At 50.9% G+C, this 70,819-nt stretch overlaps 1 protein-coding gene and 1 pseudogene across 2 annotated transcripts; both read left to right on the forward strand.

The window, feature by feature from the left end:
- Positions 1-10,667: 10,667 nt before the first annotated feature.
- On the forward strand, positions 10,668-11,600 carry LOC310918336 (olfactory receptor 14J1-like; annotated as a pseudogene). Its single transcript has one exon. The product of its transcript is annotated as an olfactory receptor 14J1-like (transcript).
- A 20,778-nt stretch (positions 11,601-32,378) lies between these two features.
- Positions 32,379-39,108, forward strand: LOC310918337 (uncharacterized protein; the record flags this gene model as incomplete). The annotated part of the gene is made up of 4 exons (XM_083877186.1): positions 32,379-32,469; positions 32,583-32,959; positions 37,614-37,692; positions 37,879-39,108. 4 exons carry the CDS (start codon positions 32,379-32,381, stop codon positions 38,880-38,882), a joined length of 1,551 nt encoding a protein of 516 aa, XP_083733312.1. The 3' UTR covers positions 38,883-39,108.
- Positions 39,109-70,819: the final 31,711 nt, after the last annotated feature.

Genomic DNA, 70,819 nt, shown 5'->3' on the forward strand with positions numbered 1-70,819 from the left:
GTGCAATGGCAGGGACTGATCCCTGCTCTCAGGGGGAGGAGGAGCACTGTGCTTCTCCACCTGGGCCACGGCCAAGGGCGTCTTCCAGCTCAGCCTGCTCATCACGGCTCAGGCTCCTGCTGCTGCTGCTGCTGCTGCTGCTGGAGGCCCCCTTGGCATTGCTTACAGCATCAGCTGCTTTGCTTTACAAAGGGAAAGGCATTCTCTTGGCCAACTGCTGCAAGGTGGAGAAGGTGCCCTCCTCTCCTGGGAATGCATCTCCCTCTGCTTTGTTTTCTGCCAAGAGATCTCTTCAAAGGTCTGTGGAAAAGCAGGCTCTGTGCTGGCCTGCTTGTACTGCAGAGCTGCCTGTCTTGTTGGGGTTGTTGGTGTTACCCAGCTGAGCACAAAGGACTCAGAAGCCCAGACTGTACAGCCCCAGTGGGGCTGCCTTTTGTATCTCTTGGATGGTGGGATCTCTGCTTTCAAGTGAGCATCTTGCATTTTGTTTCCCTCAGGGAAAATGGTGAACGTGGAAAATCCCCGGAGGAAATACATTGAACTGGAAAGTGTCGGCAGAGGGTGAGTCCAACCACAGTTTGTTCTCCACAGTCATGGGGCAGGTGATTTGCTGCTGGAATATCTACCAAGTGTGAAGTCAGGCCAGCTGCAAACATATTCAGACACTGGGTTAGTCTGCCCCATGTCTCAGTACCAGCCAGAATTTGTAAGTGTGGTCAGGAGGCATTGTCAAAGACACTTGTAATTCATTGCCAGAAACAGCAACCTACCCCCAAGCACAGCAGTGAGATAACAGTTCTCAGGAATATTCCTTCCCAAGTGTTTGCTGAAGGAAATAGTCTGTGCTCAGGATAAAAACTGCCCAGTTTAGAAACTGAAACCCGAGATGAAAGAATCACCTATCCTTCTGAGCTGAGGCACTAAAGCCCAATGCTTCAGGAACAGGCCCAGTGCCCATGCACTGCAGAGGAAAATGCATCATCTGCCTTCTGGCAGAGCCCTCCTGCATGCTGCAGGTTTGAGGCATTTCCAGCAGACATCTCCTGTCTGGGCTGGCTTTCACTCCAAGATCTAAATGGCTTCTCCTTTCTTTGCTGCTCTTTTGTTTCTAGGGGATTTGGAGATGTTTGCAGAGCATTAGACACTGCCACAGGAGGAGAGGTAAATGTCAAGAGCCCCTGCAGATCCTGCTGCTCTCCAGGGCTTTCCTGTCTTGTGTCAGCTGGGGCTGGAGCTGTGGCTAGAGCTGTGCTGCAAAGGCATAAGAAGCCCAGACTGGTGCCAGCCTGCCAAGTGCATTTGGGACAGTCTTTGTCCTGCTCAGCTGCCAGGAGGAAGGCAAGGAGGGCAGCGGTTCCTTTCAGAGAAGGACGCTCTCCCTGGCTCTCAATTGCTCCAACAAAGGTGGTGCCTTAGAGTATCTCACTGCTCTCTGGGCCGACGGCTTCAGAGTACTGAATTCTCATTTCTGGCTGCCAGCAAATACATCTGAATGTTCCTGGCAGTTCCTCAGCCACCTGCAGTGCTGCACGTGGGAACTGCACGTAGGGAGAGATTTGCAAGGCCTCCCTAAAAGCCCCAAGCCCTGCCTGTAGCCCAAGATGTATCCACAGAGTACCAAGGCATGCTTTACTTCTTCTGAAGTGCAGACAGAGAAACAGAGAGTGTGCTCAGAGCTTTGGGGGTGATAGTTGAGACATGATTGCTGACAAGTGGACAAGGCAAAATGTCAGTGGCCACATGTCCTGTAAGTGGCCCCCAAAGGAGCAGAGAAATGAGCTGTTGGAATGTCAGTTCCTAATTACTCCTTTGTCTAATCCCAAGGCACTTTGGCAAGGCTCACCCGTGTCATTGCTAAATCACTCATCCCATGTGTGCTGTGGTCTCGTGCCACCAACTTCTAAAGTTGCTGATTTTCAATGTCATTCTAGGTGGCCATCAAGAAAATTGATCTTCAGGGACTCATGATGGAGGACATTCTCACTGAAATCAGAGTCCTGAAGATGAATACCAGTCCGCAAATTGTGAATTATTTAGACAGGTGAGTGATCATGGTCTCATCCAATGAAGGTGTGTTTACATACTAAAAGCATGCAAGGTTAAAAACCCACTTTGGACACAGGCAGAAAAGAGAGCTGGTAATTATTGGGTAATTATTATTTCTCTACTCATCTCCAATGGATGGGAAGAGAGTGTATTTTGTCTGCATGAGTCTTCCCTGGCTTTCAAACACATAGTTGAAAAACTGTTCAAAAACCTGCATCAACCCTACCATACTCAGTCAATACCCTTGTAAGCTCACTGGCTCCATGTTGTCTCAGGATTGATTTTTAAGGTTTCTTTAATGCTGACAAAGCATCTTAGAGAGAATTTCTCATTGGATTGTTGCCCCTCTATTCCATGGCTGTCCATACCAGGAACTCTAGGTGCTTATTTCCAGAAATACCCCGTGTAACAGGTTTTTCATCTTGGCTGTTACTAAACTGCACTTTTTGCCTGCTGGCCATCTAAAACATCTCCTTTTCCACAGATGTGCTGTTTTCCTTGAGACTGCACAGACTGCAAACAATGCACAGCCTGCAGGGAATGTCTATTCCTTTCATTCTGTCCTTGTCACAAAGGGATCCAGAAACAAGAATCAAGCAAAGCAACCAACACATGCATGTTCATCTGCATGGCCTTGTTCCCTTCTTTCAGCTACCTGTTGCGTGAGGAACTCTGGCTGGTGATGGAGTTCATGGATGGAGGCACTCTGTACGACGCTGTCAAGGAGTTCGAGATGACAGAAGAGGAGATTGCCATCGTCAGTCGGGAGGTCAGTCAGGGATCCCAGCTGTGCTTCCCAGGGCTGGGGCAGGACTGTCTGGGAAAGGGGCTCACAACAGGAGCCATTCCATGGGCCAGGCTTTGTTTCTGTGTCGCTGGAATGCTCTGGGCAAGCAAGAGCATCCCACGTGAACTGCCTGCCAGTGCCCCTGCACTCACTGGGCTCTGTTCTTCTCCTCTTCTCTCCTGCTGTTGCATTCTCACTCTGGCTCTTGTAGTTGCTCTTCTCCATCTTACCTCTCTAATCTTTGGCCTGCACTGCGTTCCTTGCCTGTAAAAGCAAAGGTGGTGGTGGCAGCATTTGAAAGGAACAGCAAAGAAAAAAGAGAGACTCATTTCTCTCAGTGCTCAGCTGAAAAGGTTAGCAGTGCAGCCAAAATGCTCTTGACTTGTGAGCACATCCACTGCAGCAGCATCATCCTGGCTGGTTTGCAGGGCAGAGTCTACACCAGCAGTTGCTGTTGCTCTTTGACAAGCTGACATGCCTTTCTTTAGAAGGGTGCTGCTCTGCCAGTGTTGGAGCAGCAAGCTCTTCCTCTCAATGGCACCGTGTTCTGCCATTCCTCCCCATTCCCCTGGAGACGGAATCTTGGAGAGCTGTTTCCTTTCTTGTGTGATGAAAGCCCATCCCTGATTTTTGCCCTCCTGTTTCTGGTTTCTCTCTCAGTGCCTCCAAGGACTGAATTACCTCCACTCCCACCACGTGATGCACCGAGACTTGAAGAGCCCCAACATCCTCCTCAGAACCGATGGCTCTGTCAAGCTGGGTCAGTATATTCTTGGTCAGGTGCAGCATTCCAGGGATAGGGGGGGTGTGGGGCTGCTTTGGAGTGACTGCCAGCTCCCCAAAAATGGTGCTGGTGGCAGTGCAGGGAGCCCTGCTGTGAGCTGACCACACGGTTGCAACGTGCACAGACCTGTGGCAGGGAACAAGCAGTCCAGAGTGGCATCGCTCTGTGTGTGTCCCTTCCAGAGAGAGGGAGCTACAAGTCTAAAGCTTCAGGGCAACAAAAGCCACTGCTGGAGGCAGTGTAAAAAATGTGGGGATTTTGGAAGTAGCCAATGCCATATTTCCTTGGCTAAAGTCCTGAGGAAACCAAGCAGGGAGTGTTGCAGGAGATTCAACAGCACATTCTCCAACTTCTACTGGGCAATTCTTTTGCTTGCTTTCCTAATTGCACAAGATTCAAATCAAAACCGTCTTTTGCTTTCTCCCCAGCTGATTTTGGCGTGTCTGCTCTACTCACCCCTGAGCAGAGTAGACGGGGCTCAGAGGTCGGCAGTTACTGGTGGAGAGCACCTGAGCTGGTGAAAGGTCACCCATATGGCCCCAAAATTGACATCTGGGCCTTTGGGATTGTGGCCATTGAAATGGTGGAAGGAGAACCTCCTTACTCTAATGAAACTCCTCGCTCGGTAAGGTGTAAATACTCTCTGATCCCGCTGTCTTTCTCCCCCAGCCCACCTTCTGTGTGCCATTGGACAAAATCCCACTGCCATCTGCTGGAACTACTTCCACCACGGTCCCTTTCTGAAAATGTCCCTGCAGCACATCAGCATCTGCTGGAGTTTTGGTTGCATCACTGGGGGAGCTCAAGCCTTACCCCACGCAAACAATCTCCCTTCTCAGGCAACATTTGGCTTTGGCTTTGAAGTCGTTCCAGCTCTTTTGGCCACATAGATCGCCCCACTAACAGGAAACAACCATCTTAGAGCTACTGTTCTCTTTCCTGAAATGAAGGGAAGAAACACAAACCCAACCAAGTTTCTAAAAGAGTGGTTTGGAGAGAAGAACCAAGCAAAAGGTGTCTGATGGCAGCTGTGCTTTAGGGACCAACAAGCACTGCAGAGATGCTTTGCATGTAATAATCCTTGGAAATAGTGGAGTGAGTTAGTAGAGCAAAGTCCCTCTTCCAAATAGCCTGCCAAGCTGGTCAGGTGAATCCTCAGAGAAGCAAAGGGGCTTTTGCTGATGTAGTTTCCACTAACAAGGTCAGTCAATGAAATCAGCTGCCAAGGCAAGATCTGCTGCATGTTGGAAAAGCTGTGGCTGCATTGGGCTTTGGGTTTTTGTTGGTCCAGGAAAGTCCTCTCTGCCTCTGTGCCACGGCAGAAACTGCCACTGCAGAGTGCAGCTTGAACAATGGGATCTGGGAGAGCAGTTCCAGAGGTGAAAGAAGCAGCTGAGAGACTGGTGTTTCCTTTTTCTCCAGGCTCAGCTCCTGATAGCCACCAAAGGGACCCCAGAGCTGCAGCAGCCCAAGCTCCTCTCCCCTTTGCTGCGGGACTTCCTGAGCTGCTGCCTGCAGACAGACGAGGCGCGGCGCTGGTCTGCCCAGGAGCTGCTGCAGGTAAAATGCCAAGGGGCTGCAGGGAAACAGTATCCCAGGGATGGGCTCCTCCTCCACTCAAGTGCAAGGCATCAGATGAGCCCCCTCCTCCTCAGCTCCACTCTTGGTGCTGTTCAAATGAAAACAGCCAGGAGTCCTAGACTGGGCTGGGCTGGCAGGGACCTGGAAAGCTCATCTGCTCCAAGTGCCCTGCAGTGAGCAGGGGCATCTTGAAAGAGATCAGGATGCTCAGACCTGAAATCTTTCCAGGGCTGGGGCACTTAGCAGCTCTTGCAGCAAGCTATGCCACTCTTGTCCCACTGTTGGTCCTTAGACCTACTCTGTCTCAATCACCTTTTCATTTAAAAAATATTCCCTGGCCTTTGAGGCTCTAAGCTTGGAAAGTATTGGCTTATTGTTGGTTTTTTTTGTTTTTTTTTCCTTTGTGCAGCATCCATTTGTAACTCTCGACAAGCCGACCTCCAGCCTGGTGCCACTGATCATGGCAGTGAAGGAGTGGAAGGAGGATAGAAGGACGAGACACCAACATTAGAACAGATTGGCCCATCACCAGTCCAGAGAAAAAATTTAGAGTAGGGTTATAGTTAGGATTCTAGATAAGATTCTACTATAGTATTGTAGCGTAGGATAGAAGCCTATGATATTAGCATTGATTGTAAACAAATAAATTTGTGAAATCTCAACTCCTTTCAAAGATTCCCCTCCTTTGGAGCCTCTGAGAAAGCTCAACATTTCCTTCTGAACTTAGAGGTGGAAAATGACATTGAGGGCTTCTTTGATATGACTGGAAAGTGGGGAAGGCTCTTCTTCAGTCATCCTCTCCAGACCACAGTGCCTTTGGAATGTGGCCCACTGGCTGGGTTTTACCCAGCTGTGGCACTTGTGTTTGAGGCAGAAAGGGCAGTGGCATTTGCAGGCAGAACCAAAGGACGAGTGGGGCAGCCCAAACACCCTGTGCATCTGCAGGCCTTGAGCTCTGACTGGAGAGCATTTGAGTTCCTGCCCCTTGGATTTGTATCTCTAAGTGCAGTCTCTGTGTGTGGAGGAGAGTTTTGCCCCAGTGAGAAAGCAGCAAGGTCAGGGAGGCTGCTGGGAAAGGCGCAGAGCTGGTGCAGAGCTGTCAGCGGGCGCCAGGTGAGAGCAGGCCCCGCCTTGGCCAGGCTGGAGCCCCAGCAGAGCCCTGGCAGAGCCCGGAGCAGCCTGAGCCTGGGCAGGGGCAGGCTGGAAGGAGGCCCTTGGAGCTGCAAGAGGCAGCAGCCTGGCCCTGGGGGCCTCTTGGTGGCCCCGGGTGAATGCTGCGCTCTCAGAGCCCAGCTGGCAGCCGGCTGCTCCCGAGGGGAAGCGCAGCCGTGCCGGGCACAGCACAGACTGGTGGCATTGGCCGCCCGCAGTCTGCACAGGAGGAGAGAAAGGCACAGCACAGCCCAGGGCTGCAGGCCTGCCTGAGGATTCCTACTCTTGTGCCGGCTGCCCTGGCACTCCTGGCAAAGGTGAGCAGTGTGTGCAGCACTCTGGGCACAGGGAGGGAGCCGGGCTGCTCCGCAGGCTCCAGCACAGGGCAGCGTCCTTCAGGCACGGCGCTTCTGCCTCCCGGGGGAACCGAGGCCAGCGGGAGGCAGGGACAGCTTGGCAGGTCACATCTGCAGCACAAAAGGGCCTCACACAGCTCTGCCAGGAAGCGCCTGCACTCCTGGAGCTCTGCACTCAGCCACAGCAAAGGGGTGAAATGCAGAGTGCTCTGCAGAAATATTCAGGGGCACCAGGCCAGCCTGCTTTGTGCTCTCTGGCACACAGCAAGCGCTGTGCAACACAGCCCTGAGCTGCTGGGAGAGAGGTGTTAGAAAGGAGCCAACTCTTGGATGAAATTAAATGGGGACAAAGTCATCCAAGCAAAAGAGAACTGTTTCTTAGTAAGGATTCACATGAGCTGGGTGTGTATCTCGCTCTCCCAAGAGTCAAATACACACACAACACACACTCACACAGAATGCTGCTTTTTATTGCCTTGCCCAGCCCAGGGTGAACCGTGTGTCCCCTTTCCCTTTCGCTGGGTACTAGGGAATTTATATTCTCTCCCCACTGCCTCCTTTTCTGTCCCCTCTCCTTTTTTCCTACTTCCCTTTAGGTCTGGTCTTCAACCTGGCCCCTCTCCCAGCTCACAGCAACACCCAACAAATTAACTAGAACAAATACAAACCCTAAATTGCAACACCTATCACCAAAACTTTCCTTCTTTTTTCTAGTAATCTTTTGGCTGCAGTGAAATATTACCTCCTATCTCACTGAGGGAATCGGGGATGAGCCTGTGGCTTGTGCTTGAGCAGTGAACTGATTTGGAAGGGAGCAGAAGGGTTTCAGGAGGCAATTTGGGTTTTCTTTCTGAATTGCTGAAGGAAAGACACAATGTGGCTTCAGTCAGCAAAAACACTTTCATGGTAAATTGAGGAAATGCTTGTGAGCAATTCCCAGAGAAGGAAGGTGTTGAGAAAATGTTGAACTGGAACAAATCATGAATTCCCTTCACATTAACAGACAGTGTTGAGCCCTCTATTCCCCCAACACAGTGACTGATGTGTGCAAGTGGCTACCTTAGCCTTGAGAATAGAGTTGTCCTCCTAAGAAGGAAGCTGGAAAAATACTGGTAGGGGAAGAAAGTGGTTGTAGGAGGCTCTTGAGCATCAGAGGAGAATTGGAGGAATGGGATGTCCCCAAATGACCCTCAGAGACGCTCAAGAGAGCCCTACTCTCCTGTCAGGAACTTCTGAGAAGTGATTTAAATATATCAACTAATTTGAGAGAATGTTTAGCCTGTGAGTTTCAGCAAAGTAATGAGTAGGTCTTCTTTCCATGGTTACAAATTAGTAGGTGAGATTTCTGAGTGAGCACCTGTGTTAGAAAAGTGATTCCCCATGCACCCAGCACTGAAATAAAGTCATGCCTCCTTTCTCCCACTGAGCTGGCACCGGGGATTGGGCCCTGCTTGGTGACATTCATTTGAGTCGCTTCTATTGCAAGGTGAAAATGAAACCTTTTCCAGCTGTTTACCTCGGGGTTACCTTTTGGGGGGCCAAAGCTCTGTGCTGCAGGTGGCCTGGGTGTGTGCAGAGCAATGCAGCCTCCACAAAGCCCTTGGTTTCCCCACAAGTCATGGGGATTTGTTGCCAGCTGTGCCCAGCTGTGGCAGGAGAAAGAGCCCGCAGTGCAGTGGGCGCCGTGCCCTGCCCAGCCGGGGCTCTCTAGCACAGAGGAGCAGCAGCACCAGCACCTTTCAACCCACTCCTGCCTTGGCCTCACCTGGGACACAGAAGCCTCTGGAAATCAGCACCACCTGGCACCTTCCCAGCTTGGAGCAGCTCCTGCTGCTGGGCACATCCTGCCACTTCTACTGCTTCCAAACAGGAATCAAGGCACAGGTGGAGACGGACATACAGAGAAGCCCTGGGCTTGTGCAATCAATGGGCAAATGCATGGGGGAATGTCTTAGGAATTATTTCAGCTCTTATGCCAATACTGCCTTCTCTCCTTTTCTCTCTTCACATTTCCTGCTCTTTTCCCTCTCACTTTTCCACCCCTTCCCCCTCTCAAGTCTCACAGTTTTCCTGTCATGTTTCCCTCCCAAGTTTTATTCATTTTCCCCACCCTTTTCATCTCCTTTTCCTCACACTTTATCTCTCACATTTCCTCACCTTCCCACTGTTTCCTGCTTTTTTCTTCCCTCATGTTTTTCACAATTTCTCCCTCACTTATCCTGCCTTTTTCTCCCCTCGTGTTTCTCTCCTTTCCTCCGTCATTTTTCTTTGAATTTTCTCCTCACGTTTCTGGCTTCTGTTCTCATGTTTCTAAACTTTTCCTCTCACATTTCTCACACTTTTCTCTCAAATTTATCATTCTTTCCCCCTCATGTCCCTTATACTTTTCCTCTTGCATTGTGGCCTTTTTTCACTCCTGTTTTCTGACACTTTTCCCATCAAACGTCCCACCCTTTTTTTCCTTTCATTTTTTCTGCCTTTCTCTGCCATCTGGTTTCTCACTCTTTTCCCCTCAGGATTCTCACAATGTTCCCCTCACATTTGCTGCCTGTTTCTCTCTCTTTGCCACTAAAGTTTCTCACTCTCTTCCCCTCACATTTCCCTCCATTTTTCCCTGTTGTTTCTCACCCTTTCCCACTCATGTTTCTTAGAATTTTCCCACCGTATTTCCTGCCTTTTCCTCCTCTCACCTTCTTCTCCTATTTTCACTCACTTTTCTCACCATTTTCCCCTCAGTTCTCTCACCCTTTCCCACACAGGTTTCCTACTCTTCTCTTCCCTCACACTTCTCTCCTTTTTCCACTCCCATTTCTCACACTTGACACCTCACAATTTCTCCATTTTCCCCCTCACATTTCTTAACCCACTGGTTCCTGTCAGTGACTGCTCCTCTTCAGTAGTGGATGGGCTTCTCTTGTTTTCCCCTGCAATCCCCTACTCCAAAGAACGGGTGCCAGAGCAGCGCTCCAAGGAGCCCCTGCCTGTGCGTCTGCTGAACAGAATGGCCGTGCTCAGCTTGAAGAGTCTCATGGAGAACAACCTAAAGTGCACTGGGCTTCCTGCTGCAGTTTTGGTTTGTATTTCAGTTCTCTGTACTCTTCATGGTGTTCTAAAGAAATAGGTCCCCTGAGGGATACACATTGCGGGTGAGCAGCCACTGCACCATCCACCTCAAGCAGATCCATCTCCGTTTTCATCCCCTCACAGTCACTGTGACTCCTGCCTGGACCAAACCACTTGTGATGTTTCTTGATGCTAAACAAAGTCCATCTGCACAGGAAATGCTTTTGGCCCTCTTTTGGAGAAAAAATAAAAGCCTTTATTTTAAAATGTTCAGTGCCTGGAGTTTTTTCTTATTTTCACCTATTTGAATTGGCTTGACATCAAAATACTGCCAGCTGACATTCCAAACTGGCTGGTCTATGTTTGTGTGCACAGAGCAAATGTGCCACACCGTGCCCATTTCCCGGGTGTCTGTTAATGTCCTGTTCAACAAAGGGCTGAAGGGAAGGACTCTCCCTGCCCCGCGCGGCTCCGGGGCTGGAGCTGGGCTGGCAGGGGCCGCAGACCGTGCTAGGAGGCCCCGCCTCAGCCCCATCCTCCATCGTGTGTGTGTCTGCCTCAGCCCCATCCGCCATCTCGTGTGTGTCTGCCTCTGCCCCATCCGCCATCTTGTGTGTGTCTGCCTCAGCCCCATCCGCCATCTTATGTGTGTCTGCCTCAGCCCCATCCGCCATCTTGTGTGTGTCTGCCTCAGCCCCATCCGCCATCTTGTGCATTGACCCAGTCCAGCTCTGAAGTGAATGTGTTGCTGTTTTGTCAGCAGTCAGGGTCAGCACCAAAAACACCAATACCAGCAGGACAGTCTACAGGGAATGGCACAGGTTTGGCTCAAAGCCGCCTCTCCTGACTTGTCACTGTCCTTTATCCATTAACAAGTCCCCAGGGCCAGCCACAGCAAATGTCTAACAGCAGCTCCATCAGCCACTTCCTTCTGCTGGCATTGGCAGACACGAGGCAGCTGCAGCTCCTGCACTTCTGCCTCTTCCTGGGCATCTCCCTGGCTGCCCTCCTGGCCAACGGCCTCGTCATCGGCACCGCAGCCTGCGGCCACCACCTGCACAGCCCCATGTTCTTCTTCCTGCTCCACCTGGCCCTCAGTGACCTGGGCTGCATCTGCACCACTGTCCCCAAAGCCATGCACAATTCCCTCTAGGACACCAGCACCATCTCCTATACAGCATGTGCTGCACAGGTTCTTTTCCTTCTATTTTTCATGTCAGCAGAGTTTTCCCTCCTGACCATCATGTGCTACGACCGCTACGTGTCCATCTGCAAACCCCTGCACTACGGGACCCTCCTGGGCAGCAGAGCTTGTGCCCACATGGCAGCAGCTGCCTGGGCCAGTGCCTTTCTCAATGCTCTCATGAACACAGCCAATACATTTTCCCTGCGCCTATGCCATGGCAATGCCCTGGGCCAGTTCTTCTGTGAAATCCCACAGATCCTCAAGCTCTCCTGCTCCAAATCTTATCTCAGGGAACTTGGGCTCATTGCTATTAGCGCCTGTTTGGTATTTGGTTGTTTTGTGTTCATTGTTTTCTCCTATGTGCAGATCTTCAGGGTCGTGCTGAGGATCCCCTCTGAGCAGGGACGGCACAAAGCCTTTTCCACCTGCCTCCCTCACCTGGCCGTGGTCTCTCTGTTTGTCAGCACTGCCCCGTTTGCCTACCTGAAGCCCCCATCCATCTCCTCCCCATCCCTGCATCTGGCCCTGTCAGTTCTGTACTCGGTGGTGACTCCAGCCCTGAACCCCCTCATCTACAGCCTGAGGAACCAGGAGCTCAAGGATGCCCTGAGGAAAATGATGCCTGGATCTTTTCAGAAGCAATAAACTGCCTCTTTTCTGCTCCAGAAGCTTGCAAATAGAACTCTTCACAATCTCCGACTGTTTTTTCCTATTTGTCCATTTTTTCATTGGGAGCTTTCCTGTTTCTTTTTCTAGAGTTACTACTTTGTGATGTCACATCCCATTTTCTGATGTCACAGACTCACCTTCTGTGAAGTCACAGCTAGCTCTGTGATGTCACAATCCATTCAGTGATGTCACACAGCTCACTCAGTGTTGTCACACAGCCACCCTGTAATGTCACAGCACACTCTATGACCTCACAGCCCTCTCTATGTCATAAAGCCACAGAATGAGTGTTACCCCAAGCCTTTAGAGGGGCAACACGTTGAGACATGGGAGTGGACCTTGACAGAGGACAGCAGGCAGCAGCTTGGTGAATCATGGAAAGCTCTTTATTATCTGACTCCAAAGGCTTATATACATTTTGTACAGAGGGCCAAGATTAGCCCAAAGAGGTTACAACCTCCTGACTCCATTGGTCAATATGACCATCAGTCAAGTTCTCTCTCAGAGAACAAGAATGCAAAACATAGAGATAATTTCTAAGAATACATATTGTTTACATGAAGCAGCGTGAGAAGCTGCTGCAAAGACTCAAACACTTGAAGGCAAGAAATTCAGGGACGACATCTCACCCTTTTTACCTTAAAAAAAGAAAAAAGGAAAAAAGAAAATGAACTACAGTTCAATTTCTGTTCCCATGGGAGGACCAGTGGTTCCTCCTCTGTTGACCTTCATTCGGTCACGGTTTCTTGCTTTTCACATTGCAGGGTTAGTGAAATTCTGTGGCACCTGTAAGGTGCTCCATGGCATGCAAAGCCTTTGCCAATTGAATTTGCGGGGTTTCACCCTGCGTTCCCCGTTTTTGTTTTTTAAGAACCAGGCCTCTGTGGCACAACAAAAGGTTCTTCAGCAAATGGAACAAACAACATTGCTGACTCCCTTTAAATTGAACAACCCATCTGTGTGCCATGTCGACCACAGAAGTTAAATCCGTGACTAAATGAAAAAGTTTCTGGGAAAACTGTGGAAATGCCATGACAGCAGCCCCAATACAACCAAATGGGCTGCCCATCCTCAGGGGCTTCCAAAACTTGCCCTCAAAATCATCCTTCCAAGGAACACTGGCCTACTTCATCCTCCCAAATTGTCTGTAAAGACAGTGGGCCCTTGCACTAAATTTCTGAATATTTTTGGGCCGCAAAAAGAAATCCAAAGGATTCTTGCCACTCGCAACAGCTCATGGCTCCAGAGCATTTGGCAGAAAAACACTGCTTGCAAAGCTCCAATCAAATTCCTCCCATAATACTGAGAGTATGAATTTTACAAAAATCTGCACCCATCAAATTCACAAGCGTTGTTGCCTGCATTATCAATCGAGCAATGAGCTCATACAAAAATGATTGATTGCCATTTTTGCGGCTGAAATCGAGCAATAATTAGCTCAAACAAAAAAATTGATTGTTTGTTTTTTCAAACAATATTTTGTCGCCTTGTGGCAGATGGGGCAAAAGTGACCCATTCCAGAACGTGCAAGGAATTGGACATTCATCAGCCAGTGATACCTGCAGGATACAAATGAATCACAGAAAACAATCATTCAGATTCACAATTGAGGATTGGCTTTTTGGAGGTGTTATAAAAACCTCCAGTCCCCAGAGTTCTGTTTCAATGCAGAACACAGGAATGTCCCAGGACTGGTTGAAATTTCCAGATGATCCTGGTCCAACAGCTCCCAAAACAAGTCACAAAGGGAGATGAATGGATCTTGAAAGACAGTCCATTCCAGCTGCCAAACAGCAAACGAAAAAATCGCAATGTCCGTTCTAAATTGTTCCAGGACAATCTCTGATCAGAGCAACAGTCCAGTGAAATCCAGGCAGCTCAATACTTCAGAGCAACTGCCTTCTCACCACCGACTCTTTGTCCTGTGAACAGAAAATTCAAACACAAATTAAATAATTTTGGTCCCTTCAGGGACTCTGACAGGGAGAGGTGTGTGTGGGACTAAACCTTCCCAACAAACCTCCATCGGCTGTGGGGACTGGGAAGACTCTTCTGTCCGAGCACACTTCCTCTTTGCACCCCACTGCCCTTTTGACAGAGGTTGGCCTTTCACATGGCTTGCCTTGCAAACATCTGCCATGTGATTTGGCCATCCACACCTTCTACAAAGAAACAAAGGAGTGATTCCTCTTTTTTGCACTTTTTTGCACTCTCTTTCTTTGTTTCTTGTTGGCCTTAGCATTAGTCTTGCTGGCCTGAGCATTAGATGAGGCATGATGGGCCTCTAAATCCTGTCCCGTGTGCTTCACAGAGACAGGGGTGAGAGCTTTTCTCACCGCACCCACAGAGCTGGGGAATCCATCCCTGCCCTGCAGGGGGCGCCGTGCTTACCCACGGCCACCCACAGCATCAGCCTCGGCTGGGACATCACCCGAGACTGAGGGGGATCCAGCACCCCGGGACCCTCTGCAGCGGGGGAACACCTGCTTGTGGCCGCGCTGTCCCTTTAAAATTGACAGATTGGCCGCAGCTGCCTCCGCCACGCTGCTCCTGCTCGGCGCGAGGGGAGATGGCAGCGCTGCAGGAGGCGTGTCCCGCTTGCCAAGCGCTGCCCCCACAGGCGCGGGGGGAGTGCCCCGATCGGCACGGGGAGGAGCAGGGGGGCAGGGAGGGTGTCCTGGCCCTGCATTCCCAAGCAGAACCGCGGCTGCCACGCTGCCTGGCCCACCCTTTCTCAAGGGCTGCACTGGTCGCTGCGGGGGGGTTTCTTCTCGCTCTGGGACTGTGCGGGGTGGCCCTAGGCTGGCCCTTTCACTCCTTGGGGCCGCGCCCCCCCACGGGGGCTGGGCAGGCTGCATTGCCCACCCCGGGCCGGCCCCGCCGCTTTTCGGGGCCATCCCGCCCCTCACAGGCTGGGCTGGCCCCCACCCCCACTCCAGCGGGGCACTTGGCCTGTCGCCAAACTGCACGGACCTCTGTGCCCCGTGCAAGTCCCCACCGCGGGGGGGAACGGCCGCCCTGCCCGGCGCCCAGGACGGCGCAGCCTTGCGCCGTCCTGCTGCAAGGAATATTTTATGGAAAATCCACAATGCGGGCAGGCCGCAAAAAACACCCCGCCCCCCCGATCCAAGAGTGCTCCCGGCACCTCCAAGGCCAGGAAAGCACCGGGGGGGAGGAAACTGGGGGAGGCAATCTTTTGCCTCCGCCGCCGTTTTCTCGGCACGGGGCTGGGGAGCACCAATCTCTCTGGTCCCGAGGGGCTTTCACAAGCCCCGAGGTTTTCCACACTCCAGCACCGATAAGGTGTGGGTAGGGACGGGTTCTGCTCTGCAGAAGACCCCGTGCCCGCCTCAGCTGGTGTGCTGAGTGCAGGCAGGCTTCCCGTCAAGCTGCTACCTTTCCGAGGAAGGGGGGTCGGCTGTCCCGCCCATCTCCAAGGAGCCGGGACAGGAGGAATGACTCCACTGTCTTCCCTCGCCCCCAGCCCGATGAGGCTGGAGCTGTCCTCAGAGCTGGAAAGCTGCAATTTAGGCAGCACTTTCTCCAGCCTGCTCCAGGTGGCTATGAGTTTCAAAAGCTTCACACTGTGATTTGCAAAGAAAACCTGGAGCAGATAGTTGCCCAAAGACTTCCACTCTGCTGTAGAAAAAACTTCTTCAAGGCTGCAAAAAAACCCATGAGTTCTAGCATAATAGAACAATTTCTGGAGAGCATCTCCAGGAAAGGAAACTTCTTCTCTCCGCAGGACCTCAAGGCAAAGGTCCACCATGAGGGTTTCCTCATCTGAGGAGGGTTTAGAGATCATTATCTCTTACCACGATACCTCAGGCAGAGCAGGCACAGTCTCTCACTGGGCACAGAGGTCCACCGACGTGCAGTCTCTCACACAGTCAGAGGTCACCACTTGTTACCCCTGCCTTTTGAGGGGCAACACGTTGTGACGTGGGAGAAGACCTCACAGAGGACAGCAGGCAGCAGCCTGGTGAAACATAGAAAGCTCTTTATTATCTGACTCCAATAGGCTTATATACATTCTGTACAGAGGGCCAAGATTGGCCCAAAGAGGTTACAACCTCCTGACTCCATTGGTCAATATGACCATCAGTCAAGTTCTCTCTCAGAGAACAAGAATGCAAAACATACAGATAAATTCTAATAATACAATATTGTTTACATGAAGCAGCGTGAGAAAGCTGCTGCAAAGACTCAAACACATGAAACCAAGAAATGCAGGGACGACATTTAACAGTAGGTGCCATTAGACTAATTAGTGGTAAATGCTCTACTAATTTCAAATGCGGACTACTTACAAAAATTTCCTGTGTAATAACTGGCACATAAAATCTGTTTTTTTAAAAAAAGCCCATAAAAATCTGTTCTACATGTAACTTCTTTCTATTGTACTATCTCTCAGCTTGGCCATCTACCAGTATAACCTCAAGATTTAAAAGATACTTTAGGATAATTTAAAGGATAAATAAAAGGATACTTTAAAAGATACAAAGGATATGAATGTTAAAGCACAGAAATGTGTCTATAAAGTATATTTGAAAGTTGTGCAGTTGGTAGACTGCTACTCAGCAGCTGTTGACACAGAATAATAATACACACAAGTGTGAGTGTGGTGTGTGCAGCTGTGAAAGTGCTTCAGTCCCAGCTCAGGTGGTGGACTGTGATGGGCAAAGTAGCTCCTGGATGACCAGACAGGGAAGTTCCTTTGACAACTGGAAACTATTAATCCCTTGTTTTGCAGATAGCTGCACTTATGGTGGAATTTGTTGCTGATGTATAGGATTTTCAAGGTTTGTGATTAGATGGTAGAAGGAAACAGTTGTTGATATGAAAATTTTGACACCAAACTAGCAGTTACTTCTAACTAGAATGATTTAATGTCAAATAGACATACTTCAAGAAGATTTTCTATGTGCTTACATATTTTCTATGTGTTGCACAATGTTTCCACTTGTGGAAGCTGGTGGGAATTAGTCAGTAATTAGTGACATTAGTGTTCAGGCATCATGGCACTAACACTCAGCAAGATGATCATCTCCCCTTCCCCACCAAGAGCCACATCCATCAGGATCTTGTCTGAAACCATTTACTTTATTTAAACTATTGAGTGCTTATATTTTTTCATGGAAATAGGATAAGCTTGTTCTAGAAACAGCCTGTTGTGCTGTTTGCAGAATCTGCCTGACATTTAACAATACCAGTCAGAAAGTAGTCAGCTGTTTGTTCCTCCATGTTTGCTTTTTAAAATCGTTGCTGACCTTTTATAACTGAATTCAAGTGGTTCTCTGCATAGCCAGCTTTACTGAGCCTCAGCACCTTGTTTGGTGAGATAAAGCAAGTAAACACAACTTCCCCTGTTAGGAGTTGGTGAAAGCCAGCTGGAGTTCTCAGAGGAACCATGTGGAAGGGGTGGGAGATCTGCAAGGTTGTAACAGGAGAGCAGGCAGAGTCTGTGGGCAGAAGTAATGGTATTACACAATATCATATGCATTTTGGAGAGATCCGTGTTTCCTCTTGAATTTCATGACTCTTGGAAGCATAAGTTTTCCTGCTGGTTTTACTGAGTTTTTTCAGGTTTTTAAGAATCTCTGTTCTGTTTAAGACCACAAATTTTTCCTGACTTTGCATGACTTATTATCTTCATTCCTTAATAATGCACTTTGCTAAGAAAAAAAGACCTTATGAAATTGGAGCTGCAAAGTATCACTTCAGTGTGGCTTTTTCAGGTGGCAATTTCAGGTTTGATTTCTATAAATATTGGTGAGACAGAAAGTAATACAAAGTTATATGTTTCAGGTACCCTAGAACTTTATGTCAGGTGGATGAAGACCTTGTGCTCAATACAGAGTGAGTTCTTGGGGAGGGGCTGACATGGCAGGTTGAATTTCCACATAAAATAGGGAGAGCTGTAGATGTTCTTTGGTCTATTTCAACATGTTCAATGAAATAAAAAGGAAACTAAACCATGCTAAAACTCTTTTGTAAGAGCATCTTTTCAAAGCAGCAAACTTACTTCAGACTTGCTTATGAATGCAAATTTAACAACAAAAAACTAAGAAAATTAAACCTTGCAAATGAGTGGGTGTTTCTGAAGTTAAGAAATTACATCCTTCTTTTTTCCTTTGGATATTTTCATGAAGCAATTCCATCAGTGATTCAAAAGCATTCTGTGTCTGTTGTGTTTGTATAACTCTGAGCCCTGTAACCATTCAGCAAGTAATATGAGAATGTTTGCATGATAATATAGAAAAAAAACAACACACATACACACAAACAGAAGAGTTGACCTACCCCCAAGTAAGCAAAAGTGAAATCCAAGTTGTCTTTTATTACCAGGACTGATGAGGCATGAAAAAGAAAGAACCCATTGTGAGATACAGATCTCATGCTTAAGTTTTCAGGGCTGACAGCTGAACAACTTTTTCAGATACCAAACAAAAGCATATAAGGGGGGTGGTTTCAAACACTTAACATGCCGACTAGGTTACTAGTTATCCTTAACTCCCAAATAAGGAGGAAAGTTTAATATATGTTTTGTATTATTTTAATCAAGTACCTTACAAAAACAACAACAACAACAACAACAAACCAGCAACAAACACCAACTTCAAAATTGTCACAAAATCACATAGAGATGGCAAAGATTTTTTTTAAAATTATGCTTCCACAATATTATTAAAAGTTACACATTTTAAAAGCACCTACTTCTTACTAGGCAACTTAATCCTAGTTTTAAAGTCCTTAAAGAGCCTTAATCACATGGATTTTCAATATCACTTAGGGCAAACATACACAGAGAAGTTGCTTCAGTATGTTCCCAAGCCTCAGCTGCTCTGCAGTAATTGCCTTCACTTAGCAATAATTGTGATTTAGTCCACAGCAAATGCTTGGCCTTTGGAGGTAATTCCACCCACAATTACAACGCCAAGAGGACTTCACACACAATGGAGGCAGAAACTGAGACTGACACTGGTACCAAATAATTTCTTTGCATAATTTGTTTGTAAGTAGTGAGTGTAACTCTAAATGATATTCATTTCAAAAGTGCAAATAGGTATCAGAATTTTTAAATCCAAACTCTTTACAGTATGGATACATAAGTATCTTTAATTTCCTTTTGAAAGGATTTAAAGTGATATTTATTTGTCACATAAATTCATTAATGTTTTGTTTTAATCCAAATATTTTACTCCGTATATAGGAAAAAAATATAAGTACCATGCAAAACAAGTTACGCTTTTTTCTAACATGGAAGATACATTTTTATGCTTTTTAACATAGACTGTTTAAATATGTACAATTAAAACCAGTCAATACAAGTTTTGAAGTACAAATCTCCAAACGTTAAAACTTTAAAAAAAATTACATCTAATTTGGCTAAATTTAATTAAAAATAGTCTCATTGTATAAGCTAGAGAAAGTAAGCTTAGACTGCACCAGAAAACAGCCCAACTTTTTCCAGTCTAAGTTACAAAGAATCTTTTTATCCATATGACTTTCACCAGCTTTTTAGCTACAGAAACAAAACCAGGAGTATTGAAGGTTTTATGATGATTAATTCTGGGATTAATGCTACAATATGTATGTTTCATTATGAAAAATAATGCTAATGATGAAATGGGAGGCTCAAGAATCATCAAGAACATTGACAAAAACAAAAATAATTGAAGTTGATTGTCCTATTACAATAGAGGAAATTCATAAATACTTTTTATCATGTGATTTTCTAAGGTTCATTTTTCCAATCTATAATAACTATTTTAGTTAAGAAGATTTTTTTTTGTATTTTTTTTATTATTTTTTTATGTATTCTAAGTATGTTGGGGCTTTTTGTCTTTATACCACTTCCAGTTTCCATGCTCACTGGGATTTAATGTCAGAGAAATCACATCAGTGAACAAAAGAAATTGAGTTGTGGTGCAATTTTCTTTCTAATTCTAGATTGGATCCTTGAATAATGATAGAAATTGTATTCCAGAAAGGCAAGTAATAATCAAGTACTCAGAGTAAAAGCCTTTGAGTGCCCATTTTCTTGTATGAGAAAAAGAGTTTGGGAGTAGGGTTTACATATTTTTAGTGTTACTATCAGAGAAGGGAGCAAAAATGGAGCTCCCATTTCCACATTGTAGCCCTAGTCAGTTTGAGATGTGGTTGGTGTTCTGTATAAGCTGAGCTCCAAATTCCTGCCCAAGCCACAGCTGGACTTTTCACACAGATTTAGAACTCAGCCTCACCCAAGAAACCAAAAGGATTTTTAGATATCTGTTTCTCACATTTATTTATAGAAGGAGTTCTAAAGTCAAGCTATATTTTTAAATTTCCATTTGGATTCTACTAGGGGTGAGTTGCAGAAGCAGCTTTCTGAGGGGTGTCTTCTAAACTGCTGGTTGTGGTGGTGTCAGCCGCAAACACAGAGCCCTTGCAGCCATCCTTGCCTGGCCCAAGCCTTTGCATCAGCCACAATTAGATTAATTATGTTTTCTAGAGAAAAGCGAGGGCTTTAAATACAGAACACTTAACGAGTTCTGGTGGTGCTATGACAAGGAAGCTGGGATGAGCCCGTGTGTGTTCCAGTACGTGGCTGGATGACAATAATTGATGTCCTGTCATGGTTGTCAGCCATCTCTCAGCTGAAGCATATGGCGTCCGACGGAGCTCAGAGCCAGGCCATACGTCACTGTCAGTGGCGGGGTGTGTTTTTTCTCAGTGCAGGGGGGACCTGATAGGACACCAACACCGAATTATGGTAGGCCTGGGAGCTCCTTCTCCTCATGATTAATGACACTAATTGAAGTTAAAGTCTGTGCGCACATCAAGGGCAGAACAGAACCTTCCCAATTTGTCTCTTTTCAAACAGCTGACACCCACTCTTCATGGAGAAGTTCCAGCCAGTGTAGGCTTATAAACAGAGTTCCTACTTTTTTTTTTGCCATGGGATGCTAATAAATCCCATCATATCAATTTTGATAAGAGATATTTGTGCTCTACCCTTATTTAAAGTTTACTTATTTTTCAGGAAAAGCTCTGGGATCATGCATGATGCATTCTGCTGAGTATCTCTTTAAAAATCCTCAATCTTTATTAATGTTAATAGGAGTGACATCTTATGTCCTAACTGCTTTTGTTGAAACTCAAATGTTTGGATCAGAGTTATCAACACAGAGGGACATAGTTTTCAACCCTGTCAGTAAGGACAGGTCAAGTTTTGTGTTCTGTCTGTGAGTGATTTACTGGTTTTCTGGTTATTTATGAATAAAGTACAAGTCTCTGTACTAATGATTGGCTATGACCAGAAATATGGAACAAACGAAGTAACTGTTCAGAATTTATGACTGCTGAAGAATAGTGAACTCTTACAGCTCAAAACTGATGAAGTTTATACTGCTCTGATTTATGCTTCTTCAAAATAACTAACTAAAAATTTTAAAGGATACAATTAAATATCCAGTAATGTCCAGGTAGTTTCAAATCCCTGCTATTGTACAGTGCATATCTTCTTTACAAACTTGCTTTTTGCAGCATAATGAATAGTGAAGGCCTTTCACAAAAATGTATGCATGTCTTAAATTTGGAACTATTTAAAATAGTAAGTAGTAACTCTTATTAGCATAGAATCGAAATAAAACTAAAAACTTTTAAGATTAAAATATTAATTACTTCTCAACCACAAAAAAATATAGATTTTTGATGTATTTTTTCTTGCCCAAGGAAACCCCAGGTCAGTGTGAAGCCTCTGTAGACTACAAATCTGAGGTCTTATAAAAGCATTGGAAAACTGGAATTCTATGAAAAATATGGTTTGCAACTAATGTCAGAGCAAGACTTCTTAGCTGTGAGGGTGACTGAGCTCTGGCACAAGTTACCCAGCCTGTGGAGTCTTCTTCCCTGGAGATGTTCAGAAGCCACCAGGACAGAATCCTGGGAAAACAGCTCCAGAAAATCCTGCTTGAGCTGAGGGACTGGACAAGATGCCCTCCAGATGTCCCTTCCAACCTCAGCTATTCTATGATCCTGTGAGTTATTTTTATTCTTATTTTTTTACCTGTTACAAGAAACTTTCCCCAGCTCCTTCTGTAGCAAGAAAATCTGTTTATCAAGACGCCTATTATAAGCATTCTACTTAACCTTTAGAACAAAAAACATTGCTGTTCTGATATTCACCATAAAAAGATGTGGGGTTTTTTACTTATTTTTATATTATTCCTATTTTGACTTATTAGATAAAAATATTTAGAAACTAAAACTAACTTTTTTAGTGCTTCAAGCAGTGAACAATCAAATTTCTCCAAGTAGTTTATTTTATAAGTACTGTTATCAAGACTACTAATTTTACTTGCAAGTCTTTGGAAAGCATACAATCCTGTTTCTACAAGGCAGATCCAAACATGGGGCACTATTTTAGTAGTAGTACCATTAGTAATGGCATTAGTACACTTCTCATATTTAGTTTGCCAATGTGCCCTGCATAAATCTTTGTTCTGCTGATTAGAAATGAGAATTTTAAAATTCCAGGATATAAATGCTGAGTTTGGTTTCTTAGGGGGTTTTGGTTTTGTTTTTTTTTTTTGGGGGGGAGGGGTTTTTTTGCATGTAAGGAGGAGATTCAGACTGGTGCCGCAAAAATCATCAGGTGAAAGAGGAAGTGGAGTTGAAGGAAATTTTGTGAGTGATAGGAGACGTGCCCATCATAGGGACATCTGGATGCTTTGTCAGACAGTTAAGATAAAGATACTATATATAAAAAGTTAAATTTTAATAGAAATATTTTTGTAATAAGATTTTAGCTAGAACTTTACCTGAGGGTTTTTCCTTCAAAATGGCTGGAAATTAAATTGCCGGAAATTGGCTACTTGAATTTTTTTTAGCATCCTCTTGTAGTGAGAAGACTTAAAAGAGCCTCAAAATAAAAATCCTTTGTATTGAGGGACCAGAATAGATGGACAATAATTAACCCTGAGGAATGTCACTTAATGGAAGTGGGTAGGAACTGTCCAGTTCTTATTTACAGCTAAGAACAATATTAGTACAGCAGGACTTGATAAAATACGGTGCCTTATTCAGAGTAGTCTGTACTCCTATGTGTTAAAGGAGTCTGCATATATCCACCTTGCTCTGAGACAATTCAGTGGCAGGAAAAATAATCATCATGCCTACTGCTAAGCTTAGAAATATAACCTCATTCAAACAAAAGCCAGTGACAACAATTGCTCTGAAAAGCCTAAAACAGCAATAGTGTCCCTTGGGCTTGTTTGTCCTTCTGTTTTGCCTTTTAAAAAGATGGAAATCTGCACCCTGAATTTTTCACAGAGATGAGATGGTAATCTGGCCACGGCAGCAAGGAGTGTTTCAGTGCCACTGGCTCCTAGAAGGGAAGCAGAAGGCAATGTATACCTTTGAGGGAGACTGTATCCATCAAATTCCTTCTTTCACATCAGCACATATTCAGACAGGCAGCGTGTTGCTACTTTGAATTACTGATTGCTGCACCCAAGCAAAGGCTATATCCCACTAAGCATATATTATTATACAAAGAGTTTGGTTTCTATGGTAGCTATAAATCCGTTTTTCACATTGTAAGCTGGTAAGGACTGTCTGCTCGAGGAAGTTACGCTGTGCTACAGCAAAGGGTAAAATAATTTTACTGACGGTTACAATCCGTTTATGAAAACCGTTACAGAGACGACTCTACCAGAATTAAGCTGCAAATCAGACCATATGCCTAAGTTAATAGTATAGATTTTATTTAACAGAAATGGTAAGGAAGAGAGAGAGAGAGAAAAAGACGGAAAAAAAATGGAAGAATAGAGACAGAGAAAGATTAAGCAAAAAAATATGACAACTACATAGATCCTGACAGAGTACAGTATATCTGCTTCTTTGAATCTTTACAGTGGTGAGGGTCCCAAAAATAAAGAGTTCAATGGAATGCTCTGGGGGACAAGTTTGACAGAGCCTCTTGCAGCAGAGTCTGGATCTGTGTCAGCCCTTTGCCTGACGAGCAGCGCTCTGCTGCAAGGCCTCAGCAATGAGTGTGGGCAGCGCTTTGGGTCCCTGGATGGATTGATGGCACCTGCCCCTCAGCTGCCCCTGAGGGGAATGTGCCGTGGATGTGGCCTTCCCGGGCTGGGGATTTTACAGGAAGTTCTGTAAAACCTCCGAGGAAGTTCTTTACCTGGGCCTGCTGAGGGGAGGGGCTGTTTGGGTTTGCCAACCAGAGGAACCCCATTGGCAGGTTTCCTCCCAAATTTGCCCTAAACCAGGACAGAGGGAGGATGCAGAGAGAGAGAGAATAGTGTGTAAGAAAATCAGATGGACCTAGATGATTTTTTGAGATCCTTCCCAACCCAAACAACACTGTGACTGTGGAACACATCTGAATGTGTATTTTAGGTTGATATAATTAATACCAGTGTCATCAGAATTTTTTTAACTTTCTATTTTTATTAAAATTATTTACTACTATCAATACTACTTCTTCTTTTTCTTCTTCTGTTTCTTCTTTTGCTATTCTTATTCCTAAATCCTATTCCTATTTACTGCCACCATTTCTTCATCTTCTTTATTGACTATTTCCTATTCCTATTCTAATTCTATTTTTTTGTGTGTGTGTTCTGTGCAGCGGCATCCTGTCCATCCCTAATCCTGGGGCCGCGGGGCACAGCAGGAGAAGCGGAAGAGGCCGCGCAGCGCCCGCAGCGCCCGCCGGAGCCAGGAGAGACATTTCTTGTGGGGGGCCCGCTGCTGGCTGAGGGTGCCGGCCTCTGGCTCCTGCTCCTGGAAGGCACCGGGGGCCCCGTGTCCTCTGGGGGCCAGGGCTTCCACGTGGGGAGGCGAGGCACAGAGCAGCCCCCAGGGGCGCGGCTCAGGTGCCTCATCCTCAACCCAACCCTCACGCAGGATGGGCACAAAGATCCCGCCTGGCAGGAGGAACCCACCTCTCGCCAGTCTTGGCTCTCTGCTTTGGTCTTCCTGGAGCTCGAGGACGCTGATTTCATCCCACTCGTCCTCCTCGTACAGGAAGGCCTTGTCCCCAATGTTCTCTTCCCACCTGTACAGCACGACGTCTTGCTCACTGTCACTTTTCCAGGTAGACTGCACAGAGGCTCTCCTTCCATTGCCTCCGGACACCTTCATGGCAACAGAGTCTTCCTCCTGAGAAAGCTGCTGCACAATGGACTGTTCCCAGTCTGACACTTCTTGGAGACAGTTGAAATCTCCATGGGACAGCTCCTGCTGGCTGTAATCTTCCCAGTCTGAGAGACTGTGGGAGATACTGACTTGTGCCTGGGAAAGGCCTTGCTCTGGGAATTCTCCCCAGTCAGAAGCTTCTTGGTAGCTCTCAACATCATCGTGGGACAGCTCGTCTTCAGTGTATCCATCCCAGTCAGAGAGCATGTTATAGATAGCGGCTTCTTCTTGGGAAATTACCTGCCGAATGAAGGATTCCCTTTGGGATACTTTGTTGCTGCTGGTTTCTTCTGGGGACAGCTCCTGCCCAATGCAGGCTTCCCCTTGGGATCCTTCCTGGTTGTTGCTGGTATCTGCTGGGGACAGCTCCTGCTCAATGCAGGCTTCCCCTTTGGATCCATCTTGGTGGTAGTTGGTTTCTTCTGGGGACAGCTCCTGCTCAATGCAGGCTTCCCCTGTGGACCCTTCATTGTAGCTGCTGGTGATTTCTGCTGGGGAGATCTCCTGCTCAATGCAGGCTTCCCCTTGGGACTCCTCCTGGTAGTTGCTGGCTTCTACCTGGGAAAGCTCCTGCTCAATGCAGGCTTCCCCTTGGGACCCTTCTTGGTATTTGTTGGCTTCTGTTTGGAACAGGTCTGTGTGTTCCTCTTCTTTGCACTGAGAATCCTCAAGCTTCTCAGCTGTGGCCCCCTCCTTGCTCTCTTCCTGTGCCAGGACTGATGCCCTGTCTGCCTCCTCCTGCTGTTCACTGAGCCCCTGGGCTCCCGCTGGGCTGGGCGAGGGGCTGGGGGGGCAGCAGGGGCTGTGTGGGGCAGATGTTGGGCTCTCTCCCCTTTCTAGTGCAGCTGCTGCTTCCCTTTCTGCAGCCGTGCTCTGCTGCAGGGCCCCCTGTTCCTCTGGCTGCTGGACCTCCAGCACAGGCTGGAGCAGCTCCTCAGAGCTGATGTTCTCCGCTAAGCCCAGCAGAGCCTGGCAGCAGCCTGGGGGGCTGGCTGGGGCAGGGACTGGTGTCTGTGTCCCTGCCCATGGCACCTCCTCACTGCCAGCAGGGGAACCGGGGCTCTTTCCTACCTCAGCAGCCAGAGGCTCCGGGGGCTCCTCCACCTCCTCAGCAGCTCCAGCTGCAGCAGCAGCAGCTGCCAGCTCATCCTCTGTGGGACTCTCTGGGGCAGGAGAGGTGCTGGGCAGCTCAGGGGCTGCCTCTCCTGCCACCTGGGTGCCCACGCTGCTGGGAGAGCCGGGCCCCTGCTGGGCACAACTCTGGGCATCCTCAGCCTTCTCTGGGTGCAGGGGGTCATCATCGGTCTCGCACCTGAAGTAGTCTTCCCATTGGGATGGTTCCTGGCTGCTGGCACTTTCTTCCAGTTGGGACAGCTGGTGGTCACTGCTGTCTTTTTCCCACTGGGCCAGGTTTTGGAGACTGTAGCCTTCTCCTTGGGAAACGTCCTTGTTGTTGTTGTTGTCTCCCAGTTGGGACAACTCTGGCTCTCCCTTGTCTCCTTCCCATGGGAAAATGTGCAGATGGCTTTGCACTTCTTCCGAAGGAGAGAGTAGCTGATATCCCTCTCCTTCCCACTGGGAGAGCTCTCGATCCATGTTATATTTCTGGTCTTCCTCCATCTTGGCAAAGGGCCCCTCCTCCTCAGGGTCCGGCAGGGGCCGGCCGGAGCCGCCGCCTGCCCACGGCCACTGCCCGCTGGGGGCCTGGTCTGCTGGCCGGGCGGGCAAGGGGCTGGGTGCCTGGGAGTCGGGCTTCACCTTCTCCTTCTCTCTCTCTGATCTCCTGCAACGCAGAAGGGGATCCTAGGAGCTGCTTCCTGCTGAGCAAGTGGCTCTCCTGGGACTGGGCAACACAGGACCCCGCGCCCCCTTATATACCCCTGCGGGCGTGGCTGCGCCATGTCAACGGGGCCCTGGGCCCCACAACGTTCCACATTCCCCAGGGCCCTGAGGGAACGCTGCTGTGTCACAAAGGGCCATGCCCGGCACCCCTTCAGCAGCACAACCCACTGGAAGTGGCACAGAGCAGCCCCCGGAGTGCTGGGCCTCCGGCCCCTTGCCATCTTCTGGTTATTAAAATGATCAGAAATGCCTCTGCCCAATTTAGGGTGCAAAGTCAATAGTATGGGTTTTATTGAACAGTAAATTAGAGACACAGAGGGAGAGAGAGAGGAACAGTAAAGAGATGGGGGAGAAAAAGAGAGTGACCGAGAGAGATGAAGTAAAAAATGTGCCCAGTCAGTGGATCCCAAAGGCTCTCCCGTGGTCGCTCCCCATCAGCTCTTGGTGCTGAGGGTCCCCCGCACACACGGAGTTCAGGGGGCTGGCGCACACTTGGGCCGGGTGGTCTCGGGTTGGTTTTCTCACCCAAGATTCAAGTTGTTTAAAGTCCTTGGCCCTCTAAAAGCCCCGAGTCGCGTTGGTACAAAGAAGCAGAGTCTTCAAGGCCTTGCTTTCTGGTTTCTCAAGTTGTTTATTATTTGATATCACAAAGTTTTTCTCCGCTCCCAGCCGAGGTCCGACAGCGGCTGGGATACGAGGCGACTGCCCACCGAAGGGACGTCACCTTACATTTATACAGATAATTACGTATAGGATATTTACTATTTCACACCAATGCCTAGTGCTTACACTAAGAGGGTCACTGCTGCTTTGACCCAATCCACTCTAACTATCTTATTTCATCACCACCCCAGAAGATGGAGGACGAGGAAGAAGGAGAGGGACACGAGGTACCACCCAAATTCCACCATCTTGTCCCCCATTTACCTCTATTCTAAGAATCCTAAAACTACTGAATCTTGTATGTTCTACTGTATTAAACTACTATTTTCACTTCCTGGTGATTTGCAATTCCTCTCCTAATGCTGGAAGTTTCTCCCATGGGCTAAGATCAAACTCAGTGTCTTCCTGGGCTCTGTGCCAAGGTTTCCAACCCCCCTGGACCGGTTCCACACCCCCCTGTCCAGGGCTCAAATTCTCTTTACCAGGTCTCAGGTCGTCCAAGGGGATGTCCTGGACTCCAACATCTCCCCCTCCTGTGTGCACCAAAAAGACCTCTTTTGCAGCCTTGTGCATGAGTCGCCGTATGCATTGAAAGAAGCATGGCACGACCATGAGAAGAATTACAAATCCCAACAGGATGCAAAAACCTGTTTTTGAAATTTCCTTCCACAAAGATGAAAGGTCTAAAAATTTGAACATGCCATCCAACCACGACCCTGTTACCTTTCCAATTTTGTTCACACTTTCCCACAATTGTTTGATGTTCTCATGGATTGATTTAGAATGATCTGACAAGTTCATGCAACATATCCCTTCAAATTCCTCACACCCGTGCCCATGTGACAGCAAAAGATAATCAATTGCTGCCCTGTTTTGGATAGTTGCTCGTCTTACACTATCGGTGTCCATTAACATGTCACTCAGTGTAAGAGAAATGGCTCGGGCATGCTTACTCAGCCAACAAGCCATATGATCCAATTGTGTCAAGGCTACTCCTGATGCTGTCTGCGGTGAAAAAATTGCAGCCGCAATTCTCTGTGCCTTAGACCAAGTATGAACATCATCATCACATTTTGGATCATATTGCTGGATAGATCTTTTCTCTTTGGGATTTCGCTCTCTCAGTAACGTTATGTTGGGTGTTAACAATGAAAGTCTTCCAATGCTGCATGGACCGCCTTTGACATTTGCGGGGATTGCGGGCCAAACTCTGTCCCCACAAATAAAAAAGATTCTTCTTGGCAATTGCACTGGATCATGGTTGGATGGTCTGCTCACCATCTTAGTGTAGTTACACCAAGACGATGCTTTTCTATAAATTATGTGATTTGGAGTGACATCTATTGTTTTGTTTTCCGCCACTCCAGAGTAGTCAAATTTCACACAAAATTTCATTCTGACCGATCCAAGAATTTCCAGTTCCTGAGGTTCAAAAGGAGCCACAGGAAGGAACTTTGTCCAAACGTCCTATTTGTCCACTGGATTTGAAATGATCTTTAAGATTGCTGGAGGGACGTTTTTTGGAATCGGCCATTTGCTCACTGGCAACCCTACCAAACATGTTGAAAAAGGCTTCCCTGGTTTTGAGTGTGTCAAACAAATGGTGTCCAGCCCTGATGCATTGGCAAGAGTTTCCTAAACATTTTCCTTTGGTTGAGCCATGGGCCAATCTGCCGCGTTGCTCAAGGCAACCAATGAGAAAATGAGGCAAATGTGTGCTATCAGAGGCCTCCTTCCCCTAGGAACTCCTAAAATGCACCACCACCCAAGTCCCAAGGGAAACCCAAATCCCAAAGTCTCTCTTGCACGTAGAACAAGGGGATGTCCGCTGTCTTGACATCTGCTCATGTCTGCATGCCTGTGTTCCTGCTTCCTGTCTTGGGGTCCGCGTCTGCTTGCGTTTGGACTCGGTAGGGCTTCACGTTCTTTGCAGCCACCCATCTTGGTCCAGCTCCTGTGGAGACACAAGCATAACCCTTGCCCCAAGTTACTAATTTGAATGGTCCTTCAATTTGTCCTGTGTCTGGGTTCCTGACCAAAACTAAAGGATTCTCCTTCAGTTTTGCTTTTGTACTATTTGAAAAGTGTCTGATGATTGGCGGAGTGGGCTCTGTAAAGGAGCCATTTAGAAAATTCAACACATACAAGGCTTTGTTCAAGCGCATGTGTGGTGTTGCATCCGCCTCCCCCTTTTTCTGTTTTTCCAAAAGGGCTTTTAGTGTTTGGTGTGTCCTTTCAATGATTGCTTGACCTGTTGGAGAATGTGGGATACCAAAAGTGTGATGGATGCCCCACCTTTTCAGAAATTTGTCAAGCACTTTCCCTGTGTAGGTCGGACCATTGTCTGTTTTGATTTCTTGCAGCACACCTAATGATGCAAACGCTTGTAAAAAGTGTCGACAAGCGTGTTGTGCCGTCTCGCCTGTGTGCAATGATGCAAAAGTTGCACCTGAAAATGTGTCTACTGAGACATGGATGTTTTTAAGTTTGCCAAAAGATGGGTATTTGGTGACATCTGTCTGCCACAGTTGCAGACTGTGCAATCCTCTTGGATTGACTGCTCCCATGGATGCAGGAGGCTGTACACGCTGGCAGTCTGGACAGGTATTGATGATTTCCTTTGCCTGGCTTTTGGAAATGCGAAAGGCTTCCATCAATGCCTGAGCATTCTGATGAAAAAATGCATGACTCAACTTTGCCTGCTCAAAGATGTTTGGCAAAGTGTTTGAAATTGGCATAGCCAATTCATCTGCGTGTGCATTGCCCTCTGCTAAGAATCCTGGAAGGGAAGAGTGTGCCCTAATGTGAGAAACAAAATATTCATGTTTTCTCTCTTGTAATAGAGTCCTCATACAAAGTAAGTATGAATACAAATCTTCATTGTCAACTTCCTTTAAAAATGAATTTTCAAGCCTTCTGACCACATTTGCTACATATGCTGAATCTGTGATCAGATTGAGAGGTTGAGAAAACAGTTCGAAGACTCGAACCACTGCTGCCAACTCCACTATCTGTGGTGAACCTTGCACTGTTTCTATGTTTGATTCCCACTTTCCTGTTGTTGCATTTTGCCATGTGATTACTGATTTGTGAGTTTTTCCTGAGCCGCCGGTAAATATGGTTATTGCATCCAACGGCACCTCACTTATTTTTGGCTTTTCTCTAAAACTTATTTTTGCTTTCAACAATTTGTGGCTTGGAAAGTGGATCGTGCAAGTGCCATTGTTTGCCGCACTTGTATCATTGTGCTCCTGAAAGTTTCGCTGTCATTACTGTTGCGGAATTATTTTGTCGAAGAGCTGCCAAAGCCTCCTTAAGGTTTTCAGTCTGGGCTTTGATGATTTTTTCCATCTGTTCTCCCCAGATGCTTGCTTGAATGGATGCAACATGCTGTGGTGTTCCTACTTTGCTGCATGCTTCCAACATTTCTGCCAAGGACGGCTGGCCTGGCATTGCACTGATGATGCGCTTGCAGTCTGCGCTGGCATTTGCAAAAACAAGACTTCGAAGCAGATGTGGCTTCGCTCCCTCATCATTGACTTGCCTGTCTATTGCTTGTGTTAGACGATCAATGAATGAGGAGAAAGATTCTGATGGGCTTTGCTTTACCTCTGTGTAAATGCTTTCTGGAATTCCTGCTGGTGGAATTTGCACTATTGCTTTTCTTGCTGCTTCTTTTATATCTGTCAACACCTCTCATGGCAAATTCCTTGCTTGACAACCTGGGTCATCATTTGGTGGATCACCTGCCATTTCTGCCACGGTGATGCCTGCATTTGGTCCTCCTTGAATCTCCTCCTGAGCTCTTCAAGGGCTCTTTTCCATTTCGCTTCCCAGATAAGGACTTGCGAATCTGTTAGAATCATTGATGCGATAGATCTGAGATCAAAAGGCGTTAGATCATATATGTTGAATGTTGCCTTCAAAAGCTGCTTGAAGTACGGGGATCCCAATCCATTATCACGGATGGCTTTCACTAATTCCTTGATGACGTCATGATCCAATCGCTCCCATCTCGGATTCTGACCTTGTGCATCGTATGCCACTGGCAATGCTAGACTTCTTGCACCTGTTAAATTGAATTCTTTCAATGCTTTTTTCTTTATCTCAGTCCAATCTGTTGCACTGGGTACCTGTGCATCAGATATCTGTGAAACTTCCAAAAATGGAATTAATTGCTGCGATTTCCATGATGATGCTGCTCCTGTCATTACGGAGTCTTCTTGTGTTTGGTGTTTGTTCACATCTTCTTGAGATGTGATCCCTTCATCCCTGAGGGATATGTCTCTTCTTGAGATTTCTTTTCCTCCTAATTGAGGAGTAGGAAGCTGGGATTTCTGTGCAGCACGTGATCCCTGTGCAGCATTACCAAAGGAGAGGGTTGATCCATCAGGTAGCCGGAGGATAAATGGAGAATGGGTCTGTGCAGATTGAAGAGGAGCTTGATTGGCTTTTGGTGAAAGGAACACTTGAGGGAAGTGAGTGTTTGAATCTGGGTTGAACTCCAAAGCTGTTTCTTTAAATTGCAGGAGAAATTGCTTCATGAAATCTTTGGATAATAAAATTGAAGGAGCTTGAGATGAAGAATCTGCAGTTGCTGTTGTTGTTGATATGAAAGGAATGCCTTGCGAAGCAGTGATATGAATCATGCTTTCATCCGTGCTGACTGCTTGTTGTTGTAGTTGAATTGCTTCGTGATCCTCTAAAGTTGACACAGGCTGTGTTTGTTCCTGTCGAAATTGCTGCTTTGGAGAATAAATCTGTTTTTTGTATGTAATTGGGAAAAAAGGATGTAATGAGGGTGTTCCGCCACTAGCCGGCGCTGTTGCTGGACTGGCTGAGTATGGCAGTTGCCGTGTTTGCTGTAATTGTACAGTCCCGCCACTAGGTGGCGCTGCCATCGAGACAGCTGGACCCTGTCCGGCACTAGGTATTTTTTCTGGGATCTGTTCCATCAGCTCCGACAAAAGACGCTGTGCTTGTAACAAGTTCTCCGTTTCTGGGTCTCTGGAAACTGTTGTAATATTTTTTGGACGTGCGCCCACGCATATGAACGAGCTAGCTGATTTTGAATCACTGAGCGCCTGCTGTGCTGGTATCAAGGCGCCGCTCGTGGGCGGGGTCATGGTCTGCGGCTGCCGTGAGGAGGCGGCTCCCTGGACAAATTCTCCGCCCTGGCCACTCTCCATCTCCGCCTGCGCCACCCCCGCCTGCTCTGATCCTGCTTGCGCTGTCCCGGCACCCCCCTGGGAGGCGTTCCCTCTCGGCCCGCCCCCAGAGACCGCCCCGTCCCGCTCGCCATCGGGGTTTACCCCGCCCCGAGCGAGACTGCGGCTTGGAATCCACCCCACTCCCACCGCGCCTGCGCCAAAATCCGCCGCAAGCGCCTCTGGGGTTTGCAGTGCATGGCTCTGCGCCTGCGCCTGCACCGCCCTTTCTGGCTCTTTGCCCATGCTTTGCGATGCGGACGCAATTTGGCCCACATTGCTCCCCGTAGCTTGCGTCATCAACCTGCGCTCAGCTACCGGCATGGACTTTTCCCCCCGCTGCCGTCCCGGTCCCGCGGTTTGCAAAATCCCGACGATCGCCCGCGAGTTGTTTTTCCCCGCGATCCGCGCCCCTTTGACACGGTATGTTTTCCCGCTGCCCCCCGTTACGTTCCCCGTCACCGCCGTATGATTGTTCCCGGCGCGACTGATTCGGATCGCTTTCGCGCGCATGCGCTGCGGTCTTATCTCCCGCGGCTGACGCGATTTGGGGTTGTTTTCCCTGCTGTTCTGGTGTTTGGCGCCCTCCCCCTCCCCCCTGCTGTGCTTGTCCCTGCTCTGCTGGAGGGAGAGGCGGCGAAGCGATTTCGCGTGATATCTGCGGGGGGTAAACGGGCTTCTAGATGGAATATGTTCTAAATCTCCCTGTTTCCCCCCCCGGGCCAATTGTCCCATGTCCAGGGGACATGTCTCAGAAGAACGCATATCTCTATCTTGATCGCTGGGATAAAGTACAAGTTTTTGCTTTCCCGGGACTGGCTTTGGGGAATCAGGTTTTGGGGTTTGAGGCACCGAGACAAGCTGCTGTGCATCATGTGCCTCACCTCGGGGAAGCTGCTGGCTTTCCCCTGATGTTGCCTGGGTGAGCTGATGGCTCTCCCCTCCCACATCCCCACTAGGAGATTTGGGATCCGCCTGCTGCCGAGAGGCAGTACAAGTCGCTGCTGGCTGCTGCCCAGCGGAAGAAACCTTGCTTTGTCCCTCTTGCGCAGTCCTCTGCTGTTGTAAAGAAGGAGGAACTGCTTTTCTGTTACGTGAAATGGACTCTAGCATGGTTCTCGCTGCGGGCAAAAGCTTTGCAGCTGCTTTATCTTTCTTAGTTGCTCTGTTGTAAAGTTCCCTGTTTGCCTCTTGCCAAAATGCAGGCTCAAATACAACGTGGGTCTCACAATGTGGAAAGTTACACCGAGCCCACAAAAGAAGAGCTTGAAGCTCCTTCTCAGAAAGGCCTGCAGGATGTGCAGACACAACTACCCTTAATTTTGCTAGGATCCTAAGCTGTTCCTGGGAGATTCCCACCCCCATGTGTTCTAAATTCGACCGGTCTTACCAAAGCCGAAAAACAGGGTGCAGGTGTTCTCAAATTCGTCCCGGGGTGTCCTGATCACCGACCAGCAGATCTCAGGGTGACGACTTCAGGGCCCTTGAAGGTCATCTGTCCAAGGTGAATTTGAAGGCAGCTGCTTTGGCCAAAAATCTTCCCCTGTCTTCTCTGGCTGTTTTCCTGGCTTCAGAGGGCTTGGTGTGTCCACTGGAAAGTACCCAGGGACGCCAATTCTCGTCCAGGCACCCAGGGACGCCAATTCTCATCCAGGCACCCAGGGACGCCAATTCTTGGGTTGGTTTTCTCACCCGAGATTCAAGTTGTTTAAAGTCCTTGGCCCTCTAAAAGCCCCGAGTCGCATTGGTACAAAGAAGCAGAGTCTTCAAGGCCTTGCTTTCTGGTTTCTCAAGTTGTTTATTATTTAATATCACAAAGTTTTTCTCCGCTCCCAGCCAAGGTCCGGACAGCGGCTGGGACACGAGGCGACTGCCCACCGATGGGACGTCACCTTACATTTATACAGATAATTACGTATAGGATATTTACTATTTCACACCAATGCCTAGTGCTTACACTAAGAGGGTCACTTCTGCTTTGACCCAATCCACTCTAACTATCTTATTTCATCACCACCGCAGAAGATAGAGGACGAGGAAGAAGGAGAGGGACACGAGGTACCACCCAAATTCCACCATCTTGTCCCCCATTTACCTCTATTCTAAGAATCCTAAAACTACTGAATTTTGTATGTTCTACTGTGCTAAACTACTATTTTCACTTCCTGGTGATTTGCAATTCCTCTCCTAATGCTGGAAGTTTCTCCCATGGGCTAAGATCAAACTCAGTGTCTTCCTGGGCTCTGTGCCAAGGTTTCCAACGCCCCTGGACCGGTTCCACACCCCCCTGTCCAGGGCTCAAATTCTCTTTCCCAGGTCTCAGGTCATCCAAGGGGATGCCCTGGACTCCAACATTCCCCACCACTCTCTGGGCCTGGCCATGCAGCCAGTTCCTAACCCAGCAAAGAGTGCTCCTGTCCAAGCCCCGGGCTGCCAGCTTATCCAGGAGTGTGCTGTGGGAGACAGTGCCAAAGGCCTTGCTGAAGTCCAGACAGACATCCACAGCCCTTCCTGCATCCACCAGGCAGGTCACCTGGTCATCAAAGGAGACCAGGTTGGTCAAACACGACCCACCCCTCCTAAACCCGTGCTGGCTGGCTCTGACACCCTGGCCATCCTGTAGGTGCTGTGTGATGACCCTCAATATAAACTGCCCCATTACCTTTACCAGGTACTGAGATCAGGCTGACTGGGCTATAATTACTGGGATCTTCCTTCCCACCCTTCTTGTGAATGGGTGTCACATTGGCAGCTTCCAGTCACCTGGAACCTCAGCAGTGAGCCAGGACTGTTGGTAAATGATGGAGAGTGGCTTCACAAGCTCATCTGCCAGCTCCCTCCTCACCCTGGGGTGGATCCCATCTGGCCCAGAGTTTTATAGTGTCCAAGCATCTCAGCAGTTCTCTGACTGCCTCCTCCTGGATAACAGGGACACCATTCTGCTCCCTGACACCATCTACCAGCCCAGGAGGGCAGTTGTCCTGAGGACAAGTCATCTTCCCACTGGAGACTGAGGCAAAAAAGGCATTAAGCACTTCTGCCTTCCCCTCATCAGCAGTTACTAAGTACCCTCCCTTATCCAATAAACAGCAAAGGTTGGCCTTACCTTTCCTTTTACCATTAATGTATTTATAGAAACATTTTGTATTGTCCTTTACAGAAGTTGCCATTTTGAGTTCAAACTGACCTTTGGCCTCCCTAATTTTTTTCCTCCGTTGTATAGCACCCCCCTGAAATACTTCCTGAGGGACCTGGCCCTCCTTCTAAAAGTTATACATCCTCTTTTTTATTCCTGAGTTCATCCAAAACCTCTTTGCCCATCCAGACTGGCCATTTGCTTAGTTGACTCATCTTTCAGCACACAGGGACAGTCTGTTCCTGTGCCCTCAAAACCTCTCTTTTGAAGAACACCCAGCTTTCCTGGACTCCTTTGTTCTTAAGGGCTGCTTCCCAAGGAACTCTCTGAATAAGTCTCCTAAATAGGCCAAAGTCTGCCATCTGGAAGTCCAATGTAAGAGTCCTATTGATGTACCTCCTGATTTCACCAAATATCGAGAACTCTGTAATTTCATGATCACTCTGCCCCAGTCGGCCTCCAACCACCACATCTCCCACCAGCCCATCTCTATTTGTGAACAATAAATCTAACATAGTTTCTCCCCTGGTGTGCTCACCTACCAACTGTGACAAAAAGTTATCATCCATGCACTCTAAAAATTTCCTGGACTGCCTCATTTCTGCTGTATTAAGTTCCCAGCAGATGTCTGGCAGGTTGAAGTCACCTACAAGAACAAGGGCTGATGATCCTGAAACATTCTCCAGCTGCTTATAGAATAAGTTTTCCAGCTCTTCCTCCTGGTTGGGTGGATGAGAACAGACTCCCAGTACGATGTCAGCCTTGTTGGCTTTCCCCTTATCTTATCCATAGCCATTCAACTGAATCTTCATTAGTTTCAATACCTATTGCATCAAAAGCCTTCTTAATATAAAGGGCCACCCCTCCACCTCTTCTCCTTTTCCTGTCTCTTCTGAAGAGCCTGTAGCCATGGAGTGCAGTGCTCCAGCTGTGTGAGTCATCCCACCACGTTTCTGTCATGGTGACTACATCACAGCTTTGCTGTTGCCCCATGACCTCCAGCTCTTCCTGTTTGTTACCCATGCTGCGTGCATTGGTGTACATGCCCTTCAGCTGGGCTACTGATTTCACCCCTAACTCAGGCTTAGCACCCTTAGGTCTGCTTCCAGGCAGCCCAGCTGCATCCCCTTCCCCCTTCAAACCTAGTTTAAAGCCCTCTCAATGAGGTCAGCCAGTTCCTGAGCTAGGAACCTTCTACCCTTAACAGAGAAGGAACCACGAGCTTGAGCACTCCCTGAATTCACAGCCCCCCACCCGTGGGATCATCACCCCCCATCCCACAGGTGACCAGGGAGGGGGAGCTGGGCCCAGATATCCTGGGAGGTCCTGGGTTGGGTTTTTTTTGGGGGGGGATGTTTGGAGAATGAAGAACTCCAAATCTGAGTGGAAAATGCCCCTTGGGGGGACATTGGGGGGTCCCAGTGGCAGCTGCTGGCAGAGGCAGCCTGGAGGAGCAGAGCCCTGTGTCCCCCAGGAGCCCAAAGTGGGGAGCCCAGAGAGGGGGGAGCGCCGCGATTGGCGGGACCCTCAACAGGCTGGAGAGGGGCAGGGGGGACTCCTTGGACCCCCTGGACCCCAAAGCAGAGAATAAGGGGAGACAGGACCTTGGGCTCCCAAAAAGCTCCAGCATCCCTGTGAGGAGATGGAAAAGTGAAGAACTTCTCATATTCCTGGGACTCCCATCAGCCTGGGGAGGGGAGAGACCGAGTAGACAGGGGATTCCCCAGAACAAGTGTGACCCCCAGCAGCGGGGACAGGGGGAACCCCTGAACACCAAAAGGGAGAGAGCAGAGACAGGGAACTGCTGGGAGGCATTTTCAGGGCTGAATGTTAATGTTTGGGAGGTTTTTCTAGACCCCGGATGGGCAGTGACCTCTAGAGATGGACTTGGGCATAACCTTAAACTCAATGTGCTCATCCCTTGTTTTCACCCAAAATCAGGACCTCCCATTCCAAAACATTGGCCAAGTGGAGGAGGAGGCTGCAAGGAATAGGAAAATGTCCCAGGACAGCCAGGCAGGTGAGGAGGAAGTCAGTGCCCCTTTCCCCCTCTCTCCTGCTCCATCTCCCAGCCCAGTACGGCCCCTGGCTCCAGGACAACCCCACTGCCAACCCTGTCCTGACAGGGATAGACTGGGGGGATCCTCTTCCCCTTCCCTCTGCCATGGAGGCAAATCCCATCCTCTCCTTGTCCTTCCTCCCCCAGACAAGGAGCTGACGTTGGAGACCAGGGAGGACAAATCCCCACACCAGAACCTCATAGATGAGGCCATTTTGAGCAGCTCCACAGTGCAAGAATCCAATGGGGAAGAAAAGCCCCGAAGATGCCGCAGGAGGAGGGGCTCCAAACCCATCCCAGGGTGCTCTGAGGAGGAAAGATTCACCCTGAGCCGAGAAGGTGGACAGAGCTTCAGCCGGGGCTCTGAGCTGGTCCATGAGCAGCTTGATGATGGGGAGAAACCCCACAAGTGCTTGGAGTGTGGGAAGAGCTTCAGCTGCAGGTCCCAACTGATCAGCCACCAGAGGATCCACACTGGGGAGAGGCCCTATGAATGTTCTGAGTGTGGGAAGAGGTTTCAGACCAGCTCCCGTCTCCTCAGGCACCAGCGGATTCACACAGAGGAGAGGCCCTTCCGCTGCCCCGACTGCAGGAAGGGCTTCAAGCAAAACTCCCACCTCATGACCCACCGGAGCATCCACACTGGGGAGAGGCCCCACGAGTGTGGGGAATGTAGGATGAGCTTCACCCAGAGATCCAGCCTGATCCGCCACCAGAGGATCCACACCAGGGAAAGGCCCTACAAGTGTGAGCAATGTGGGAAGAGCTTCAGCCAGCACTCCAGCCTGATCCTCCACCAGAACGCCCACGCTGAGGAAAGGCCATACAAATGTGGGGAATGTGGGAAGGGCTTCAACCGGAGGTCCCAGCTGATCATCCACCAAATGAACCACACTGGGGAGAGGCCCTATGAGTGTTCTGAGTGTGGGAAGAGGTTTAAGACCAGCTCAGATCTTCTCGTGCACCAGCGGATTCACACCGATGAGAGGCCCTTCCGCTGCCCTGACTGCAGGAAGGGCTTCAAGCAAAACTCCCACCTCATGACCCACCAGCGCATCCACACTGGGGAGAGGCCCCACGAGTGTGGGGAATGTGGGAAGAGCTTCTCAGACAGGTCTAAGTTGACCCGACACCAACGGAGCCATCAGTAAGGGGAGCCCTGTGAGTGCCCCAACTGTGGGAAGAGCTTCCTGCACTGCTCCAACTCCATCCCCCACTGGATGACCCCCATTGGGAAGAGCCCTGGTGACCCACATTCACTGTAATCTCCTTTGGGAAGACACTGGTGGTCCTTTTGTTTGGTTGTCCCTAATATTCTTTTGATTGATCTCCATCCCTTTAAAATAGACAAATTTGGATAAAAATCAATAAACTCATCAAGGGCATCTATAGGCTCACTTTTTTCTAGTGTTTCAAGTGGATCTGGGATTCAGAGAGATACTTTGGAGCATTTGGGGGTGTGGGGGGTATTTGGTGTAATTTTCTCCATGTCTTGGTGCTCAAAGGGACCAAGGGGGTTTTATTTGTCACCTCACAACCTCTCAATGCCACTGGAAACAACTTAATCCCACACTAAAATTACTGGATTCCACAGCCCCTCACGTTGGGATGGTGTTGGAAGGGGATTGGGCAATGTGGGATGCAAATAAGGAGGTGTCAGATGGACAGCGGGTCTGGTGGGAGGGGAGGAGGGTGTTTGGGAGGTGTGAAATGGAGGAAATAGGGGTCTTGATGTCCAGCAGGGGTTGTATGGGATAGGGATAGGACTGGGGAGGTGGGGTGGGGTCTGGATTGAGACAGCCAAAGGCTGGGGATGATGAAAGGAGGGAGAGCCAATTACTGAGTGAGTTCTTGGATATTTCACATTCCTGAAAAGATTTTGGGGTATCCCACATTTCTGAGGTGTTTTGGGGCACTCCTCAGCTCTTGGGGGGTTTCCTGAGAGCAGCTCCCTGCAGCCCCATTGCCAGGGGTGGCTGCCTTGGGCACCAGCTCAGAGCTGCAGCCACAGTCCCTTGCCTCGGTGCTGGAGAGCAGAGAAATGATGAATGGCCCCAGACATCTCCAGGGTGTGTTTGGGGCCAGGGCAAGTTCTGCGTAGGTGGGGCAATCACTGCCCCAGCCCCAGCCACTGCAGCCTCTGCTCCAGCCACAAAGTGGCTGCCAAGCCCCTGGCACCCCAAAAACCCCACCTGTGAGAGGGGCCAGAGCAGGTGAGGCTGTGACACGGGTATGACACTGACACGTCCCACAGCCCCAGAGCTCCCAGCAGCTGAGATGGTGCTGGATCCAAGGGGGACTGTGGATCTCTCTCTCCCTTTTCTCTTCTCCTGACTTCTGGAGAACTGTAAGTAGGACAGGTCAGAGTTTGCTCAGTCAGTGCTTTGTGAAGTAATTTACTGGAATTCCATGGTGCTTTAAGATTTCTCATGTAGCTCATTCTCTGAAATTTGCAAGTTAAAAGTTTTTTCTCCACCCTCCTGAGAAGTTTGTTGTTTTCTCCCATGTGCCCCCTGAGGGGATCGAGGTACCTCAAGTCCCTTTCCAACAGCGGCCGAACAGCTGGAACAGGGCATGGGGTACAGACACTGCAGTGTGTCGCCCAGGGAGGAGTTTTTGGGCTTCCTGCATCAGGAGGAGTGTGGCTGCCACAGCCATCAGGCATCCTGGGAAGCCCTGGGGAACATTGTCTGTCTGTCTGGAAAAGTGGCCACAGCCCTCCGTGGATTCCCGAGGCTGTGCTGGTGCCCCCAGAGCCAGATTCCGTCTGTGGGCTGTGAAAAGTTCCAAAGGCTCAGTTGAGTCTGGCAGTGCCAGTGCTGGGGCTGGCCCTAGAGAGTGTTTCAGCTGTTGAAATGCTGCTCTGGTGTTCTCAGTCCACAGGATAATTCTTTTCTCGGCTGCTTTTCCTGCCCCATGTCGGGGTTTTTCCAGCAGTCCATAATCAGCCCTCCAGAAAGGACACCACCCCCCCATTCCCAGGAAAGCTGCCTCTCTCTCCCAGTGTGGGGCTCTGGGAGTCCACAGGTGGCTTCTTTCCCTTCTTTGCTCAGCTGCCCGTGTCCACGGCAGATCTCCAGGCCCCAGTAAACTCCTGCTTCCTTGGCCATCTGTGTTTTGTCTTTGGAAACTTTGGACTCACTCCCTCCCAAAAAGTGTAATAAACTCAGGGTAAGTCGTGTGCAACCATCTCTAGTTTTGGCTGCACTCAGGATGTCATCTGTATATTGAAGAATAATTCCTTCTGGTTCTTGTTTTTTCCAGTCTTTTAATTCCTTTTATTGGCTGGTTTCCAAATATTGTGGGGCTGTTCTTGTAATCTTGTGATAAAACTGTCCATGTGAGCTGAGTTTTCCTCCCTGTCTCAGGATTTTCCCACTCCAAAGCAAAGAGCTCCTGGCTGTTTTCATGCCCAGGAATGCAGGAAAAGGCACCTACAGCAGTAAACCCCCCTAATTCGTCTGTCAGTGTGGTCAGAAGGGTGTAGGGATTGGCCACTATTGGGTTTATGTCCTCGGTATTTTGTTAATTGCTCTTCAATCTTGTACTAATGGATAACTCTCCCCATCTGCTTTCTAAATGGCCAAAATTGGGCTGTTGGATTTGGGCTCCCATTGCACTAACAGACTGGGCTGCAGGAATGTTTCAGTTGCAGGTGCCAATCCTTTCCAGTTCTCTGATTTCCAAGGGAATTGTTTTTGCCTTCCCTTTGCTGTGGCTCCAGGTTTGAGTGCAATCCTCACTGGTTCTGCTGCCTTGGATCTTCCTGGGACACCCCTGGCCCCCACTATTGGATTGGCCACATTTTCCACTTGGGCAGGGATTGCATCCAATTTTTCCTGTAGAAAACGTGCAGCAACTTGGGGAAATTTATATTCAGGAATTCCTTGTGGACCCTTCCCCTTTTTATATTTAATTTCTGTTCCCAATTTCTGCAGCAAGTCCCTCCTCGGCAGCGGTTCAGGGGAGTTGGGCATAAAAAGGATGGATGTGGGACGGGTGGGGTTAAAGCGGTTCCTGTCCTTAGGAAAGGGAGCTCCAAGGGTCCCCGGTGTCCCCACTCCCATCCAAAGGTGGGAAAACCCGGGATGGTTGGGAATGGGGGTCCCGGGTGTCCCCGGTGCTGAGGAAAGGAGGGGCCCAGGGGGTCCCGGGCAAGGCAGGAATAGGGGCCCAGGGGGTCTGTGGGCCAAGGCCAAGGGGGCTCTGGGGGCAGGGAGAGGCGGGATGTCCGGGAAAGGGGCGCAGGGCTGTCGGTGCCGGGTCAGGGGGTGCAGGGGGAACCCATGGCCGGGAATGGGGGTCCGGGGCTCCCCGGGCTGACGGGAACAGGGGATGCCAGGGCTGGGAGAGGAGGATCCCTGGGCAAGGGGCTGCGGGGCGGGGTCGGGGCAGGATAAGGGGGCGCGGGGGGTCCCGGGGCCGGGGAAGGAGCTGCGGGGGGGGTCCCGGTGCCCGGGAATGGGGATTCCAGGGGCTCCCGGGGGGGCTCCCCAAAGCCCCTCCCAGGGGGGAGCAGGAGACGGCTCAGGAGCTGTGGGGAGAGAAAAGGGGCCGAGCCCGGCACGGGGGGACACGGGGGAGTCCCGGGCGCTCTGAGGGGGGGACACGAGCCCCGGGGACCCCCCTCACCTTCTCCCGCAGGGGAGGCCGAGCCCCAGCCCCGGCAGACGGAGCCAAGACGGAGCCCCCGAGCCCCGGCAGCATCTTGGGGGGGCGTCCGGCGGCAGCTCCAGGGGCGGGAGGGGCAGGACCCGGAAAAGGGACCGGGATGGGCTGGGACCGGCTGGGATGGGCTGGGACACCGGGACACACCGGGACACACCGGGATACACCGGGCCCAGGACTGGCACCCACTGGGATCAGGATCAGAGCACACTGGGACCCAGCAGGAGCAGAACTGGGGAACAGGGATCAGAGTGGGACCAACTGGGATATACTAGGACTAGAGTGAGAGTGACTGGGATCATACTTTTTTCTAATAACCTCTCAGGTGCAGCAAAATATAACCTCCTATCTCACTGAGGGAATGGGGATGAACCTGTGCCTTGTGCTTGAGCAGTGAACTGATTTGGAAGGGAGCAGAAGGGTTTCAGGAGGCAATTGGTGTTTTCTTCCTGAATTGCTGAAGGAAAGACACAATGTGGCTTCAGTCAGCAAAAACGCTTTCACGGTAAACTGAGGAAATGCTTGTGAGCAATTCCCAGAGAAGGAAGGTGTTGAGAAAATGTTGAACTGGAACAAATCATGAATTCCCTTCGCATTAACTTACAGTGTTGAGCTCTCTATTCCCCCAGCACAGTGACTGATGTGTGCAAGTGGCTACCTCAGCCTTGAGAATAGAGTAGTCCTCCTAAGAAGGAAGCTGGAAAACTACTGGTAGGGGAAGAAAGTGGTTGTAGGAGGCTCTTGAGCATCAGAGGAGAATTGGAGGAATGGGATGTTCCCCAAATGACCACTGGAGACCGTCAAGAGAGTCCTACTCTCCTGTCAGGAACTTCTGAGAAGTGATTTAAATATGTCAATTATTTGAGGGAATGTTTAGCCTGTGAGTTTCAGCAAGTAATGAGTAGGTCTTCTTTCCATGGTTACAAATTAGTAGGTGAGATTTCTGAGTGAGCACCTGTGTTAGAAAAGTGATTCCCCATGCACCCAGCACTGAAATAAAGTCATGCCTCCTTTCTCCCACTGAGCTGGCACCGGGGATTGGGCCCTGCTTGGTGACTTTCATTTGAGTCACTTCTATTGAAAGGTGAAAATGAAACCTTTTCCAGCTCTTTCCCTCGGGGTTACCTTTTTGGGGGCCAAAGCTCTGTGCTGCAGGTGGCCCGGGTGTGTGCAGAGCAATGCAGCCTCCACCAAGCCCTTGGTTTCCCCACAGGTCATGGTGATTTGTTGCCAGCTGTGCCCAGCTGTGGCAGGAGAAAGAGCCCGCAGTGCAGTGGGCGCCGTGCCCTGCCCAGCCGGGGCTCTCTGGCACAGAGGAGCAGCAGCATCAGCACCTTTCAACCCACTCCTGCCTTGGCCTCCCCTGGGACACAAAAGCCTCTGGAAATCAGCACCACCTGGCACCTTCCCAGCTTGGAGCAGCTCCTGCTGCTGGGCACATCCTGCCACTTCTACTGCTTCCAAACAGGAATCAAGGCACAGGTGGAGACGGACATACAGAGAAGCCCTGGGCTTGTGCAATCAATGGGCAAATGCATGGGGGAATGTCTTAGGAATTATTTCAGCTCTTATGCCAATACTGCCTTCTCTCCTTTTCTCTCTTCACATTTCCTGCTCTTTTCCCTCTTACTTTTCCACCCCTTCCCGCTCTCGAGTGTCACAGTTTTCCTCTCATGTTTGCCTGCCAAGTTTTACTCATTTTCCCCACCCTTTTCAGCTCCTTTTCCTCACACTTTACCTCTCACATTTCCCCACCTTCCCACTGTTTCCTGCTCTTTTTTTCCTCATGTTTCTCACAATTTTTCCCTGACATATCCTGCCCTTTTCTCCCCTCACGTTTCTCTCCTTTCCTCAGTCATTTTTCTCCAAGTTTTCTCCTCAGGATTCTCACTTTTGCCCTCATGATTCTAAACTTTTCCTCTGACATTTCTCATACTTTTCCCCTCACATTTATCATTCTTTCCCCCTCATGTTCCTTATAATTTTCTCTCACATTTTGTGGCCTTTTTTCACTCCTGTTTTCGGACACTTTTCCTGTCAGACTTCCCACCCTTTTTTTCCCCCCTCTTGTTTTCTGCCTTTCTCTGCCCTCTGGTTTCTCGCTCTTTTCCCCTCAGGATTCTCACAATGTTCCCCTCACATTTGCTGCCTGTTTCTCTCTCTTTGCTAGTAAAGTTTCTCACTCTCTTCTCTTCACATTTCTCTCCATTTTCCCACTTTGTTTTTCACCCTTTCCCACTCACGTTTCTTAGAACTTTCCCATTGTATTTCCTGCCTTTTCCTCCTCTCACCTTCCTCTCCTATTTTCACTCACTTTTCTCACCATTTTCCCCTCAGTTCTCTCACCCTTTCCCACACAGGTTTCCTACCCTTTTCTTCCCTCACACTTCTCTCCTTTTTCCACTCCCATTTCTCGCACTTGTCACCTCACAATTTCTGCTTTTTTTCCCCCTCACATTTCTTAACCCACTGGTTCCTGTCAGTGACTGCTCCTCTTCAGTAGTGGATGGGCTTCTCTTGTTTTTCCCTGCAATCCCCTACTCCAAAGAACGGGTGCCAGAGCAGCGCTCCGAGGAGCCCCTGCCTGTGCGTCTGCTGAACAGAATGGCCGTGCTCAGCTTGAAGAGTCTCATGGAGAACAACCTAAAGTGCACTGGGCTTCCTGCTGCAGTTTTGGTTTGTATTTCAATTCTCTGTAGTCTTCATGGTGTTCTAAAGAAATAGGTCCCCTGAGGGATACACATTGCGGGTGAGCAGCCACTGCACCATCCACCTCAAGCAGATCCATCTCCGTTTTCATCCCCTCACAGTCACTGTGACTCCTGCCTGGACCAAACCACTTGTGATGCTTCTTGATGCTAAACAAAGTCCATCTGCACAGGAAATGCTTTTGGTCCTCTTTTAGAGAAAATATAAAAGCCTTTATTTTAAAATGTTCAGTGCCTGGAGTTTTTTCCTATTTTCACCTATTTGAATTGCCTTGACATCAAAATACTGCCAGCTGACATTCCACACTGGTCTGTGTTTGTGTGCACAGAGCAAATGTGCCACACCGTGCCCATTTCCCGGGTGTCTGTTAATGTCCTGTTCAACAAAGGGCTGAAGGGAAGGACTCTCCCTGCCCCGCGCGGCTCCAGGGCTGGAGCTGGGCTGGCAGGGGCCGCAGACCGTGCTGGGAGGCCCCGCCTCAGCCCCATCCGCCATCATGTGTGTGTCTGCCTCAGCCCCATCCGCCATCGTGTGTGTGTCTGCCTCTGCCCCATCCGCCATCTTGTGTGTGTCTGCCTCAGCCCCATCCGCCATCTTGTGTGTGTCTGCCTCCGCCCCATCCGCCATCTTGTGCATCAACCCTGGCCAGCTCTGAAGTGAATGTGTTGCTGTTTTGTCAGCAGTCAGGGTCAGCATCAAAAACACCAACACCAGCAAGACAGTCTACAGGGGATGACCTGGGCTGTTCTCAAAGCAGCCTATCCTAATTTGTCACTGTACTATACCCAGCAACAAGTCCCCAGGGCCACACACAGCAAATGTCCAACAGCAGCTCCATCAGCCACTTCCTCCTGCTGGCATTGGCAGACACAAGGCAGCTGCAGCTCCTGCACTTCTGCCTCTTCCTGGGCATCTCCCTGGCTGCCCTCCTGGCCAACGGCCTCGTCATCGGCACCGCAGCCTGCGGCCACCACCTGCACAGCCCCATGTTCTTCTTCCTGCTCCACCTGGCCCTCAGTGACCTGGGCTGCATCTGCACCACTGTCCCCAAAGCCATGCACAATTCCCTCTGGGACACCAGGAACATCTCCTATGAAGGATGTGCTGCTCAGCTTTTTCTCTTTATGTTCTTCATCTCAACAGAGTATTTCCTGCTGACCATCATGTGCTACGACCGCTACGTGTCCATCTGCAAACCCCTGCACTATGGGACCCTTCTGGGCAGCAGAGCTTGTGCCCACATGGCAGCAGCTGCCTGGGCCAGTGCCTTTCTCTATTCACTGCTGCACACAGCCAATACATTTTCCCTGCCCCTGTGCCATGGGGTTCTTCTGTGAAATTCCACACATCCTCAAGCACCCCTGCTCACACTCCTGCTTTAGCAAACTGGGCCTTCTTGCATTTAGTGCCTATTTAGCACTTGGCTATTTTGTGTTCATTGTTTTCTCCTATGTGCAGATCTTCAGGGCTGTGCTGAGGATCCCCTCTGAGCAGGGACAGCACAAAGCCTTTTCCATCTTCCTCCCTCACCTGGCCGTGGTCTCCCTGTTCCTCAGCACTTCCATGTTTTCCTACCTGAAGCCCCCATCCATCTCTTGGCCCTTTCAGTTCTGGCATCTGGCCCTTTCAGTTCTGTACTCAGTGGTTCCTCAAACCCTGAACCCGCTCATCTACAGCCTGAGGAACCAGGGGATCAAGGATCCTCTGAGGAAAATGATGCCTGGATCTTTTCAGAAGAACAAACTCCCTTTTTCCTGCTCCAGAAGCTTCAGAATGCAACTCTTTACAATCTCAGACTGTTTTTTCCCTATTTGTCCAATTCTCATTGGGACCTTTCCTGTTTCTGTTTTTAGTGTTACTAGTTTGTGATGTCACATCCCACTTTCTGAAGTCACAGACTCACCTTCTATGAAGTCACAGCTAGCTCTGTGATGTCACAACCCATTCAGGGATGTCACACAGGTCAGTCAGTGATGTCACACAGCCACCCTGTAATGTCACAGCACACTCTATGACCTCACAGCCCACTCTATGATGTCATAAAGCCACAGCAAGATGTCACATCCTGCTCTGCAATGTCACACACTCCCCTCTGTGATGCTGTAGCTACTCAATTACCTCACACAACAAGCTCTGTGATGTCATAGCCCAATCTGTGACCTCACACAACCCACTCTGTGCTGTCACACAGCCCCTTTGTGACATCACAGCTGCTCTGGGGCTCTGTGACACAGCCCCAGAGGTGCTGCTGTGACACAGCCCCTCTGGCACAGCACACAGCCCCTGCCAGTGCTGAGCCCCTGTGACCTCTGCCTGTGCCCTGCTCGTGTCCCTGAGATGCCCTGGCAGTGCCCCAGCCCTGCTGGGCTGTGCACAGGAGCTGCTCCTGGGCAGAGCTGTCTCTCTGCAGCGCTGCCCTTGCCAGGAGCTGCCTCTGAGCCAGGAGCCCGGCCCAGCTCAGCAGCACAGACACAGCACAAGGACTTCAGTGACCCTCTTGGGACTTGTGCTGAGGCCCTGAACATCAGTCCCTGAGAGGGAGATGAAGAAACCTCTGCAGAACTCCAAGTCAGAATCCAACTCCTAAGTTTATTAAAGTTTTAGTGGGTCCCACTGAGGGACAGGAGAGAGAAAGTGTCCCCAGGCCCCAGGCAGAGCAGAGAACTGCAGGCAGTGATGACAGGTGGGGACAAAGAGAAGCCAAGTCCTGATGCCCTGGGGCACAGCAGCCTCTGTGCCACCAAGGGCTGTGAGCAGACACCTTGTCCTGAGGCCCTGGGGCCTCCTGGCACAGCCCCAGCAAGGCTGGGCACTCTCAGCCCCTTGTCCTGCCCTCAGCATCCCCCTCCCATCCCAGTGGCCTCAAGGATCTGCTGGAAGGAGTCCCTGGGGAGCCTTGGTCAGGAATGGCCTTGGGGGGCTCCTTAATGCACCCAGGGACTGCAGGTTCTTCAAAGGACTTTGCGTTTTGCTTTTGCCTTGGAGTCTATGAGAGGCTTGTGCAATCATGGCCTCCAATTATCTACTTTAACAAGTCCCTTGGGATTCTTAGTCAATAGGAACACTCAGATGGGCTCATTAGCACTTCACAGAACTCAAAGTTTATTAAGGAACTACTTTTTGACACTGAGTCTGAGTGCTGGGTGTGATAATTGGCCTCCAATTATCTGCTTTAATGAGTCCCTTGAGGTTCTTAGCCAACAACACTCACTGGAGCTCATTAATGTTTCAAGGTACTCAGGGTAATTTAGGTACTTCTTTTTGCTTCTGAGTCTTTGACAGGTTTGTGCAATCATGGCCCCAATTATCTGCTTTAATGAGTCCCTTGGGAGCTTTGTATTGACATTCAGTGGGGCTCATTAATGCTTTGAGATATTCAAGGTTTTTAAGCTACTTTGGATGTTCCTTCCCACACTGAGTCTCTGAGAGGTTTTTGTGCAATTCTGGCCTCCAATTCTCTCCTTTAGGGAGTCCACGAGGAGCCTGTGTTGGGGATGAACCTCAGTGGGACCCATTAATGCTTCCAGACACTTTGGGTTTTTCCTCTGACTTTGCCTTCTGGAAAGGTTTGTGCAATTTTGTGCAATCTCCTCTCAGGCCCTGAGGTTCCAGGGCTCAGCACCAAATGCACCACGGGTCAGATCAGGGTAAGGCCAGTCCTGACAAGGCTGTGCTTTGATATCCCCCAGGTCTGCTGCAGTTAATTGATGCTTACCTTCCTGTGGGATGAAACTTGGAATTGCCACCATAATTGTTGTATTGTCAGTTTATTAATGTTTGGGATTTGCTTGCATTTTCATCAAAAGTGACTTGTGGAAAGAGCAAATATTCATTAAAGCATTTTATGTAGGGTTAAGTTTGATTCTCCCACTCAGGACTCAGCAGGAGTTTCTCCAATGCAGAAATGAAGCTTTTGCCTGAAGCTCCCACTGTGCCCATGACAGGAAGCCCTGCGAGTGTCTGGGACATCCCGGCTCTTTGGCAGCCTGGGCACTCCTGGGGTGTCACCGTGGAGCCCCCGTGAGTGCCTGTGACAGATGGGTGCCTTTGCAGCCCAAGGTGCCCTGGGATGTGCCCATGGCAAGGCTGGGACTGCCTCTGCCCACAGGGCTCTTGAGCATCCCAGCTCAGGCCTGGGGCCAGAGTCCCTTGCCATGGCAACCATTTGCAGTCCCATGGCCAGGGCCAGGGGATGCCAGAAGGGATCCCAGAATGGGCTGAGTTGGGAGGGAGCCATCAGGATCCTGGAGTGCAACTGCTGGCCCTGCACAGGACAGCCCAACAATCCCAGCCTGGGCCTGGCAGCGCTGTCCAAAGGCTGCTGGAGCTCAGAGAGCCCTGGAGCTGTGACCCTTCCCTGGGAGCCTGTTCAGTGGCCCAGCAGCCTCTGGGGGAAAAACCTTTTCCTGAGATCCAAGCCAAAGCTGCCTCGAGTCAGCTCCAGCCGTTGCCTGCAGTCCTGTCCCTGGGCCCCAGAGGGAAGAGGTTCCCACAGGCCCCAGCGAGGGACCCGCTCCCAAGGCTGTTGCCAGGGCAGCCAGGGCTGGCAGCAGCTGTGATGCTCGGTTTCCCCGGGCTGGGCTTTAGGAATGGGATTCCCCAATTTCCTGCTCCCGCTAAAACCGTGCCGCCCCTCACTGCCCTCCAGCCTCCCACTGAAAGTACAAAAGACAAAGACCCCAGGCTGGGATAAGAGGAATTTACTGGCAACAACAACAAGATAAGGAACAAACAGGAATAGAAACAATAGTGATAACAGAAGGCATAAGACAAACTATACACAGGGAAAACTACAAAAACACCTATTGGCTCTTCCCAGCTACGTGTTTGCTCCTGCCTTGAAAGGACACCCTTCTCCTTGGGGGAGAGAGAGGGAGTCCCTTTCCTGGCTGTGGCAATGACCTCATATGGGATCAAATAGAGTGAAGGGGCCATGGCCCGACCCTGACATTCTTCAGTCTCACCTCTCAACATTGCCAGGGGCAGGGAAAGAGACAGGTGTCTTCCCAGTGTGGCTCACAGTGAATGTGGGTCACCAGGGTTCTGCCCAATGTGGGTCATTTATTGGAGGATGAGGTTGGAGACTCACTTCCCACAGTCAGGGCACTCACAGGGCTTCCCTTACCAGTGCCTCCGTTGGTGTCTTGTCAAGTTACAGCTCTGGGTGAAGCTCTTCCCACACTGGTGACACTCATAGGGCCTCTCCCCAGTGTGGATTCGCCGGTGCTTGACGAGGGTGGAGTTGTGCTTGAAGCCCTTCCTGCAGTCGGGCAGCGGAAGGGCCTCTCCTCTGTGTGAATGTGCTGGTGTGAGAGGAGATTGGACCTGCTCTGAAACGTCTTCCCACACTGGGGACACTCATAGGGCCTCTCCCCAGTGTGGATCCTCTGGTGTCTGATCAGGTGGTCTCTCCGGCTGAAGCTTTTCCCACACTCCAAGCACTTGTGGGGCTTCTCCCCATCATGACGCTGCTCATGGACCAGCTCAGAGCCCCTGCTGAAGCTCTGTCCACCCTCCTGACTCAGGGTGGGTCTTTCCTCCTCAGAGCCCTCTGGGATGGGTTTGGAGCCCCTCCTCCTAAGGGATCTCTGAGGTTTTTCTTCCCCATTGGATTCCGGTGCTGTGGAGCCACTCAAAACAGCCTCTTCCACAAGGTTTGGCTGTGGGGGTTTGTCCTTCCTGGTCTCCATCCTAAGCTTCTTGTCTGGGGAAGGAATGACAAGGAGAGGATGGGATTTGCCTCTGTGCCAGAGGGAAGTGGAAGAGATCCCCTCAGTCCATCCCCAGCAGGACAGTGTTGGCAGCAGGGTTGTCCTGCAGCCGGGGGCCGTGCTGGGCTGGGAGATGGAGCAGGAGAGAGGGGGAAAGGGGCACTGACTTCCTCCTCACCTGCCTGGCTGTCCCAGGGCATCTTCTTCTTCCTCGCAGCCTAAACTAAAAAACTAAAAGTTAAACTAAAAATGCAGTAGTAGAAAAAACCCAAAACAACAGACAGTCAGAATACAACCTGACACCCAGTTAGTCAGGGTGTTCGTGGCTGCAGTCCTCCTGGATTAACTGATGGGGTTTTCTTGAAGCAATGACCTTGTAGAAGGGTGTAGTTTTCCTCTGATGATCCAGTGGTGGTGGAGATGGATCTGGTCCTCCTCTGGGAATCCAGTGGAAACAGACTGCTTCTGGTGTGCTGAATGTCATATTATATCATGGTAGGAATGCTTGGCTCCTCCCTCTGGGTGGAACATCTCCCAATGGGATGATTTACTTTTCTCAGTCATGCAGTGAGCATCAATGGCCCATTTACAGAAGATAAGCCCCTGGAGAGAGGATGGCTTGTGGAAGAGATAAAGAACACTTCCCCACCTTGTTTTAACAGCTGGGCCATTAATTGCCCTGGGGACAAGGAAACAAGACTAAGGCAGCAGAATGGATCCACAAGAAAGCCAAACCCAGCAGCTCTCATGAAAATCAGCTTGGGCCAGGCTCGGGCAGGGGAGGCCCCAGCCCACAGGCTCATCTGCTCAGGCCACCTTTGCACACACTGCCCACAGCCAGGAAGGGAGGAGGAGAGTCCAGGGGCTCTGCTGTCACCTCTGGGCACAGGCAGGGGACACCCATCCTCCCTCACACAAACTGGCTCAGCTATAAAATCCCCAGCCCGGGAAGGCCACATCCACGGCACATTCCCCTCAGGGGCAGCTGAGGGGCAGGTGCCATCAATCCATCCAGGAGCCCCAAAGCGCTGCCCACACTCATTGCTGAGGCCTTGCAGCAGAGCGCTGCTTGTCAGGCAAAGGGCTGACACAGATCCAGACTCTGCTGCAGGAGACTCTGTCAAACTTGTCCCCGCCAGGGGAGGGACCTGGGCCTTCCCACCTGGCCCAAGTGTGCGCCAGCCCCCTGAACTCCGTGTGTGCGGGGGACCCTCAGCACCAAGAGCTGATGGGGAGCGACCACGGGAGAGCCTTTGGGATCCACTGACTGGGGACATTTTTTACTTCATCTCTCTCGGTCACTCTCTTTTTCTCCCCCATCTCTTTACTGTTCCTCTCTCTCTCCCTCTGTGTCTCTAATTTACTGTTCAATAAAACCCATACTATTGACTTTGCACCCTAAATTGGGCAGAGGCATTTCTGATCATGTGGATAACCAGATGATGACAAGGGGCCGGAGGCCCAGCACTCCGGGGGCTGCTCCGTGCCACTTCCAGTGGGTTGGGCTGCTGAAGGGGTGCCGGGCATGGCCCTTTGTGACACAGCAGCGTTCCCTCAGGGCCCTGGGGAATGTGGAACGTTGTGGGGCCCAGGGCCCCGTTGACATGGCGCAGCCACGCCCGCAGGGGTATATAAGAGGGCGCGGGGCCCTGCGTTGCCCAGTCCCAGGAGAGCCACTTGCTCAGCAGGAAGCAGCTCCTAGGATCCCCTTCTGCATTGCAGGAGATCAGAGAGAGAGAAGGAGAAGGTGAAGCCCGACTCCCAGGCACCCAGCCCCTTGCCCGCCCGGCCAGCAGACCAGGCCCCCAGCGGGCAGTGGCCGTGGGCAGGCGGTGGCTCCGGCCGGCCCCTGCCGGACCCTGAGGAGGAGGGGCCCTTTGCCAAGATGGAGGAAGACCAGAAATATAACATGGATCAAGAGCTCTCCCAGTGGGAAGGAGAGGGATATCAGCAACTCTCTCCTTCAGAAGAAGTGCAAAGCCATCTGCATATGTTCCCATGGGAAGGAGACAGGGAGAGCCAGAGTTGTCCCAACTGGGAGACAACAACAACAAGGAGCTTTGCCAAGGAGAAGACTACAGTCTCCAAAACCTGGCCCAGTGGGAAAAAGACAGCAGTGACCACCAGCTGTCCCAACTGGAAGAAAGTGCCAGCAGCCAGGAACCATCCCAATGGGAAGACTACTTCAGGTACGAGATGGATGATGACCCCCTGCACCCAGAGAAGGCTGAGGATGCCCAGAGTTGTGCCCAGCAGGGGCCCGGCTCTCCCAGCAGCGTGGGCACCCAGGTGGCAGGAGAGGCAGCCCCTGAGCTGCCCAGCACCTCTCCTGCCCCAGGGAGTCCCACAGAGGATGAGCTGGCAGCTGCTGCTGCTGCAGCTGGAGCTGCTGAGGAGGTGGAGGAGCCCCCGGAGCCTCTGGCTGCTGAGGTAGGAAAGAGCCCCGGTTCCCCTGCTGGCAGTGAGGAGGTGCCATGGGCAGGGACACAGACACCAGTCCCTGCCCCAGCCAGCCCCCCAGGCTGCTGCCAGGCTCTGCTGGGCTTAGCGGGGAACATCAGCTCTGAGGAGCTGCTCCAGCCTGTGCTGGAGGTCCAGCAGCCAGAGGAACAGGGGGCCCTGCAGCAGAGCACGGCTGCAGAAAGGGAAGCAGCAGCTGCACTAGAAAGGAGAGAGAGCCCAACATCTGCCCCACACAGCCCCTGCTGCCCCCCCAGCCCCTCGCCCAGCCCAGCGGGAGCCCAGGGGCTCAGTGAACAGCAGGAGGAGGCAGACAGGGCATCAGTCCTGGCACAGGAAGAGAGCAAGGAGGGGGCCACAGCTGAGAAGCTTGAGGATTCTCAGTGCCAAGATGAGGAACACACAGACCTGTTCCAAGGAGAAATCAACAAATACCAAGAAGGGTCCCAAGGGGAAGCCTGCATTGAGCAGGACATCTCTCCAGAAGAAACCAGCAACAACCAGGAAGAATCCCAAGGGGAAGCCTGCATTGTGCAGGAGATCTCCCCAGCAGAAACCAGCAGCTACAATGAGGGGTCCCAAGGGGAAGCCTGCATTGAGCAGGAGCTGTCCCCAGCAGAAACCATCAGCAACAAAGTATCCCAAAGGGAATCCTTCATTCGGCAGGTGATCTCCCAAGAAGAAGCCGATATCTACAACATGCTCTCTGATTGGGATGAATACACTGAAGACGAGCTGTCCCACGATGATGTTGAGAGCTACCAAGAAGCTTCTGACTGGGGAGAATTCCCAGAGCAAGGCCTTTCCCAAGCACAAGTCAGTATCTCCCACAGTCTCTCAGACTGGGAAGATTACAGCCAGCAGGAGCTGTCCCATGGAGATTTCAACTGTCTCCAAGAAGTGTCAGACTGGGAACAGTCCATTGTGCAGCAGCTTTCGCAGGAGGAAGACTCTATTGCCCAGAAGGTGTCCGGAGGCAATGGAAGGAGAGCCTCTGTGCAGTCTACCTGGGAAAGTGACAGTGAGCAAGACCTTGTGCTGTACAGGTGGGAAGAGAACATCGGGGACAAGGCCTTCCTGCACGAGGAGGACGACTGGGATGACATCAGCGTCCTAGAGCTGCATGAAGACCAAAGCAGAGAGCCAAAACTGGCGAGAGGTGGGTTCCTCCTGCCAGGCGGGATCTTCGTGCCCATCCTGCGCGAGGGTTGGGTTGAGGACGAGGCATCTGAGCCGCGCCCCTGGGGGCTGCTCTGTGCCTCGCCTCCCCACGTGGAAGCCCTGGCCCCCAGAGGACACGGAGCCCCTGGTGCCTTCCAGGAGCAGGAGCCAGAGGCCGGCACCCTCAGCCAGCAGCGAGCCCCCCGCAAGAAACGTCTCTCCCGGCTCCGGCGGGCGCTGCGGGCGCTGCGCGGCCTGTTCCGCTTCTCCTGCCGGGCCCCGCAGCCCCAGGATTAGGGATGGACAGGACCCCCCTGCACGGAACACACACAAAAAAAATAGAATTAGAATAGGAATAGGAAATAGTCAATAAAGAAGATGAAGAAATGGTGGCAGTAAATAAGGATAGGATTTAAGAATAGGAATAAGAAGAGCAAAAGAAGAAATAGAAGAAGAAAAAGAAGAAATAGTAGTAATAGTAGTAAATAATTTTAATAAAAATAAAAATTAAAAAAATTATGATGATGCTGGTATTAATTATATCAAGTTAAAATACACATTCACATATGTTCCACAGTCACAGTGTAGTTTGGGTTGGGAAAGATCTCAAAACTTCCAAGGATATCAAAAATCAGTTCCATGGGATTTCTCGGGTTGGTTTTTTCACCCGAGATTCAAGTTGTTTAAAGTCCTTGGCCCTCTAAAAGCCCCGAGTCGCGTTGGTACAAAGAAGCAGAGTCTTCAAGGCCTTGCTTTCTGGTTTCTCAAGTTGTTTATTATTTGATATCACAAAGTTTTTCTCCGCTCCCGGCCGAGGTCCGTACAGCGGCTGGGGCACGAGGCGACTGCCCACCGATGGGACGTCACCTTACATTTATACAGATAATTACGTATAGGATATTTACTATTTCACACCAATGCCTAGTGCTTACACTAAGAGGGTCACTTCTGCTTTGACCCAATCCACTCTAACTATCTTATTTCATCACCACCCCAGAAGATGGAGGACGAGGAAGAAGGAGAGGGACACAAGGTACCACCCAAATTCCACCATCTTGTCCCCCATTTACCTCTATTCTAAGAACCCTAAAACTACTGAATCTTGTATGTTCTACTGTGTTAAACTACTATTTTCACTTCCTGGTGATTTGCAATTCCTCTCCTAATGCTGGAAGTTTCTCCCATGGGCTAAGATCAAACTCAGTATCTTCCTGGGCTCTGTGCCAAGGTTTCCAACCCCCCTGGACCGGTTCCACACCCCCCTGTCCAGGGCTCAAATTCTCTTTCCCAGGTCTCAGGTCATCCAAGGGGATGTCCTGGACTCCAACAGAGATCCAGGCTGAGGAATTGACAAATGCCCTGGGGCACACCTGCCTGGAATGGCTCCGGAAATGTGTCAGATATGGGCGGGAGGCACTGGAGCATAAAGGGGGGGAGGGCAGAATTCCCGTGGGAATGTGGGATTGGGAAATGTGGGATTTGGGAGGGCAGAATTTGGGAACACGGGAATTCCCGTGGGGCCTCCAAGGATGGACCCCACTGCTGTCCCATTCCCATGGGAATTCTGTAGCTGGATCTCACTGCCATCCCATTCCCATGGAATTCCATGGGCAGATCCCATCCCCATCCCACTGCCAGGGAAGCTCCAGTCCAGATCCCCCCCAAACCCATCCTGGGGGTTGCCCTGTTCTTTGCCCTCCCCACCCGCCACAAGACTCCTGGGGGTCCCCCCATGACCCCCCCGGCCCCCCCAAACTCCTCCTGGGTCCCCCCTCATCCCCCCACGGGGATTCCTGGGAGTCCCCCCGTGTCCCCTCCCCCAGGACTTTGGGGGTCCCCCCGACCTGTCCGTGCCCCTCCCCCGTTTCTGCCCCCCTGTGATGGTGGGGGGTGGGGGCCGAGTGCTGGTGCCCCCCTGCCTGCAGCAGATCCAGCGCTGGGGGCACTGCAGGGGCTCCCTGGCCATTTGGGCTCCCCTGGGATTTGGGGTGACCCCCCGGGCCCCAGGATCTCCCTGAACACGCTGACGCTGCCCGGGCACAGTGAGAAGGTTCAGACCCTGCTCGGGGTCCCAGCTCTGTCACCGGCCCCGCCCAGGGACCCCCAAACCCTCCCGGGACCCCCAAATCCCCCCTGGGACCCCCAAACCCTCCCTGGGACCCCCAAACCCTCCCGGGACCCCCAAATCCCCCCAGGGACCCCCAAATCCCCCCTGGGACCCCCAAACCCTCCCGGGACCCCCAAATTCCCCCTGGGACCCCCAAATCCCCCCTGGGACCCCCAAACCCTCCCGGGACCCCCAAATCCCCCCTGGGACCCCCAAATCCCCCCAGGGACCCCCAAATTTTCACCTGGGACCCCCAAATCCCCCTTGGGACCCCCAGCCCCCCCGGGGCTCCGCTGCCGGAATCACCGGGAGTGGCGTTGCCCTTGAAGGGAGTTTTCCTGGGAACCCAAAACAGGCGCCTCTTCAAGCGGCTATGGCAGAGAGAATCCCAAAAATCCACCCCGGGGAGAGGGGGGTGCAAAACAGCCCCCAGAGGGGCTTGGAATGGGGGTCCCCTATAAAATGTCACCTGACGGGGGTGATGAGGTGCTCCCAGCACAGCCCAGTCACTGCCAGTCCTGGCATCCCCCTGGGCCCTCTCTGCCTTCCGACCTTTCCCGGCTCCATCCCCGCTCGTCCCGTGGGCTGCGAGGGGTTCGGGAACGGGGCAGGAGGAGGAGGGAGGGAGGAAGAGGCGGAGCGGCCGCGGGAAGTGGGAGGAAGAAGAGCAGAGGAGGGAGCGGGCGGCTCCAGCGCTCCCTGAAGCCGCAGCAGCCCCGGGACCATCGGCCCCATCCCGCAGGTGCCCGGGGAGGGGGAGCTCGCCCCAGATATCCCGGGTTTGGGCTCCCTGGGCTTGGGGTTTTTGGGGGGATGTTTGGAGCTGGCAGGGCTCCAAAGGCGAGGCGCAGATGGCCCTCGGGGGGACATGGGGGCGTCCCCGGGAGGTGGTTTTGGGGGTTTTTTTGGTTTTGGTTTTGATTTTGTTTTGTTTTTTCTTTGTTTTGGGGGTTTTTGGGTTTTTTTTGGTTTTTTGTTTGGATTGGGTTGTTGGTTTTTTGGGGGGAAGGAGGTTTATTAGTAACCACACACCCCCGTGTGGTTCCACTTTCCTTGGCACTCCCAGTATGAGCCAAGTCATTCCCAATTATTCCCCAGTATGGTACAATTTGCCCCCAGCAGGGTCCCAATTGCTCCCAGTTCCTCCTTCTTTCATCTGCTGTGTTCCCAGTTCTCCCAGCTACCCCTAGAAAACCCCCATCACTCCCAGTATGATGCCAGTCTCTCCCAGCAGGGCCCCAGTCACTCACAATTGGTCCCAGTTCCCACCAGCACATTCCCAGTGGCTCCCAGTGTGATCCCAGTCACCACCTGCATGGTCTCAGACACTCCCAGTATATCCCAGTTGCCCTTGTAGTCATTGCCAGGCATTCCCAGTTCCCTCAGCATGGTTCAGTTGCCCCCAGTTTAATCCCAGTCACTGCCAGTACCTCCCAGTTGTCACCAGTATGCATCCTGTCATTCCCAGTTGTTCCCAGTTCCTCCCAGTGTGTGCACAGCTGATTTCCTGCGTGGCTCTGGTGGCTCCCAGTAACCCCAGTCAGGGTCCCATCACAGAATCACAGAATGTGTAGGTTGGAAGAGACCTTCAAAATCATCGAGTGCAACCCAGCCCTAACACCTCAACTGGATCATGGCATCGAGTGCCACATCCAGTCTCTTCTTAAACACATCCAGGGATGGTGACTCCACCACCTCCCCAGGCAGACTATTCCAATATTTAATCACTCTTTCTGTGAAAATCTTCTTCCTACTATCCAACCTATATTTCCCTTGTCACAGCTGAAGACTGTGTCCTGTCCTTCTGTCAGTTGCTGCCTGGACAAAGAGACCAACCCCCAGCTGTCTGCAACCCCCCTTCAGGAAGTTGTAGAGAGTGATAAGGTCACCTCTGAGTCTCCTTTTCTCCAGGCTAAACACCCCCAGCTCCCTCAGTCGTTCTTCCTCTGGCTTGTTTTCCAAGCCCCTCACCAGCCTCGTTGCCTCCTCTGGACACGTTCAAGCGTCTCAAGGTCCTTCCTAAACTGAGGGGCCAGAACTGGACACAGCACTCAAGGTGTGACCTCACCAGTGCTGAGTCCAGGGGAAGAATGAGCTCCATGCTCCTGCTGGCCACACCATTCCTGATCCAGGCCAGTGGCCATTGGCCCTCTTGGCCACCTGGGCACACTGCAGGCTCATGTTCAGCCGCTGCTGACCAGAACCCCCAGGTCCCTTTCTGCCTGGGCACTGTCCAGCCACACCATCCCCAGCCTAGAGCACTGCAGGGGTTATTGTGGCCAAAGTGCAGGACTTGGCACGTGGACTCATTAAACTCCATCTTGTTGCACTCTGCCCACCCATCCAACCATTCCAGGTCTCTCCGCAGAGCCCTCCCACCTGCCAACAGATCAACAAATATTCCCAGCTTAGTGTCATCTACAAATTTACTAATGAAAGACTCAATACCCTCATCCATGTCGTCAGTACAAATACTGAACAGAGCTGGCCCCTGCACAGACCCCTGAGGAACACCCCTGGTGACTGTCCCCAGCTGGATGCAGCACCATTCCCCACCACTCTCTGGGCCTGGCCATGCAGCCAGTTCCTAACCCAGCAAAGAGTGCTCCTGTCCAAGCCCCGGGCTGCCAGCTTATCCAGGAGTGTGCTGTGGGAGACAGTGCCAAAGGCCTTGCTGAAGTCCAAACAGACATCCACAGCCCTTCCTGCATCCACCAGGCAGGTCACCTGGTCATCAAAGGAGATCAGGTTGGGCAAACACGACCCACCCCTCCTAAACCCGTGCTGGCTGGCTCTGACACCCTGGCCATCCTGTAGGTGCTGTGTGATGACACTCAATATAAACTGCTCCATTACCTTTACCAGGTACTGAGGTCAGGCTGACTGGGCTATAATTACTGGGATCCTCCTTCCCACCCTTCTTGTGAATGGGTGTCACATTGGCAGCTTCCAGTCACCTGGAACCTCAGCAGTGAGCCAGGACTGTTGGTAAATGATGAAGAGTGGCTTCACAAGCTCATCTGCCAACTCCCTCCTCACCCTGGGGTGGATCCCATCTGGCCCAGAGATTGATGAACATCCAAGTGGCTCAGCAGTTCTCTGACTGCCTCCTCCTGGATAACAGGGGCACCATTCTGCTCCCTGACACCACCTACCAGCCCAGGAGGGCAGTTGTCCTGAGGACAAGCCATCTTCCCACTGAAGACTGAGGCAAAGAAGGCATTAAGCACTTCCCCTCATCAGCAGCTATCAAGTTCCTTCCCCTATCCAATACAGAGCAAAGGTTGGCCTTTCCTTTCCTTTTACCATTAATGTATTTATAGAAACATTTTGTATTGTCCTTTACAGAAGTCGCCATTTTGAGTTCAGACTGACCTTTGGCCTCCCTAATATTTTCCTACATGCTTTATCAATCCCCTAAAATACTTCCTGAGGCACCTGACCCTCCTTCCAAAGACGATACATCCTCTTTTTATTCCTGAGGTCATCCAAAACCTCCTTGCCCATCCAGGCTGGGCATTTGCCTCGTTGACCCATCTTTTGGCATACAGAGACAGTCTGTTCCTGTGCCCTCAAAGCCTCTCTTTTGAAGAACACCCAGTTTTCCTGGACTCCTTTGTTCTTAAGGGCTGCTTCCCAAGGAACTCTCTGAATAAGTCTCCTAAATAGGCCAAAGTCTGCCATCTGGAAGTCCAATGTAAGAGTCTTATTGATGTACCTCCTGATTTCACCAAATATCGAGAACTCTATAATTTCATGATCACTCTGCCCCAGTCGTCCTCCAACCACCACATCTCCCACCAGCCCATCTCTATTTGTGAACAACAGATCCAACATAGTCTCTCCCTTGGTGGGCTCACCTACCAGCTGTGACAAAAAGTTATCATCCATGCACTCTAAAAATTTCCTGGACTGCCTCATTCCTGCTGTATTAAGTTCCCAGCAGATGTCTGGCAGGTTGAAGTCACCTACAAGAAGAAGGGCTGGTGATCCTGAAACATTCTCCAGCTGCTTATAGAATAAGTTGTCCAGCTCTTCCTCCTGGTTGGGTGGATGATAACAGACTCCCAGTAGGATGTCAGCCTTGTTGACTCTCCCCTTAATTCTCACTATAGGCATTCAACTCCATCTTCATTAGTTTCAATACCTGTGGTGTTAAAAGCCTTCTTAATATAAAGGGCCACCCCTGCACTTCTTCTCCTTTTCCTGTCTCTTCTGAAGGGCCTGTAGCCATGGAGTGCAGTGCTCCAGCTGTGTGAGTCATCCCACCACGTTTCTGTGATGGTGACTACATCACAGCTTTGCTGTTGCCCCATGACCTCCAGCTCTTCCTCTTGGGTCTCGTGGCTGCCAGTAACCCCCAGGCAGTGTCCATTCACAACCACTCTAATCCCAGTACGATGCCAGTTGCCCCCAGTGTGATCCCAGTCTCTCCCTGCCAATGCCAGCATGACCCCAGTAGCCTCCAGTAGGATTCCCATGACTTCCAGTCTCTCCCAGTATATTCCAGTCACCCCTAGAATGTTCCCAGTCATTCCCAGTTCCTCCCTTTTTGTGTCAGTGTGATTCCAGTCGTTCACAGCCACTCCCAGTCAGTCCCAGTATGAGTCCAGTCCCCCTGAGTGTGATCCCAGTCTCACCCAGAGTGGACCCAGCTGCTTCCACTGTGATCCCAGTATGACCTCATTTGCTGCCAGAATACTTCCAGTTGTTCCCAGTTCCTCCCAGTATGATTGAAATTGCCCCCATTTGCCCCTAGAATATTCCCAGTCTCTCTCAGCAGGGACCCAGTCATGCCCAGTAGCCCCAGCATGGATCTATTAACTCCCAGTTGCCCCCAGCATGGTCCCATTTGTCCCGTGCATGATCCCAGCTGTTCCCAGTGTGGTTCCAGTCACTCCAGTACAGTTACAGACACTCCCAGTATATCCCAGTTTCCCTCAGCATGCTTGTAGTCCTTCCCAGTCACTCCCAGTTGCCCCAGTAAGATTCTGGCTGCCTCAGAGTGATCCCAGTCTTTCCCAGTTACTCCCAGTTGCCTCCAGCATGTTCCCAATTTCTGTCAATTGCCCCAAGTGTGTTCCCAGTTGCTCCCAGTATGATTCCAGTTTCCCCAGATGTGGTCTCAGTCCCCTCAGCATGGTTCTAGTACCTTCCATTTGATCCCACCTGCTCCCAGTGTCTCCACATTTTCCTCCCAGCATGGGCCCAGTAGCTCCCAGTAATCCCCAGTCAGGATCCATTCACACCTGCTGTAATCCCAGTGGCTCCAAGGATGATCCCAGCAGGACCCGTAGTCACTCCCAGTGTGGTTCCAGTCACTTCCAGGATGATCCCAGTCACTCCCACTACAATCCCAGTCACTCCCAGTATGAGCTGTTGCACCCAGTCACCCCCAGTATGACCCCAGTGTGGTTCCAGTGACCCCCAGTATGACCTCAGTCACTCCCAGATATTCCCATTATTATTGCAGCCATGCCCTGAGTGACTCCCTGTCCCTCCCACTGTGGGCCCAGTTGCCTCCAGTTGCCCCTAGTGTAGTCCCACTCACTCCATAGATGATTCCAATTCCTCCCAGCATAGTCCCAGTCATGCCCACTTGCCCCCAGTGCAGACCCATTCACTCCCAGTCACGCCCAGTGTGATCCCAGTTCTCCCCAGTGTGGTTCCAGCTGTTCCCAGTGTGGTTTCAGTCCCCCCATTATGGTCACAGACACTCCCAGTACATCCCAGTTGCCCTCAGCATGCTTGTAGTCATTCCCAGTCACTCCCAGTTGCCCCAGTAATGTTCCAGTTTCCCCAGTACAAACCAGACCCTCCCAGTGATGCCACTCCTGGGATCCCCCACCCCTCTCTGCCTTCCCCCCATCCCAGATCTCCCGAGAGGAGCCCCAAGGGCTGACAGTGCCCAGCCAGGGTCCCCAGCAAGGCCCAGTTTGGATGTGCAGCCCCCAGTTTTTCCAGTTTCTTTCTCCTTTTCCCTGGGCCAGGTTCCCCCCGGCCCCAGCGGGTGGGAGCCCCGAGAGCCCCGCGCTGCCCATCCCGACCTGTCCCGGCTCCATCCCCGCTCCTGCCTTCCTGCCAGGGATGGACTGAGGGGATCTCCTTCCCCTTCCCTCTGGCACGGAGGCAAATCCCATTCTCTCCTTGTCCTTCTTCCCCCAGACAAGGAGCTGACGATGGAGACCAGGGAGGACAACTCCCCGCAGCACAACATTGTGGAAGAGCCCATTTTGATTGGCTCCACTGTACAGGAATCCAACAGGGAGGAAAAGCCCCAGAGATCCCGCAGGAGGAGGGCCTCCAAATCCATCCCAGGGTGCTCTGAGGAGGAAAGACCTGCCTTCTGCATGAAAGGTGGACAGAGCTTCAGCCAGAGCTCTGAGTTGGTCCATGAGCAGCTTCATGATGGAGAGAAGCCCCACAAGTGCATGGAGTGTAGGAAGAGCTTCAGCCAGAGGTCCCAACTGATCAGACACCAGAGGATCCACACTGGGGAGAGGCCCTATGAGTGTCCCCAGTGTGGGAAGAGGTTTCAGACCAGCTCCAATCTCCTCCTGCACCAGCGGATTCACACAGAGGAGAGGCCCTTCCGCTGCCCTGACTGCAGGAAGGGCTTCAAGCACGACTCCAACCTTGTCAGGTACCGGCGCATCCACACTGGGGAGAGGCCCCACGAGTGTGGGGAATGTGGGATGAGCTTCAGCAGAAACTCCCACCTGATCCGCCACCAGAGGATCCACACCAGGGAACGGCCCTACCAGTGTGAGCAGTGTGGGAAGAGCTTCAGCCAGCGCTCCCACTTGATCCTCCACCGGAACACCCACGCTGAGGAAAGGCCATACAAATGTAGGGAATGTGGGAAGGGCTTCAACCAGAGGTCCCTACTGATCATCCACCAAATGAACCACACTGGGAAGAGGCCCTACAAGTGTTCTGAGTGTGGTAAGAGGTTTCAGACCAGCTCAGATCTTCTCGTGCACTAGCGGATTCACAGAGAGGAGAGGCCCTTCCGCTGCCCCGACTGCAGGAAAGGCTTCAAGTACAACTCCACCCTCGTCACCCACCGGCGCATCCACACTGGGGAGAGGCCCTACGAGTGTCCCCAGTGTGGGAAGAGCTTCCCAGACATGTCTAACTTGACCCGAAACCAACGGAACCATCAGTAAGGGGAGCCCTGTGAGTGCCCCAACTGTGGGAAGAGCTTCGTGCTCTGCTCCAACTCCATCCCCCATTGGATGACCTACATTTTTAAGAACCCTGGTGACCCACATTCACTGTAATCTCCTTTGGGAAGACACTGGGCTGGTGTTCTTTTTGTTTGGTTGTACTTAATATTCTTTTGATTTATCTCCATCCTATTAAAATAGACAAATTTGGATAAAAATCAATAAACTCATCAAGAGCATCTATAGGCTCATTTTTTCTAGTGTTTCAAGGGGATCAGGGATTCAGAGAGATACTTTCGCGCATTTGGGGGCGTGCAGGGTATTTGGTGTAATTTTCTCCATTTCTTGGTGCTCAAAGGGACAAGTAGGTTTTATTTGTCACCTCACAACCACTCGATGTCACTGAAAACTACTCAATCCCACCCCAAAATTACTTGATTCCGCAGCCACTCAGGGTGGAATGGGGTTGGAAGAGGATTGGACAAAGTGAGATGTAAATAAGAGAGGGGTGAGTGGGCATGGGGTGAGGCAGGATGGGTGGGAGGGGGTTTGGGAGGTGTGAAACGAGGGAAATAGGGCTTGGGAAGGGGGTCTTGATGTCTAGCAGGGGTGGGATAGGGATAGGGATAGGACTGGGGAGGTGGGGTCGTGTCTGAAATGAGACAGCCAAAGGCTGAGGATGATGAAAAGAGGGGGAACCTGTTATTGATTGACTGATTCACATTGATTCACATTCATATTGACTCACATTCCTGCAGAGATTTTGGGGTATCCCATGTTTCTGAGGCAGTTTTGGGGCAGTCCCCAGCTCTTGGTGGGTTTCCTGAGAGCAGCTCCCTGCAGCCCCATTGCCAGGGGTGGCTGCCTTGGGCACCAGCTCAGAGCTGCAGCCACAGTCCCTTGCCTCGGTGCTGGAGAGCAGAGAAATGATGAATGGCCCCAGACATCTCCAGGGTGTGTTTGGGGCCAGGGCAAGTTCTGCGTAGGTGGGGCGGTCACTGCCCCAGCCCCAGCCACTGCAGCCTCTGCTCCAGCCACAAAGTGGCTGCCAAGCCCCTGGCACCCCAAAAACCCCACCTGTGAGAGGGACCAGAGAAGGTGAGGCTGTGACATGGGTGTGACACTGACACGTCCCATGGCCCCAGAGCTCCCAGCAGCTGAGATGGTGCTGGATCCAAGGGGGACTGTGGATCTCTCTCTCCCTCTCTCTCTTCTCCTGACTTCCTCTTCTCAACATCTGGAGAACTGTAAGTAGGACAGGTCAGAGTTTTCTTAGTCAGTGCTTTGTGAAGTGATTTACTGGAATTCCATGTTGCTTTAACATTTTCTAACTATCTCATATCGTGATATTTGCAAGTTAAAAGTTTTTTCTCCACCCTCCTGAGAAGTTTGTTGTTTTCTCCCATGTGCCCCCTGAGGGGATCGAGGTACCTCAAGTCCCTTTCCAACAGCGGCCAAGCCAGCTTGGGGCACAGCAGCAGGAACTGCAGTGCTGAGCAAGGCCTGGCTTGGCTGGAGGGAGCAGAAAGGCCAAGCCCTGAGCCCAGGCCTGGCACAGCAGGGCCTGTCCCTCCCGGGTGCCTCGGGGCTCTTTGTGGGGCACTGGGATGGCAGGGGCAGCAAGGACAAATGTCATCAAACTGCAAGCCCTGCCAGCCTCCTCAGGGAGGGGCCAGGGAGGAGCAAAGTGCAGGCCCTGAAAGGAAAGTTCCTCCTGTGGGGCCTCCAGAGGCGCTGCCAGAGCCCAGGGGACAAAGGCCTGGGTGCCTGTGGCCCTGCCAGCCCTGCCCAGCCCTTGGCCATGTGTCCTGCAGGCTGTGCCCCCTGTGCGTGCTGCTGCTGTGCCCTGGCCGGCTGCACACGCCCATCTCGCTGTCCCCCCCAGCATTTCCCAGCCCAGCATTTCTGTGCCCTCCCTGGGCTCCCTGCACCCAGCGCTGCCGGCTCCTGGCACACAGAGCCAGCCCAGGAGCCCACCCTGCCAAGGGCCTTTGGAGCAGCCTGGTGCCTGCCATGGCTCCTGACCTCAGCAGCTGCTCCTGGGATGCTTCCATGGAACCCGAGCACAGCAACGCTGCTGGCCATTGGCCCTGCTCAGGCTCACACACTGTCAGGGCACATTCCCTGCCTGTAGGATTCGTGCCTGACCCAAGCCCTGCACTTGTGGCTCCAGCATTGCTTTCCAACAAGAACAGGGGAAGGCAAACTGTGTGTAGCTCATGGTATTTTACAGTGTCTAAAACTGGCTAAGTCATCGGTCTTAGAGGTGAGATCCATTTGGAATGAATGGGATGGAGAAGTAGTGCAAGATAGAAAATGGGAGCATAAAAATCAAAAGCAGAAAACATCTTGGATTGCTTTTTCCATTTTCATTTCACTTCTGGAAAGCTGTTTCAATTTTTCAGGAATTTTTTCCACTGTCTCGTCTGCTCTTTTCAAGAACCTTCGCTGGAGAATGAGGTCAAACTTCTGTCACAAGATGTGGCACCAACTGCAGCTTCTCTTGGCTTTCCACACCATGAGTGCAGCAAAACTCTTGCAACAAAGCAGGAGAAATATTTGGAGAACATTACAACTTGTCCTTTTTTTTCCTGATGGGCTGAGGAGTTGTGCCATTGGTGAGGTTTTCATTGTTACTGTTCTACCCTAAGAAAATATGACAGGGTATCTGGAGTTGCTAGAGACTATAAGCCTGGCTGAATGCAGAGAAATAATATCCAGAGGCTGCAGCCAGGAGTGGAGAGTTGTGTGATAATCATTCCAACATGCCCATGGATATCTGGAAAGGGATCTTGAGCATGAAAATGGGCTGACAGAGAGAGCTTGTTTCTGTGTTCAGTTTAGATGATTCTACATCTCATGCATTGATCTAAAGCAAGACCACAGTCAGTTCATGATAAGCACCAGAACAAGCTGAAAATCACCAAGCAGACTGAAAGGATCTGAAAAGGAGAAATGCAGGGAATGACTTGGTGAACTTTGTCTGGAAGAAGGGTCATTTTTTTTCTCATAATTTCTCAGCCATTCCCTCTGCTGTTGTCTTTCTGAAAAAGGCCATTTTCCTTCCAGATGCCTCATGAAATGAGAAGCCTGAGCTTGTCGAAGTGCCTGAAAGATGCCCTGTTCCTCTGCAGGGACACTCAGGCTGAAACAGGAGCCTGAGCCCTGTCTTGGGAAGGCTCCTGGGAGCTGGAATTGGTGGCGTGCTGGGAGAGGAGGAGCAGGGGGAGAAGGATGGGCGCTGCTGTGTGGCAGGAGCAGGAGGTTTGGGCCGCAGGACATTCCGCCTGCGCCGCTGCCCCGCAATGGGCGGCCGTGCCCGGGGCTCTGGGCCTGGCCCCGCCTGCGCTGAGCTCCCGACACTGCGGGAGCTGCCCGGGCTGGGCTCAGGTTCCCGCTGGCCCTGGGCAGCAGGCTGGGCTCCAGCTGGGATCAGCAGCAGCTGCAAATACCTCTGCCCATCTCCACTTGCTGCTGCTGCTGCTCGGTGGAAGCAATGCAGCCAGTCGAGGAGTTCTGGTTTCTCTTTCTCCTGGTGGATTTTTTTCATTTTATTTGACATTGCAGAGGCAATTTCTGTGATGGCCTCTGCCAGTTGATTCTATTTCAGCAGCAGCAGCAGCAACAGGGCTGTGTCTGAGTGCTGCAAATGTGGCCTGTGTGGCTTTAATTCTCCTCAACTTTGTGCTCATGGACTTGTGAACATTTGGAGATCTGCTACTCATGATGCCAGACTTTCCTATCATAAAAGCACCTCTGGTGGCACTGATCAAAAAGGGCAATTGCAATTTTACTGATAAAATTCAAGTGGCCACCAGAAGCAGGGCAAGAGCGGCCATGATCTACAATTGCCAAGGCAAAGGCAGCAGCACCTCCTGCTGTCACCTCAGGGGGAGTAAAACAGTGCTGAAAACAGCGGTGGAAGCCGATCCTTTCTTTCTCTGCAGGCTGGGTCAGGGCAGCACAGGCGGGCCCTGAGCAATCAGGGCTGTTGGTGGGTGATTGTTGCTCTAGTGCCGAATTGAGGTGGACAAAGGCCTTGGAAGGCGAGGCAGGAGCAGGTGGGAAGGGGCCGGCGCTGCTGCTGCTCCTGCCCGGGAGCCCCGGCTGGGCCGGGCCGGCGCCCGCTGCGCTGCGGCTCCTGCTGCTGCCAGAGCCGGACGGGACTCGGGGACAGGGAATGGACACGGGGGGACACCAAAGGCCTGCGGGGCTGCGGGGATGTTGGCGCTGGGGCCAGCGCCAGCACAGAGCTTCAGCCGCAATGAACCCAGAGGGAAAGGCTGGGGAAAGGCTCCATTGCAGCCTTTCTTTCCTCAAGGCTGTGAAGGGACCGAAATGAAAGGAGAACAAGCAGGGCCCGACCCCTCCTGCTTTGGGAGGAGCCCCATGCCTGGGGCTGTGAGGGGCCATGAGGGGCCAGGAGAGGTTCTGTGGGGCCATGAAGGGCTGTGAGGGGCCATGAGGGGCCAGGAGAGGTTCTGTGGGGCCATGAAGGGCTGTGAGGGGCCATGAGGAGCCAGGAGAGGTTCTGTGAAGCCATGAAGGGCTGTGAGGGGCCATGAGGAGCCTCAGCCCTGGCAGGAGGGGGGTCCCACCATGTCCCCAGGGCAGGGCAGCCCTGAGGGGCCGCCAGTGCAGACGTGGCAGCAGAGCGGGCTTGGGGCACCTCCGGGAGGGGATGAGACCCTTCCCCAGCTCCAAACCACACCAAACCCACCATTAACAGGATTTTCCATCTTTAGAATCCACTGGCTACTCGGAGTTGACTGTACAGTTTAATCTTGGTGGGAAAAGCAAGGGAATTTTCCCAGTGAGTGACATCCAGCCATTGGTAATAATGTCTAAGATTTAAAAGTCTTACCAATTAAAAGTAATACTAATGAATAATAAGAACAATAAGAAATAAGCTCCCAAATCCCAACACCCAGCACCACACTAAAATGACAAACCTTGTTTTTTCTTTACCATCACAAGGTTTGTGAAAACAAATCCTATTAACTTTCTCCACCTCACATCTTCCCCACCAGATAAATGAGGCCATTTGCAGTGTTTAATACAAGTCACAGTTGAGACCTGGAGGGAAGAACAGGGAGACACTACCAATTTCAATGTCAAACCCAGCAGGCCAACTCCAAAGTGGAGAGAATAAAATGGAATGGGGACAGGGGCTGGTCAGATGTTCCTCTAAAGGATCCCAAAATCACCTCCAAGTGAACAGGAGGGGGAAATAAATCCCTATAAACCACTGTGTGTGTTCAGGGACTCAGGTGTGAGGAGCTGGACAGGGACAGAGGCATCTGGAACAGTTCTGTCCTCAGGCTGAGCTCTCCACCCCTGCCCTGAAGTCAATCAAGTGCTTTCCCAGAGGATTCCATGGTTGCCAACCACCCCTCCAGATGTGCCTCACAGGGGCATAGAACCTCTTTTTCAAGATCAGGAGAGCAGAAAAAAATGACAAGAGATGCCCAACTAAACTCTGTTTAAAAACCTGGAAAATAAAAATTAGTTGAACCCTGAAGCCCAGAGCTAACAGATGAACTTGTGGCATATTGAGAGGCTTCCAGTTTTTTACATTCTTTCTTCAGCTGTTGAACTTGACTTTATCTTTGCCTCCTCTTGCACCAAAGGAGCCTCACTGCACCAGCCAGGAAGGCAAAGCTTATTCCTGGCCCTGGCTGGTGCTGTCCCTGCAGCATTTCCATCCCTCCCGGGGCCTCGTCCCTCAGGGTCCCCAGCAGCAGCTGCTGGAGCAGCACATGGAAGCTGCAGATGGAAGTGCTGCCCAGCCCAGGCTGAAGCTACAAAAGGATCCTGCTGACAGGAACCCCAAGATTCCCTCCCAGGGGCCCTGCAGACACTTCCCCATCTGTTCTGTCTGCTCCATGCAGACATTGCAGGGGACATCCTGTCTCTCCTTTGGGGCAAGGCCAGGAGCCCAAATTCACACCCCAAATGTTGGATTCTGGCCCATTTCTGCATCTGCTGAGATGGGCTCCAGCATTATCCAGAGAAACTCGCTGTACTTCATCCTCCAGCTTGAAAACCCAGCCCTTGGAAAGGGTTTTTATAAGGACCACAAGTCATAATCCAAATAAGATTAATTTTAACCTGTTACCCTTCATTCTCTGTGGTAGATTCTTCTATTCTATGCCATGAAACACATCTTCAATTAGACTGCAAGGAATGGGTCTGAAACCTGCAGTACCAGAACAAAACAAAGCCAGCCAGATTTCCTTACGAAAACTGGAAGACATAAAAATAGTAAATGTGTTTTTCTCTTCAAAATTTTTTCAGGTAAATATAACGCATATGGGATAAGGCAAATTCCTACTATGTGAGCGTTTTAAAAATGGGCAAGCAAGAGTTATTTTTTGAGGAAGGGTTAATTCTACTACCAAATTAACTAGTTCAAGCTGAAGATAAATTGAACTTAGCATTTAAAACCTGCCCATGGTGCCTACACAGGGTGTTTGCTGGCTCCTGGTGGCCTGCAAGGAGCAACTGGAGAACAAGAGCTGGCCCAGAGGAGTCAGGACACGTGGGTGCAGAGGAGATGCAGCACTTGAGAACAGCTTTCTGTTGTCTAGTTAGGATTTTTTTGAATAAAAACTATTGAATCTCAACTCCCTTACAAGTTTCCTATTTTTCCCGGTGTGATTCAGGTGCCTGGAGCAATGTGATGGGCAGCAGGCCCAGCGTGGGCGAGAGCTGAGCCCCAGCAGAGCCCTGGCAGAGCCCAGAGCAGCCTCAGCAGCCCCAGAGCCCGGCTGGAAGGAGGCACTTGGAGCAGGGAGTGGCAGCAGCCCGGCCCTGGGTGCCTCTCCCTGGGACAGGACTCATCAGCCCATCCCGGAGCCAAACTGGGCGTGCGCTGCTCCCGAGGGGAATGGTGGCCGTGCTGGGGAATGTGCAGCCTGGGGGGATTTGGCCATCCCGAGTCTCCACAGGGGCAGAGCAGGGAGAACAGTGCAGTGGTGCCGTCACTGCTGAGGACACCTGCCCTTCTGCCAACCCTCTTGTGGCTCCTGGGGGAGCTGGGAGTGCTGCAGCCCTGTGGGCAGAGGGGCAGAGAGCCAGGCTGCTCCACAGGCTGAGGACAG

Source organism: Zosterops lateralis, assembly GCF_965231275.1.
Source record: "Zosterops lateralis genome assembly, chromosome: 23".
Classification (NCBI taxonomy): domain Eukaryota; kingdom Metazoa; phylum Chordata; class Aves; order Passeriformes; family Zosteropidae; genus Zosterops; species Zosterops lateralis.